Raw genomic sequence first — 52932 nt, 5'->3', positions numbered from 1 at the left:
ATTTAATGGATAGACTCATTAAAAATAAATAATTTGCTGTGGAGTGCTACAAAACAAAATGTTAAACCTGTGGTCTTGTAGTTCATGTTAAACAGTGATTTTCAGGCTGTGTTTAGGGAATACAACCTAAAAATGTACATTTAAAAATAGACTGCATTAAGGTAAAAAACAAAAAAGAAAAGAAAAACAGAATGCAATGATTTGCAAATCTCATAAACCCTATATTTTATTCAATTTAAACACAGAAAACATTTTAACTTTTTCAAATGAGAAAATTTACCATTTTGAGGAAAAATTAAGGTTTAATTTGATGGCTACAATAAGTCTCAAAATGTTGGGAAAGGGCCAACAAAAGGCTGGAAAAGTAAGTGTTACTAAAAAGAAACAGCTTTTGTAACTAATTAGGTTAATTGCAACAGGTCAGTAAAGATGGGCAAAAGTTTACCAATCTGCAAATAAATGCAACTACAAATTGTGAAACAATTGCAGGCAAATGTTCAACATAAAATTGCAAATAATTTGAATGTATCATCATCATCTACAGTACATGATATGAAAAGATGTAAAGAATCTGAAGGAATGTCTGTATGCAAGGGACCAGGCAAAAATCTATAGTAGATGCCCATGATTTTTCTGGTATCAGTACTTTACTTCGCTATTTATTTTTCAAATAGCTTGTTACTTTCACCTATTAATTTTTTTCACACAAATATCTGCACTTTCTACTTCTTACATTTTCAAACCAGACTCATTAGTTTTAATCTGTTTGGTGACATGATCAATATTTTTTCGTCTCATTGCGTGCCGTTTTCAACCGATTTGTTTGTCGTTGCGTGGCTTTTTCAACCTACCGCTGGTGTATTATTTCCTGGCTATCATGCACCACAGACGTATGCTAACCTACAAAGTTAACAACAAGCAAGGCAAAAGGCAACAAGAAGTATGAGGATAACGTGGATGTGACAGAGGCAGTAGCGATGGTGATCAGGAATGTTGCTACTTTTTACTTACGTACAAGTGAGAGTGCCCATAATTCTTTACTTTAATTGAGTTTATAAGTTTATAAAAAGGTCAATATTTAAACTTTTTAATTTACTTCTTTATCCATCTTTCCTTATCGGTCTTTACCTGTATTTCTACATGAGTGAAGGATGTGTGTACATTGACATCTCTGATGGTAGGACAAATTTAAATTTTTTGTCTGAACACCTAAGTCACTATCAGTCTTTAGACAACATTTAAAGATCTACCTCTTCTTAAATGAGCATTTAATGGATAAAAATAAAAAAAAACTTTTTTTAAATATTTTTTATTATGGTAATCATAGTCTGTGTTCAAATGATCCATTATTAGAATGTATTGATAGAGACTTCAAATGGCATAAATGTAAATGTTTAGTAAAATCTGCTATTGTCACCCTTCTTAAAATTTCCTCTGCAGAATAAAAAACTTTTGCTTTATGAACTCTATAACTTTGCATTAAGCAGTCAAACTTTGTACAATTAAGCAGTAGAAACTGTTTTTATCTTGCCATTCAATTGCCCTCTGTTTGGTATTCATAGTTACATTTTTGTTCATACAATTAAAGAGAAAATTCCATTCTCCTCACTTTCAACTTACTTAAATGCAGGTTTGTAATAAATCTTTTATTTTTCCATTTTGGTGTTGTAATGATGATCACTGCCTTAGGCATATTGGACTGAAATAATGTAGCAAGTACCAGCTATCAAACATTTAAATATTTATACACACATACACAAAATACACACATTGTGTAAGCTTATTTTTAACTATGTAGAGTCAACTGTGTAGACTGTGTTTATTGTTTTGTTGCATTGCAGTTCTCGGAGTCTGGCCTCATGAAGTTGCATGGCAGTTCTCAAGGGTCTGAGATTATGAAGGGATCTGACCATCCTTACAACTGTGAATCTAAATGTACATTTAAAATCATATAATTGGCATTAATTACCAGAATACTGCAAATTTTGAAATTATGAATTGGTTTGTCAAGTATGAATAACATTTATTTGAACACACAAATTTTAATGAGCAATTTATTAAACCAGTTAAAATAAGACAATTAAGACTTACCATTAAAAAATGCCTTAGAAAAGGAACAATTGTTATTTCAAAGTACTATTTCACCCATCTTTGTATTTGATCACTAGGGTTATGGCAAGACCTTCAATAAAGTCATGAAGCAATCATACAATTTAGAAAGTGACATAAATACATAGTCACAAAGCCATCTACCCATTATATCCTTCCTTCTGCCTTGTGGAGGTCAGCCCTCATTTGTACTGTGGCACATTCTATGCACGTATGGCCAGAGCTGAGCAGGAGGTAACCTGTCATCAGTAGTAAACTAATTTCTTTTCTAAGTTATCATATCCTTATACTTAGTTCTCTCATTTATTCGAAGCTTCACCGTATTTTATAAGTTTTAGTTTTTTCCTGGTAAGTAATTAGTTTGCTGCACTTGTTAACTTGCTGGATACAGTAAAATCTGTTCTTTAATACATCTGTCAAAATATACTGCTTGTGTGGTTTTCCTTGCTACCTCTCCAAACAGCAGACCTGTGACTAAGCACTGCTAGCTTGCAGAGCACCACTCATAACAAGCATACTACATTAGCCTGACTACTAACAGCAAAATGTGTATATTCCTATATTGTTTATTATAACCTATGCGACCAGTGAGATGCAACCTCACAAGTTCCCCTCTGAGCGTGCAAAGGTGGCGTTTCTGATTTCCCTACTTTCCGGGCTATTCAATAATTACTTTACGGAGGTGTTCGGTACTTCCAGAGGAGCCCTCACCACCGTGGATCAACGACACGTTGGGATTAGAGCCATTTATACAATGAAGCATCCGTCTTCAACGCATGGCAGACTGTCGGTCCCTGGAGCCTGAACTTGCTCAGGACAGCTCCTGTGTCCAGACTATCCAGGGACAACTGCTAAGACAGGGCTAGGTAAAATACTGTGCTCCAACAATCATCCTCCAAGTCGGCCTATACCATTGCGAGGAGATACGGTTCTTGTTACTGGAGAACTCAACAGTGATTGTTATTCTGGGCCGACCCTGGCTGACCAAACACCTGGTGCTCCTGGGACCCCTGTGACATCCTCGAGTGGAGCCCGTGGTGCCAGGGACACTGTCTACAACACCTACCTCATCCACTCCCTAAGACACTCTCCCTGGCGGCCACATGCGTGGAGGGATCCCCAAGGCCATCCAAGATGGAGATCTCCGTGGATTACCAGTCCTTCGCAGACGTGTTCAGTGAAAAGGCAGCGACTCGTCTGCCTCCTCACCGGCCTTGGGACTGTGCCATCGATCTGGTCCCAGGAGCCAAGCTACCCAAGGGACGGGTTTACCCTCTGTCGGCCTCTGTGATCATGCTGATCACACACACCTGACTCTCATTCACTCACTCATCCTTAGGTTGCTAATATCGGAAAATATTGAACTATGAATGTTGCAGTAGTGGGAAACATTACAACAACATCCTGATCTTACAGAAGTCAGTGACACTGACAAAGGAGGCTTGTGAATAAAATTTTAAGGTGAGTCCTGATTTTATCCATTTTTTATTTGTATAGTTTAGATGTACATCTCATGTAACCCAGCCATTAGGGAGGCACAAGCCAGTGCATTCTTAGTGCCGGTCCCAAGCCCGGGTAAATGGGGAGGGTTGCGTTAGGAAGGGCATCCAGCGTAAAACATGTGCCAAATCAAATATGCGGATCACAAATAAGAATTTCATACCGGATCGGTCGAGGCCCGGGTTAACAACGACCGCCACAGGTATCGTTAGCCGACAGGGTACCGGTGGAAATTGGGCTACTGTTGGCCGAAGGAGGAAAAGGAGAGGAGGAAGACGCCTACAGAGACGGCAGGAAAGGAGCAGTGTAGGAGAGTGGAGGTTAGGGTTGGTACTTTAAATGTTGGTACTATGACGGGTAAAGGGAGAGAGTAGCTGATATGATGGAGAGGAGAAAGGTAGATATGCTGTGTGTTCAGGAGACCAAGTGGAAAGGGAGTAAGGCCAGGAACATTGGAGGTGGATTTAAACTGTTTTATCATGGTGTGGATGGAAAGAGAAATGGTGTAGGGGTGATTCTGAAGGAAGAGTACAGTAAGAGTGTAGTGGAGGTGAAGAGAGTTTCTGATAGGGTGATGATCGTGAAGGTGGAAGTTGAAGGATGATGATAAATGTCATCAGTGCCTATGCTCCACAAGTTGGCTGTGAGATGGAGGAGAAGGAAAGATTCTGGAGTGAATTAGATGAAGTGGTAGATGGTGTACCTAGGAAAGAACGGTTGGTGATTGGGGCGGACTTTAATGGGCATGTAGGTGAAGGGAACAGAGGTGATGAGGAGGTGATGGGTAGGTATGGTTTTAAGGAGAGGAATGTGGAAGGGCAGATGGTGGTAGATTTTGCTAAAAGGATGGAAATGGCAGTGGTGAACACTTATTTTAAGAAGAAGGAGGATCATAGGGTGACGATAAGAGTGGAGGAAGGTGCACACAGGTGGACTATGTGCTATGCAGGAGATGCAACCTGAAGGAGATTGGCGACTGTAAGGTGTTGGCAGGGGACAGTGTAGCTAGACAGCATAGGATGGTGGTCTGTAGGATGGTTTTGGAGGCGAAGAAGAAGAGGAGGAGAGTGAGGACTGAAAGAAGAATAAGATGGTGGAAACTGAAGGAGGAAGAGTGTAGTGTGAGGTTCAGGGAAGAGGTCAGAGAGAGGCTCAGTGGTGTTAAGGAGGTGTTGGATGATTGGGCAACTACTGCAGGAGTGATGAGGGAGGCAGCTAGAAAAGTACTTGGTGTGACATCTGGAAATAGAAAGGAAGACAAGGAGACGTGGTGGTGGAATGAGGAAGTGCAGGAGAGCATAAGGAGAAAGAGGTTGGCAAAACAGAAGTGGGATAGACAGAGTGATGAGAAAAGTAGGCAGGAGTACAAGGAGATGCGGCAGCAGGTTAAGAGGATGTGGCGAAAGCCAAGGAAAAGGCATATGAGGAGCTGTATGAGAGGTTGGACACTAAGGAAGGAGAAAAGGATTTGTACCGATTGGCCAGGCAGAGGGACCGAGCTGGAAAGGATGTACTGCAAGTTAGAGCAGTAAAGGATGGAGAGGAAATGTGTTGACTAGTGAGGAGAGTGTGTTGAGAAGGTGGAGGGAGTATTTTGAGCAGCTGATGAATGAGGAAAATCAGAGAGAGAGAAGGTTGGATGATGTGGAGTTGGTGAAGCAGGATGTAGATAGGATTAGTAAGGAGGAAGTGAGAGCAGCGATTAAGAGGATGAAGAGTGGAAAGTCGGTTGGACCAGATGACATACCGGTAGAAGCGTGGAGATGTTTAGGAGAGATGGCAGTGGAGTTTTTGACCAGATTGTTTAACAGGATTTTGGAAGGTGAGAAGATGCCTGAGGAATGGAGAAGAGTGTGCTGGTACCGATCTTTAAGCATAAAGGAGATGTGCAGACCTGCAGTAACTACAGGGGTATTAAGTTGATCAGTCACACCATGAAGTTATGGGAAAGAGTAGTGGAAGCCAGGCTGAGAGAAGAGGTGACCATCTGTGAGCAACAGTATGGTTTCATGCCGAGGAAGAGCACCACAGATGCCTTATTTGCTTTGAGAATGTTGATGGAGAAGTATAGAGAAGGACAGAAGGAATTGCATTGTGTATTTGTGGATTTAGAGAAGGCGTCGACAGGGTGCCAAGAGAGGAGTTGTGGTATTGTATGAGGAAGTCAGGTGTGTCAGAGCAGTATGTGAGGGTGGTGCAGGACATGTATGAGGACAGTGTGATGGCAGTGAAGTGTGCAGTAGGTATGACAGACTGGTTTAGGGTGAAGGTTGGACTGCATCAAGGATCGCCCTGAGCCCTTTCCTGTTTGCAGTGGTGATGGACAGGTTGACGGACGAGGTCAGACAGGAGTCTCCTGGACTATGATGTTTGCGGATGATATTGTGATTTGTTGTGAGAGTAGGAAGCAGGTTGAGAAGAGCCTGGAGAGGTGGAGATATGCGCTGGAGAGAAGGGGAATGAAACTCAGTAGGAGTAAGACAGAATACATGTGTGTGAATGAGAGGGAGGGCAGTGGAGTGGTGCGGTTGCAGGAGAAGAGCTTCAGAAGGTGGAGGAATTCAGGTACCTGGGGTCAACAGTGCAAAGTAATGGAGAGTGTGTTAGAGAAGTGAAGAAAAGAGTGCAGGCAGGGTGGAGTGGTGGAGAAGAGTGACAGGAGTGATTTGTGATAGTAGGGTATCTGCAAAATTGAAAGGGAAAGTTTATAGGACTGTGGTGAGACCTGCGATGTTGTATGGTTTAGAGACAGTGGCATTGAGTAAAAGGCAGGAGGTGGAGCTGGAGGTAGCAGAGCTGAAGATGTTGAGGTTTTCGTTGGGAGTGACGAGGATGGATAAGATTAGAAATGAGTTTATTAGAGGGACAGCGATGTAGGATGTTTTGGTGACAAGGTGAGGGAGGCGAGATTGAGATGGTTTGGACATGTGCAGAGGAGGGACATGAATTATATTGGTAGGAGAATGCTGAGGATGGAGCCACCAGGTAGGAGGAAAAGAGGAAGGCCAAGAAGGAGGTTCATAGATGTGGTAAGGGAAGACATGCAGGTAGTTGGTGTAAAAGAGGCAGATGTAGAGGACAGGGTGGTATGGAGACGGATGATCCGCTGTGGCGACCCCTAATGGGAGCAGCCGAAAGAAGAAGAAGAAGAAGATGTACATCTCATGTGCTTGCTGTTTTTGTGTGTTTTAAACATATGTTTAATAAAGATTTTAACAATATTGCATATGCAAAAGTGCAGTAATAGTAAACATCATAATGAATTACACTGACTTTATATGAATAATAAAATAGGAAAAAATCTCAAAGTACTACAGGATAAGTGATCATTTAGACAGGCTTTGTAAAGCCACTATTTTGATCACTTATGGGTGGAATGCCCTGTGTGTAAAAGCTTATTATAACATGTTCCTGGTTTAGTTTATTAATCCAGACTACACTGTGTAAATGCTCCTACACTGAATGCTAGTAGCACATGTAACTGTGTTGCTCTAAATATAAAATGAGCAAAAACCATTTAGAACATAGTATCTTGAGTGGCAGACCTCTTGCTTTTCTCCCATAGACAGTTCCGTGGTGCTAATGTTGGTCATCAGAGCGAAAAAATGAGTGGACACTAAGAACTATTTATTTAAGCAATTAATCTAACGGGGTGAATATGGCAAACAAAATACGTCAGTCAGATTTTTCAATATTTTTGAAAAAAATCTAGATGAAAATATGAGGAAATTAAAGCTGAACTTATCAATCTTTTGAGCTAAAAACCCAAATACCTTCATTGTATGGCAAGAACAAAATAATTGGCCTTGGTGTTCCAATAATTACAGAGAAGATTTTCTGCAAAACGATTTTTTTTTTTGCTCTTGGTATTTGGTTAAAATTAAAAATGGGATGCTTTTGAGACAGTTGTTTTTTGTACTAGAGAAAAATAGTAACAAAAGCAAAGGACCACAGTATCTGTGCAAGTTTTGCCTTGATTGAGTTTAATAAAATCTACTGCAATTATAGGTAAATCAATACAGTCTATGCAAGCTTATACAATGCCTTTCATCTACTATTGACTAGGAGATAAACCAAACAGGGCCGTTTAAGACAAAGTGGAAGCCATGCAGAAGATGCACCTATTGACACTTATGATTGATTTCTCAATAAAGAGCCATTAAGATTAAATTCCTCACAGGAACACAGATTTTTATATGGTTGTTGCATTAACACAATATATTTCACCAAAATCATGCATTAGCAATATTAATATGATTACTTAATGCAAAGATTGAATATAAATATTGAGAATAATGATTAGAAAATTAGATAGAATAGACACACAGTGGAGTTCTATGTTTATCTTCAAGCAACACAGCACTATATTTATGTGGTACCTTGCTCTCTTACACTCTGCCCAGCATCCGTGCAATCCACCAGTTACATGGCATGACAATTTGACAGATGGCCCTGCCTCCTCTGTAAAAGTAAGGGTATGGCCAGTAGCCACCCAGTGGCTCATAGTAGCGGCGACAGTAGCGATACCCTCGCCGGCAGTCCTGACAGCAGTAGCCCTGTTCCTCTAGGCTGCTGTCCAACTGAAGACCAATTTCACTCTGTAAAGGGTGTTGAAATGGTAAGAAGGGAGTCCAAAAACAAACACACAGACTATTAATGTTAACTAGTTTTGCAGGTGTAATTACTTTTTCTAGAGTCTCAGGGCAATGGTATTGCTTTTAAACACATTACTTTTTTATCTGTGACTTGACCACTGAGCCACCACAACTAACTCAACTTGCTTGTATTGATTCAATCCAGCATTTATGTTAATTCAGTGGTAGAAATTGTTGAATCAATGCAGCAGAGTTGCAGCGTTGCAGCCCAGTGTCTAAGACTTTGAATCAAACAGCAGATATTTGTGGGTTCAAATCTCAGTACCACCAGGATGTCATGAGGACATTCAGATGAGTTGTATTCTGCATAAATCAAGTGAGCAAGATTATTTACTCAATTTTGCTAAAATGTTTGACTGTTTAGTTGAGTGGGCTTAAAAACATCATGTGAGGGACAACAAATAATTTGATGCAGTCTCTGTCAGTGTTAGATACATGGCTTTGTTGTTGTTGTAGGTTAACACTGCAAACTCTAGGAATCTTCATAGGTGTTAAAAAAAGTACAGTGTTGTGTAAATCTTAAAAAAAATACAATAATAATAATACTAATTGTCATATATGTTTATAATTACCAACAATTAATTTTACAGGAAAAAGTATTTGTCTGCTTAAAATAACTTACAAGAAAATGAATCAATGATGTGTACCTCTCAGAGCCAATAATCTTTTACTATTTTTAATCTTTAAACTATTGCAATGGTGTCAGAGAACCACTAGCCATGCCCCATCAAGCTCTCACCCCTCACGATCAGCCTCTCCCTCCAATTAATCACCCGCACCTGCACTCTCTCTCTCTCTCTCTAGCCCCCGAACGTTCCCGTCCCTACATGACCTTAAGCACACAGCCAAGACAGTACAGGAGTACAAATGCTTTGAATGTCCTAGAGTGGCCCAGCTAGAGACCTGACTTAAACCCTTTTGAATATCTTTGGAGAGAACTGAAAAAAATTCCCGAATCCAGGTGTGCAAAGCTTTAAGCATTATACCCAAAAAGACTTGAGGCTGTAATTGTTGCCAAAGGGTGCTTCAACTAAGTACTGAGTATAGGGTCTGAATCCTTATGTACATTTAACCTTCCAGGTTTTCTAGATTTCTATAATTCTGTTTTATGGGTGTAGATTAATGAGAAAAAAACATTAATGATTGTAATATCATTACATTAATTCTTCACACTTACCTAAAACTAGCTTAAAACCATTAAAGCTTCAAATCAATATTAGGAAACAACTGATCTAAATCAAATTAGATAATTTAATGAAATACCATCACTACAAAACTGTGTTTAAACCAAACAAAGGCACCAACACATCTGAATTGTTATAATCTAATTAAATGGACACATTTTGTTGAAAGGAGGCCTGTCAAATGAGGGAAGATCCTAACTGGGCTTCCTGTTGGTCTTGTTGGCTTGCAGCACCTGTACTTACATGTAGTGGATTGATTATTGTTAAAGCTTTCAAGTCAGACAACCAGTGCCAGCATAGTACATATGGTGCAAATTTGTGTTCTCTAGTGTAAAATGCTAACACTTTTTTCAAAACAGCAATGATTACAGCTGTTACATATTGAATATGCAACTGTGTTACTTTTCATTCTGGTACAGAATAATTCATTTACTTAATTTAATGCAGATAGCACATTACTAAAGTTATTAGATAATATAGAATTATATATATATAATATACCGTAATTTCCGGACTACAAAGCGCACCCATATATAAGCCGCTTTTACAAATATTTTTATTTTAAACTACACTAATGAACTTTACACAGGCTTTAACGAAAGACACATTACACACGGTGTAACGGGTGAAATATGTTGCGCTTCCTTTAGGAGCGTAGAGGTATTTTGGGAATAGGCTGGCATTGCATTTTTCCGCTATTACTGCGTGTGTTCAAGACGAGGATTATGTCCTTATTATTTTCTGATGCTCATTTCTAAGTTTCTTTGACTAACCCGTAACGCTGTTGCCAAGAATAATAAAAAAGCACGAGTTTTGGAAACCTGTCTGTGCTTATCAGAATCAGAATCAGAATCAGGTTTATTGGCCAAGTGTGTTGACACACACAAGGAATTTGGTTCCATATGAATTTGGTTATATGATTTCTGTTGCAACTGGAGTTAGCGAGCTCTCCCATGACCCAACGCGTTACAACGGCTTGTATCTAAACAGTAGCCTACCAAGAAAGTCATTGTTCACTGTCTTCCTCCTTCCTTTCACAACTATCTCAGGAGTTTATCTTTTGGCATCGTCGTGCGTTAAAAAAAAGTTTTTTCTCCTGATGCCGTGCAGTTTAGAACACAGGTGAGGTGTGTTTTTTCGTTTCCGTTCGGAAATTTCATTGGTCTAATGTTATGGGGTTCAGTTTTTTGGCTTGAAGTTTGTGAAACTGGGAAAAACCCAGGAAAAATTCATAAATAAGCTGCTTCATTTTTTAAGCCCAAGGGTTCAAAACGTGGGATATATATAGAAATATAATTAATATGATTGCCAAAAAAGGACCTATTTTTTTGCTCTCCTAAGTAGGATGATCATAGAACAGCTAAATGAAAGCTGTGCAAAAGGTATATTGGGTAGAATTAATGCTTCTTGGTCTACTCCACTATAATCATGAGTGCATGCTAGGGTTGAGTGCCATCCCTTTGATCAGCAACTACACTGAGATGGAGTCAGAGAAGGGCCACTTAATTCTATAGCACTGCACAAGCAGATAGTGCCCTCTACACGACTCTGTTTCATCTGACTGCATTTTAATCTCTAGCAGCCAAAGACTCTTCTGAGACAATGCAGTGCTATTTGTCTGATTAAAAACACTATTACAAAACCAGTTAATACCACTGACTTACAAGGGAAATATAGTGCAAATAATACTATTTGTCATGCTGATCTAAGTATAATTTACATTTTATGTAACCCAAGCAATTAAAATGACCATTGCTTTAATAGTCATACAACAACCTTTTCATCTTTCTATACAGTGGAGTCTTCGCGATTAGTGTCACAGATAAATAGACTGACAACTGTATTATTTTGACCATTAAAAAAGGTATGAGAAACCACACTGATCCCCTTTCAGTTTGATGTATTACTCTTTTAAATCCATGTAAGCAATTACTGATACTCATAATGTAAGGTTGGATTCTGTAGTGCAGAGCTATAATTAATTACACAGGATGAGCAGAAATGCTGTCAATTCAACAGTGATTATTTTATCAGGTACACAGAAAGCCTGAGAGTGCATATCACTGTAAAATATAATGAAATATGATCTAACACAATTAACAGTGCTTTTTTATTTATTGTAAAACAAAAGATAAATCACACCAAATTTTGAAAACACATCAATCACAACATACTTGAAGCTTTGCTTTATAGATGGCACTGTTCTGATGTGAAATGCAAAAGAAAAACTTACCTGTCACAATTAAACAAATTCATTATACCAGAATGCCATTAATATAGATGTTCTGTCAGTAAAGGTAAAGAGAGGTACAACATTTTTTTGTATTTTATATGATCCAGACAAAAGCAAAATAATGGCATTTAACAAGACAATGCATTTTTATTTAGTTCATTCTGTCAGGGTTTATCTTGCTATCATTTATTAACAGACAACATTATTGCATACAGTTAAATTAAGCATCTCTTAAACATACCTTTTTTTTTTTACATTTTATATGTCAAGACTAATTAAAATGTTAAATACATGACACTCAGTTGCTCCTGCATACTAAATAATGCATGCATTTATGCCTGAAACAATTAGTTCTGCTGCACGTAAGTTTTTAAAATATGCCCTAAAAGGACACTGAGCTGTCTAGTGCTTTTACAAATTGCCCCTTGATAAAGCAGTGCGTACCCATCAGCCTAACCATTCTTATACCAGGACAAATGTTTAGCACAGTGTTATTTGGACACTGATGTACAAACCATAATTAATAAGAGAATTCATCTGACACAGCAACAAGCTCCATCATATACTCAGAATTTTGAAGGCTGATCAGGCTCAAACTAACTCATCAGTGACTTATTCTGGGAATTTAGGTCAAGGACCATAATGCAATTTCTTCCAAGCTGTTGGATGATAGTTTCTTGTGTGAAAGTTATCCAGGGCTGAGCTGACATGAAACACATCAGCATGACAGAAGTAAGAAAGGTCAGCCTCATATGTCTTGAGCCATCTGTCACAGAATCTTTGATGATTATTTATAAATTTTGTGTGATGGTTATAGGATTTACTGCATGAAAATGATCCTGCCTACAGTACCTAAAGGCTTATATTAATAATAAAAAAGGGTAGAATGAAGTTTTTTTCCATTGGTACTGACATTACTATAGCCACCATTAACATAGAGCCATATCCTCTCCAGTGGAATTTGTTATCATCCTGTCCACAATCATAAACCTAGTCTTGAATGTGCCTTGCCTGGAATGTATTACAAAGCTGATTGAAGTAGATGTATTTCAAACATGGAAGGGGTTTCATCTCTGAGTTAACTTCATTTAAGCCAAACACTGCAGCTCTGGCAATTAGATGAGGCAACTAGGTAAAGCATTCCTGGTCCTCTGAAGATAAATGTGCCTGTTTTCAAGGTTCTTTCTTGTTACACTCCATCTTGTTTCTATTCTTAGAACAGACATTAGACTAGTTAGGGGGCTGTTTCAAAGCATTTATATACGTAACATGACTAAAGCTAAGGGTTATTTAATGATTGAATGTCTGCTTTGCCTTTGAGGAAGAAAAATGTAATTCAATTTGTCTAGCCCAGTTAATTAAAGGATGCTTAATAAATATTAAGATCTATGCATTAATGAGTAATCTTGGAAGGCAATCTTTGTACATATCATGGTGCAATATAGGAAATGAAAGGCAAGGCAAGAAAGGCTCATGCAAAGGCTTTAGGGAACTGTGCTGACTTTGAAGGCTAAATATCATTTTATAATACTGCTAGACACTATGGGAAGTAACTGGCCTAGTGTAAATCATATATTTATACTGTATGTATGTATATATATATATATATATATATATATATAAAGAGAGAGAGAGAGAGAGAGAGAGAGAGAGAGAGCGAGAGCAAACCTGATGCCCTGTGGTCGACACAGAATTTTTGAAATAGGAAAGTCCAGTTAATAACCAATTTATATGAAGAAATAAATCAGGAATAGCCAATTCATTGGTTTGAGCATGTCTCTTCAAACGTGTCTCTTGAAAGCTCATACTTACATAGTCGTTTACTGGCAATTCATCCATGATGTCCCTGACATGGCGTACTGCATGAGCCTGTGCTTCTACAGGGCCTTGCATTTCCACCTTGTTGACATCACTGAATGTTGCATCTGGAACAGAAAGAGACAGGTATAATAATATTAATAATAATAATATATATATATATATATATATATATATATATATATATATATATATATATATATATATATATATATATATATATATATATATATTAACCGAAACATGGAAACACCATGAAAAAAGAGAGACGAGAGAATCTGCCTTAAACGTCTGTTCACTTTTTAGGTTTACTTGTAACAAGGTCTTATACAACTAGGTTTTCTACTGGTTTGGAATGTATGACACAGAGCTCAATTGAGTGGAAACTAGTCCAGAACTCCTCCATTAAAAGTACCTCTATAAGGAGACAGGTGCATCCAGTGGATGGGTAGCTCTTGGCAGATTTCCCAGATCTTGGAGTTTTGCAAAAATTCTCTGTTATTGATAGGCTGCTTAGCAGGTATCCACACATAAGAGTCCACCACCTGCATATTCACCTCTCCTGGCTCACCACCCTGCAGACAGGACAAAAATTACACTTATTTTCAGTCTCTCTTCATAGGCCCGACTTGGATGCACTTATAAAAAGAACTTTATTATACATTAAATATACTAATTACCAGCAGTGCCTTCAATATACCATTTATTTATATGACTTTAAAACTATATACATTTTTTTCAGAACTAAAATTGGAAAATAAAACACTTCCCTATCTTCTTTCCTGATATTCTAAAATAATTCTAAAATAATTATTTTAATTGATATTAATTATATTTTGTGGGTAGGAGAGACATTGTACGGTTTTGCACATTTTGTTGACCACAATTGTATCGAAGGATTATGTATAAAGTACCTTATACAATGTAATTGTAAAAAATATTTATTTTCTTTTTCTTCTGTATATGTAAATACATTACAAACAACAACAAAAAAATCCCCAATTTCCTCTAATTTGCAAAGCACAAAGAGAAAAGGCTTACATGAAAAATGTTTTTACCAGGTTATTCCTTCTGAATCTAATGCTTAATTGTATATTAGTTGCTTGATTTATAGTCCTGGGGCTAATGATTGAGGTATTATTTATTTTAGGTCACATACATACATATTGTTTATTCTACTACATTGGCTCTAGCAGAAGTCACTTCTGGTGCCCAAATATGTCTGTTGTAAATTGACACTCATATCAAAATAGTAGTATAGAAGCCACAAAAATTCAGCTTTATTCTAAACACCATTCACTCCAACAATTTTTTTATACCCTTATCACCTCTGTTCTAACTCCTTACTTCCCAGCATCACACTCTCCAGCATAACACTACACTAATGATGACTCGGAGGACAGTTTGTGCAGAGCTACAGAGTCTGCTGTTTTAAAGCTGAAATTTAAAGTAGCACAGGAGCACTCACATCCCCCAAACTTGCTCTACCCCAAACCTCTTAATTGGGTCTCTTAACTGCTCAAGCGAAGCACACCACCATCATAAGTAAATAGAGGGATAGGCTGCTGGTCCTGAAAGATGAGATTTGCTTTATATTTAAGAAATAACACCAATAAATTCAAGGGGTGATTGTCTCCTGGGATTTAGGTACATTTTATATTTGCCTTATTTACATTTACATTTGGATCATCCCTTAATGGAAAGAGGATAGTAATAAAAAAATGTTCTAATTGTCTAACCCAACCACATCATAAATGAATAAACTCTTACTATCGATGCTCAGAATAAAATAATTAACATTTTGGAACTTCTAAGACATTAGATCTTTTTACATATTACTTCAAACACTGATATATTGTATAAGACAAACCCTATATTTAAAATAGTTTATTGTGTTATGTAGATGGAATTAATAGCAAATAAGCAGGGAAAAAGCTAAGACGCTGATGCACCAGCTCTGCCATAAACAGAACTACGATTTCATCAGTTGCATTTAGTCTGTAAGTGACTGTAGGGAAACTATGGGATTACTTCTTTCAAAATTTCCTTGAATAACATTGGGAATTTGTAAAAATGCTGGCAGAAAACTAGTCATATTTTCACCTGGATGTATTTGGAGACTACTTTATTTCCTTATCAACAGTGTGCAGACTCTTCTTAGTTTGTATTGTTTTGCTGAGCTGCAGTGTGACTCGGGAATGCAGCTGCCTGCCCTATGGACTAGCAGCTAATAATGCTAGTGTTAATCCATACCTACTTCACAATTTCTCTCTCTCTCTCTCTCTCTCTCTCTCTCTCTCTCTCTCTCTCTCTCTCTGACTAACTCTAGGTTGCTTTCTCCCACTCACTCACTCACTCTGTTTTTATTTTTTCCCTTGTAGCACTTTGGCAGTTGATTCCTCATGTTTTTGCTAAATGTATTTTATTGCTGCAAGATTAACACAGGGTAGGAATGTTAACTTAAGCTATCTTTGATTACCATTCCATTAGAAAGTTCACATTTTTAGCCCATCATAAATGTGGATGTGTCCTAGTTTAGTTTTAAAAGGTTGTGTGCTGTTCTATAATTTCTATAATCCTTCATGATCTCTGTCTCTTCCTCTCTGTCTCTTGCTCACTCAATAAGAACTGAAGTCTAATTAGGTTTTACAATGTGTGAAAAGAAGAAAATGGCAGCGACATATGGTGCATGCTTCCTTAATTAGTATTTGTAAACAGGGATTAGCAATTCAAAATATGAGCCAGAGAAATTCCATGCTATTTTTGTCTGTAATACCTTCTGCTCATAGAATCAAAGAGGCTTGATATGACAATGGATCTGCTCATCTTCACTGCAGTATAGGAAGGTGCACAGAGTTTGATAAGATGCCAACAAAATGAACCTGTGGTTGGTTGAGACTAAAGCCATATCTGAAAGAAACTCTAATACAGATGACATTGCCTGTTATTTTCAGTGCCACCAATAAATTGTCTGTCTGATTGATAGAACTTAAGCGTCACAGACAGCCATTAAGTCCCAAGAAAGAAATGAATCACTTCAACCCTGAGTCAAGTGAAATTTACGGAGCAAACATCTTCAAATACCATTTTAATGGCTTACCTTTCTGAAGGACCTCACTTTTTCCTTAAGGCTATTTGAGCTGAGCCTTCAGTGGAGATGATTAAAAATTAATATTAGCTCAGGATTGATGGCAAACACCATTTGATGTGTGCCACAAAGGGGTTATGGGATTGTGGACTTTCTGATGGTTTCATGTACACTGGAGACCGAAGTCTATACTTTTTTGAAAAATGCTGGAGGCAAGATGAAGGGCGAAGAGTAGAGGTGTGTTTGAGGAAAGATGAGGGGAAAAAAAGGGTGGGGTTGATGTAGACTAAATTCATTTTTGCTGCTATTGGATCTGCTTCTGCTTATTATTCTTATTGCAAAACTATGTTTTTTTCCAGTAGGAACAACTCATCAGTTCTAGTGCATCCAAACTTGGCAGGCTTTATCATACCTTAAACTCACTCTTCAGGTCCACTTCAGTCAGTTTGGGCAATTCCCTGGTCTGAGTCCTCATATAGCATCTTTGATGTTTGGCAAAACGGATACCCATCAGTCCCTTCACAAGATGTAATAAAATCAAGAAATATGTATATGGAAATCTTATCAAATAAAATTAAAAAGGGATATTCTGAACAATAATGTGAAAAGCTGTTATGGACACTTGAAAGCAACTTCATTTTTGAACACAAGCATGAAAATGGATCAGTAAGGTTGGGGATGTGGTTTATATTTCATACAATTTTTCTATAAGGACCAAAATTAAATGATTAGATCACACTTATCTTGTGTGTATATTTGTTAAACATGGCTGTATTAATCACACTGAAGCAGGAGAATTCCTCCTTGTATTTCGTTATTTCTGATACATCAGGATGACAAACTATTACTGGAATATCCAGAACATCCCTGATAAAGAATTGGATAATACCGTAAAAGTGATGCAGGCCACTTTACAGGTGATGAAAAGCGAGGAGCAGACTGTTGTCACTGAGCTTGCAGAAACTCATTATAAGGATAAAAACAAGTCTGTCTAAATACTGTATAAACACAAGTGTGAGTAAGACCAAAAATAAGGGAATTACAATAATCGAGGTAACAAGACTATGAACAAGGGTAGCAGTAACATGGCACTAACAGTTCACATGTGGGCAAAAACACATCATTTCCAAACCTAGGCATAATCTGAGAAAGCATGATTATAAGTAACACAATCTGGACGTGCACTTATTTAGAAAATGTGTCAGAACACAACAATTACTGAAAGTGAATAGATTTCCAGTCAGTCTGCATTATATTTGATATTTGTGTGTTTGGTTCGGCTTATGATGTCTGCTGCCCTGGAACTGTTAAACAGCCACAGTGATTTGAACAGAAGTAATCAATAATATTTGTATGGAGTTTCATGATCTTGTATAGACTTCCATATTTAGTCCCAATAAATCTTATTGCAGTGTTGCTTTTCATAGTTTATGCCTGATTCTCTTTTACACATTTCTATCTCCCTTGGGTACAGCCTGGGTGCTTTCAGTTTTTACACACATATATTCTGAATGGTTCTGAATTTAATGAGACTCAATAACGATAGATTTCTTTTGGTTTGAAAGAGTAAAATCTCAACCACTAATGTGAAAAAAATCCGAGATGAATCTGGTCTTCCATATGGTTTTGTGTTTTGGGGCTTTTGTTTGACAAACATGTTACTATTACATATTAAGCCAGGTACACTTACATTTTGAAAATCATGTACCTCCATGACCTCTTCACTGCCATTGCCCACTCTGAAGATTTCCAGTTGTTTAGCAGAATTGATCTCCATCATGCTCTCGGTCTCCACACCATCCAGCAATGCTTTGTACTCATAATTGTAGATCTGTGGAAACCAAATACTCAGTTTTCTGAACCAGTACATTCATTATACACAAAAAGCTGGATCACTACATTGTATAGACTAACTCTATTTCCCACAGCATTACACAGTATATCTGCTATGATTAAAAGCATAAATATGCAACCGAAACGGCTGTAATTTCAGACATAATTTGTCCAGCTGACAGAATTGGTGACCTGCACTGCAGTGGCTAATTGAAACTGATGAGTATTATTTAAGGTATTATCCATTTTAATAAAGTGAAAAAAGTACAAATAAAAATAAATTGTGAAGATGTGTAAAATGTAAATAAAAACAGAATATAGTTATTTGTAAATCTTATAAGCCCATATTTTATTTACATAAGAACATACAAAAAAAATCAAATGTTTAAACTGAAATGAAATATAACAATTTAGGAAAAAACAAGGCAATGTGGGACTTGATGGCTGCAACATGTCTCAAAAATGTGGGACAGGTTCATATTTACCACTTTAATAGCATCCCTTCTTCTTTTAAAAAAAAACTGCACATGTCTGGGAAAGTAAGAGACCACTTGCTTGAGTTTTGGGAGAGGAATGTTGTGCCATTTGTGTCTGATACACTTCTTTGTTGTATTTTTCTTTCATGATGCACCAAGTTTCCAATTGTTGAAAGATCTGGACTGCAGGCAGGCCAGTTTAGCACCCAGTCTCTTTTACTATAAAGCCATGCTGTTGTAATAGATGCAGTATTCTGTTTAGCATACTGGGGCCTTCCCGGTATACTGGTGTAAGGCCTTTCCTTAAAAGGATATCATATGAATGGAAGCATACGTTTCTCTGTATCTAATAATCTTTATATACCTTTCAGCATTGATGGTGCCTTTCCCGATGTGCATGTTGACCATTCCTTAGGCACTAATGCACTGCCATACCATTGGAGATTCTGGCTTTAACTAAGCACTGATAGCATGCCAGATGGTCCCTGGTTTCCAAAATGAATTTTAAATTTGGATTCAGAGACTCTACTTTTCCAAGATACTCTTTCATTCCCATGTTACTGACCTTTTGCACATTACCCTAATTAATTACAAAATTATCTAGTCATCTAACTGTTTCTTTTTATTAACTCTTTTGTCACCAAATCTATTCTTTTTTTGAAATGCATTGTGGCCATAAAATTTTGAATTTCCTTATTCGTTTCTTAAAATGGTACATTTCCTCAGTTGAAATAGTTAAAACGTTTTCTATGTTCAATTGTGAGCAAAATATCACTGCATTCTGTTTTTATTTACATGTTACACATTTTTACAACCTTTTTAGAATTGGGGTTGTAACTGGTGACAAAATGTAACTGATTGTTTTCCTGGACAAAATTGTTGCCTTTTTAGTGAGTACTTGAGGCTTGAGGGTTGTGAACCATCTTACAATGGTTAAAAAAAACCTGCCTTATAAATGATCTTTTTCTTTTCTTTTTTGCTTTCACACTCTCTTTCTCCATCACATTTTTCGTTTCTTTTTTTTTTTTTTTTTTTTTTTACTTTCGCACTGGTACAGTTGTGTGCACAGTATGACCCCACATTATTCTTTCATCACAGATTTGTAATAGCAGTCTGACTGTGAGTTAAAGTAGTTTTATCTTGTTAAGAAATAAGGACAAATACAGTAAATTCGCTTTCAGTGAGTTTGCCTCTAAAAGAGATGAGGAATATTGGAGAGACAAAAAAAAACATGCAGGGTAGTGGTTCAAGGCAAATAGATAGGAGATATTTATTCATTAGTGCTTATAAGTACAGTGGAACCCGGTTATCTCGCCCTCGGTTAACTCGACAACCCTATTAAGTCGACGTTTTTGAAGTGGAACCGCCAAATTCTCGCTTTTCTCGCATTTTTATCGGTTATGTCGACTTTTTTTATGTCGCGGAACCCTGATATCTCGAGCACAAGGGGGGAAAAATAAGAAATTTTTACGTCAGTTATGTCGATCAGCACTGTGCAGCCGCAGAAGAACGTCTCTAGGTTACGACCGTAACCCTAGTTCCCCGAGGGAACGAGACGCTGCGTCGAAACGCTATAGGAACGCCCCTGCGTGACCGCGCTCTGAACCACGTGTGTAATCTGACCAATAGGCGTTTGGGCGTGGCGTCATCAGCGGGCGACGTCGCGTAAACAGGAAGCTACAAATGGCTGCGAGATGGACCAGACGCTAGCTCCTGCGAGAGAAGGTAAGCGCCGCAGGGATGCAGGAAGTGTGGCACGGAGACGCAGCATCTCGTTCCCTCAGGGAACTAGGGTTACGGTCGTAACCTAGAGACGTTCCCCTTCAGGAACTCGAGCTGCGTCGAAACGCTATGGGAACGAGTGTCCAATCACGCCACACTGACCAGACCCTGCCTAGAGAGTGAGGGCCTCGGCACCAGCACGCAAAACAGAGGAGCCCGGGGTGGCTCTGAGGTCAAGGTCGTAGAACCTGATGAAGGTCAGCGGGGTGGACCAACCCGCCGCGTCACAGATGTCCTGGAGTGGGACCCCAGCAGACCAGGCCGTAGAGGCCGCCACACTCCGGGTGGAGTGAGCTCGAACCCCAAGCGGTGCGGGGAGGCCAGAGGACTCGTGAGCCGACACAATCGCATCCACAACCCATCTGCTCAATGACTGCTTATTGGCCGGGTAACCTTTCTTATTAGGGCCATAGCAGACAAGCAGCTGCTCCGACTTCCTCCAAGGACTCGTCCTGCGGAGGTAAGTATCCAGTGCTCACACGGACACAGTCGGTGCTGTCGCTCCTGGTCGGGGGCAGTAAACGGAGGAGGGCAGAATGCCTGCAACACGACAGGGCGTGAGGGGGCCGTAGGCACCTTAGGCACGTACCCAGGTTTCGGGTAGAGAAACACCTTGGCCATGCCAGGGGCAAACTCCAGGCGAGACGGGGCCATGGACAGAGCCTGCAGATCCCCAATCCTCTTCAGGGAGGAAATCGCCAACAGAAAGGTGGTCTTAACCGACAGAAACCTAAGGGCCACATCGGCCAACGGCTCGAAGGGGGGCTCAGAAAGAGCCGCCAGCACAACAGCCAGATCCCAGACAGGCACTCTGGGTGGCGTCCGGGCCGCAGCCTCCGGGTGCCACGGAGGAAGCGTGTTACCAGTGGGTGTCTACCCAGCGACTGCCCGCAGGCGGGAGCTATATGCCGCGATGGCCGACACGTAAACCTTCAGGGTCGAGGGGGTTAACCCCGCTGAAAACTGTTCCTGTAGGAACCCCAGAACGGACCCAACCGGGCAGTTAACAGGATCCAGGCCACGGTGCTCGCACCAAGACGTGAACAGTCGCCAGCGTGTGGCGTACGACCTCCTCGTGGAGGGAGCTCTGGAGTGGAGAAGGGTCTCTACCACCTCGGTGGAGAGACCGGCTGCCACGAACCGCGCCCCTTCAGGGGCCACAGCCACAGCCTCCACAACTCTGGGCGGGGGTGAACCAGGGTCCCGCCCGCCTGAGAGAAGATCCCTCCTGGGTGGAATCTCCCACGGAGGGCCCTCGAGTAGGGGCACCAGATCCGCAAACCACGGCTTGCTCGGCCATCGAGGCGCCACCAGGAGGAGACGGACTCCCTCCCGGCGAACCCCCTTTCCAGAACTCCTGGGAGCAGAGCGATCGGGAAGGCGACAGACGTAGCCTCGGCCACGACTGCACCATGGCATCCAGCCCTAACGGGCTGGGTGAGAGAGAGAACCAGAGGGACAGTGCGAGGTCTCCTGGTTCGCAAAAGATCCACTTGGGCTCTGTAGAACCTCCGCCATACCAGCTCCACCACCTCGGGGTGGGCGCCATTCCCAGGCCTCGGCCCCTGCCTCGACAGGCGTCTGCTCTGACATTCAACCGACCCGGGATGTAAATGGCTCTCAGGGACAGGAACCTGTCCTGAGACCACAAGAGGACCGCCCGTGCTAGCTTGTACAAGGCGAGATCGGAGACCCCCTGGTGGTTGATGTAGGAGACTACCGCTGTGTTGTCCGTACGGACCAACACATGGCGATCTCGCAGGTCCGGGAGAAAGTGTTTTAACCCCAAAAACACCGCCATCATCTCCAGGCAATTTATGTGCCACGAGAGGCGTGGGCGCTCCACAAACCCTGGGCGGAGTGGCCACTCATGACCGCTCCCACCCTGTGAGGCGTCCGTCGTGGCGTCATGCGACGACATGGAACCCCCAACACCGGGCCACGGGACAGGAATGTCCGGTCTCTCCAGACATCCAAGGCTCGAAGGGCACGCCGCGAGACCTTGATAGTGCGATGCGGGTTTCCCTTGAGGGAGAACCCCTGCCCGGAGCCACCACTGGAGGGGCCTCATGTGCAGGAGCCCGAGCGGAACTATGCTGGATGCCGCCGCCATGAGCCCCAGCAGCCTCTGGAACTGCCGTACAGTGAGTGGCTGGCCTTCCCGCACCCTCCTGACGGCCGTAAGGATGACTTCGACCTGAGCAGGCGACAACTGTGCCTGCATCCTGGCCGCGTCCCATACCACGCCCAAAAAGGTGGTTCTCTGTGCAGGAGAAAGCACGCTCTTCCTGGCGTTTAGCCGAAACCCAAGCACCTTCATGCAGGAGAGGACGACATCTCGATGCCGAACCGCCTGGTGCTCGAGGAGCCACGATCAACCAATCGTCGATGTAATTCACAATGCGGATGCCCTGAAGCCGCAGCGGGCCAGTGCAGCATCGGCGCTGGCGTGAAGGTGCGGGTGAGAGTGCCAGACCGAACGGGAGGACCCGATATTGGTATACTCGCCCCGAAAGCAAACCTCAGGAACCTCCTGTGTGCAGGAAGGATGGAGATGTGAAAGTACGCGTCCTTCAGATCTACAGTGATGAACCAGTCCCCGGACCTGATAAGCGTCACGACCCCTTGAGGGTGAGCATCCTGAACCTGAGTCTCCTGAGAGAGCGGTTCAAGGGCGAAGATCCAGAATGGGACGCAACCCCCATCCTTCTTCGAACAACGGCACGGGCTGTAGAAGCCTGACTCTCGAACCGAGGGGAACCACCTCGATGGCCCCTTTCCCCAGGAGCGTGCGCACTTCCTGTTCAGGACCAGAGCCTGCTCGGGACCCACCAGGGTGGGACATACCCCGTTGAAACGGGGAGGAGAGGACGCGAACTGCAGTGCGTAACCCTCTTCTACGGTCCGCAGGACCCACTGGGAGACTCCTGGCAGCACCTCCCAAGCTGCCAGAAAGTTCCTCAGGGAACCAGCCTCGGGACTGGCCTCTGACCCACTCAGAGCAGCTGGGGCGGGGCCCTGCAGCTGAAGACACCTCGAAGAGGCGGCGGGCTCCCCATCCGTGCGAGACTTTGGGCAGAAGTGGAGGAGGCACCCGCTGGAGGGCGGCCGCTCTGAAGCACATCCTGTGGCAGAGTCCACGGCCCGGCCTCCTGGTGGTGCGGGGAGGGGCGGGCACCGTGGCGTGAGGCGAACTCCGCCCCCTCGACCGAAAATCGTCAGGATTTCCGCACCACGGCCCGTTTGCTGGAGCCGAGGGTGACCCTCAGGTCAGCCCGCTCCTTCTTGGGCCCAGAGCGATGCCTGGGACCTTTAGGACCCGCCCGCGGAGACCGGGTGGCGACGCTCTGTTTCTGTGCTTCGCGGTGCCCGGAAGGACCAGGCTGGGGCTGCCGCCGACCAGCCCCACGTGACCGGCGAGGGAGGTACTGCTGAAACGCCGCCGACTGCTTCTTAGACTCCTGAAACCTGTTCACGACCGCCGTCACGGCGTCACCAAACAGACCAGGAGGAGCCATCGGTGCGTTCAAGAGCACAGCTCGATCCTTGTCCGGGAGGTCGGACAGGGTGAGCCACAGATGCCGCTCTGTGGCTACCAGGGCCGCCATGGACCGACCAACGGCCCGCGCCGTGTGCTTCGTGGCCCGAAGGGTTAGGTCGGCAGCGGCGTAACTCCTTAATGTCGGTGGCCCGGGCTAAGTCCCTCATCCAAGTCACGCAGCAGGTCAGCCTGGTATGCCTGCAACACACCCATGGTGTGGAGACATCCCGCAGCCTGACCCGCTGCCGCGTAAGCCTTCCCCACTAAAGCCGATGTAGCACGTGGCGGTTTAGTAGGGAACACCGAGCCTTTAGCGGCGATGCCACGCTAGGAGAGGTAGCTAGCTAGCGTCTCTTCGACACGCGGCATCGCCCCATAGCCGCACGCCTTAGCCCCAACCACATAAATCGAGGAGTGGTGTGGCGAAGCACGCGCTGAGTATGGGGTTTCCCAAGAACTGGACACCTCGGCGTGCAGATCAGGAAAAAACGGCAGGCCCCGGCGCCGAGGAAGCGACACAGGGCGCAGAAAACGCTCATCCAGCTTACTGGGTGCGCGCTGTCTCTGCTGCTCCACCGGCCAAGCTAGATCCAGCTTAGCAACGGCTCGTGTCACGACCTCGAGGAGCTCCTCGTACAGCACAGGCTGAGAGGGCTCCACGGGCTCGCTAGCATCCATCAGCTCACCCTCCTCGGAGAGAGAGACATGTAATGCCGCGCTGCTCGTACCGGGAGAAGAAGCAGCCATCGGGCCTGCTTCCCCAATAGAGCCGAAGCTCAATTCAGCCGACGAAGCTGAAGCGGACTCATCCGACTCCAACTCGGCCGCTAAATCGGCCTGCGAGCCCCACGAGCGCCGGCGCCGCTTTGCCTCGGCGAGAGCGGGACCGAGCCGCGAGGAGAGAGCTCCTCTCAAAGAGCGCTCTCCGGGAGCGAAGCGTGCACATAGCCATGCGGCTACAATGAGAGCAATCGACTCCCTCGAGAGCCGATTGTGCATGCTCCACTCCTAGGCAAACAACGCACCGATCATGCGAATCCTTACCGGTAATAAAACGCGGACACGGATGCACGCACTTACGGAAACCCTGTCTGCCAGCCATCACTCGACCAGAAAAACACAGCGAAACAGCGCTTACCTGAGCGAGCAGAAAGCTAGCGTCTGGTCCATCTCGCAGCCATTTGTAGCTTCCTGTTTACGCGACGTCGCCCGCTGATGACGTCACATTCCAAACGCCTATTGGTCAGATTACACGTGGTTCAGAGCGCGGTCACGCAGGGGCGTTCCCATAGCGTTTCGACGCAGCTCGAGTTCCTGAAGGGGAACTCGCGCAAGTGGCGGAAAAATCAAACCTTACAGATACTACAGGTGTTTGTATTGTATACTGGTGAATCTCTGCTGTTAGTAAGTGCACATATGCATTTTTTTGTCAAATGTTATGTGATGAGCGGAGCGCGCGCTCGGCTTCAACTCCTTACCGAGTGCGCGAGTCGCTCCTTACCGAGAGCCGTGCTCCTTACGGCCGCAGCGCCGCAGCGCACACGGCTCTCTCGGTAAGGAGTTGAAGCCGGAGCTTCAGAGAAAGCGGCCGGCACCTGCCACGCCCCCTTCGGCCGTTCACGTTTGAGACTTTTCTGTCCCTCGTGTTTGGTTTCGGGTTCAGTTTTGGATCTTCCGGGGTTTTTTTCCGGCTTCGCGCCGTGCCGTCGGTCGGCTTTTTCTGACACTTTGCTTTGTGTGTTTGTGCGGATTACTTCAGCCTGATGGTCATAAGTCTTTATGCAACAAGTTTTTCACACCTGGATTCCAAAAAAACTGCTTCTACTAAATACTGAGCAAAGGGTCTGAATACGTTGGACCATGTGATAATTCAGTTTTTCTTTTTTAATAAATCTGCAACAATTGTGTTTTTCTGTCAATATGCGGTGCAGTGTGTACATTAATGAGGAAAAGAAATAAACAAATGATTTTAGCAAATGGTTACTTTCTGTACCCACTGAATATATATATATATATATATATATATATATATATATATATATATATATATATATATATATACTGTTTTCTTCTTTTTATTTCCAGAACGTGTGATCTCCTAGGTATGCTGTGTGCACAGCATGCATATGCTTTCAGAGAAATGAAGAGAATAGAGAATTAATGACAGGCAAATAGAATTATATATGACAGACAAATAGAAAATAATGACAGCAATAAAGCCCCATGTGTTTTATTTACCACACAGTGTGTTCCCTGGCAAGACAGTAAAGGTCATAGAGACACTATCTCAATTGAGTGAAGGAAAGATAATATTATGCTCATGACAGCATGATGTCCTGTTTCTCCTTTAGGCCCTTGAGATATGCAAGGATGTCAGAGCTCAACACAACAGCTGTCATTCAGAAGCTGCACAATGCTTGAACATTTGTACCTCAACCATAGAGAACCTGAGGGTCAGCCTGTAACATCTTGGATGGATCTGAGGTGACAATGGCAATATCCGTCAGGACTATGATAGTGGGTTGAGAAAAAAGAGGGAGTAATTGACATTGTCTCTGTCTGGGTACTTAGATTTCAATTATTATATGGTTGGATGTAATATAATGCTGGAACATTTAGCATTAAGAGTCCTTTAACTGACTTAAATAATCAATTAGCATGAACAAACTACAGAATTGATAAAAATGGAGATAATTTAACAAAGCAGTTTATTTGTAAGTTAATTAAAAGGCTTCTTTAACCCCATTACTTTTAATTTGGATTAGGACAGAAGGTGTGAATTAATGTTCTAACAGCAAATATGACATTAAGTCTAAAAAATAGGGTAAGATGCATCAAAATCTCTGGGTTTAGATAATCAACAATGTTTAGTAAATGTTTTGATCTATAAGTGAATCTGTGTGTGCAGATGTGTTATTTTGAGTGTGTTAAGTAATTTATTTAATTTTATAAAGTTTAATAAAATAAGTAATTGCCAATTAATTAAATATATTATCCTCTCTTTCAGGCCATACTGTTATGCAACTAGTAAAAGTTATGTTTTTTTTTTTATCTTATTTTCTTAAAGGTTACAAATTCTGGATTCAAAGGCAACAGACCATTTCTCATAACCTAAGAAAGTAGAACGTATTATCTCCTACTCTTCTTTACCACTGGCTCCCTGCACTCCTGCAGATCATGAATGAACTACTGTTCAGATGTAGTCAAATGTAAAAATAAAACAAAAAACCCAAGGCTTAGTGATATCTAATCATAATAAGATTCAAACTAACAGTGGCTACTCTTACTGAACTTAAAAGCTTCTCCTTTGGCTCAAAATGTATAATGACAAATTCATATGCTCTAAAATGCCTGACCTTCATCTGTCAGGCGCTTACAGAAAGTGAAGCAAAATAAGGCCACCTCTGCAGGTTGTTATGTAACTATTAGCAGTAATTTATAATTTCCATTCAAGGACAGATAAAATAAGTCCAAACCTAATATACAGTCCAAAGCTCAGAAACAATCAAGTTCAAAGTAACAGACAAATAAGTCATCTAAAGGCAAGTGCAAAGTATTGTTACGGTTAAAGCTCAGAGCAATGTATTTTTTGGCATATGTAAATCGGAGCAGCTGCTTGTAATCAACAGGTTTGGAATAGTTGGATAGAGAGGCATTGTAGTGAAGTGGTTGTGACAGTAGAAGAGAAGACCGTGGCTTCTTCTAAAAGCAATAAAAGCAAAAGAAGATTTAATCTCTGAGTTATGCAGTTGTTATGAAATGTTAAGGCTCTTTGGAAATCACTTTTTCAGATCAGTTATAAATTGCAGATGGCATTCAAATGTGTCCAGTCCACAAAGTGAGCTACTGTGTGCATCTGTACTGTGTTATCTTGGGAATGAAACTTTATCCCTGCTGCTTGTCACATATTTTTCAATATATCCTACCCCCAGACAACCAATGATTTTCAGATCCTAATACTTCTAATTTTACACCAATGCATTTATTGTATTATTGTATATGTTACATATGGTACATTTTAAGTGTGAAAATATCTTAATTAACACATTAAATCTAGGATACGCTGCTCTGATTTTACTGCATAGAACCCTTCAGTGGCAACTGTAATTCACTCAGGTGGGTGTTCTTCACAAAGTTTCTATTTTTTTAATCATCTGAACATGTAGTGCTGGATGTACTTGCAATTTGCTTAGTTCTCACTTAGGAGGTCACTTAGAAATGCTTTGATTTTGTGCATTTTGCTTTGACCTCATTATACCATACATGAACATAGAAAATGTTACTATTGCTTATATTCAAATGCTATACACAAATAGGGCTTATGCCAATGATTTACCAAAGCCTATTTGAATGAATTTCATGTGAGGAAGACATATTCAATTCAGGGAACAGACCTGATTTGGCTAGGGGCCCAAATCTATTGCTTGGTCTGCTTTCCTTCTAATGTTTAAGAAAATATTTAGAGGTAAATTTCAATCTTAGAAAGCAAGCCTTTCTGTAGTCTTTTTACTAAATGCATTGCTGCTGAGCTTGTAGAGACAAATTTAGCTTTCTTTTTATCTTCAGAGATAAAACAAGTTATGGATGGGGACATTGATGACAAGGCCTGTCAGCCTGCATGTATATTATATGTAAAGTAAATGGGGATTAAATGCTTTCAGGGCTGCCAGGCTCATTTAGTGGAGCAGCTTGTGATGAACACAATGAAGACATCCAGCTGTTTTCAAACAGAAATTGGCTTCAAAAATGAAAGTAAATGGTCACTAGTTAATTGACAGTATCATCAGCTAAGTGAGTTCTGCTTCTTTTAAAATATTTCATATATATTGTTTCTTTGTAAGGTTATAGTTTAGATTCAGAAATATTTTCAGGGTTCTTCTCTTATGGTTTTGAATTGATGGACAAAGGCTTTCAAATATTTGATTTGAATATTTCTTAATTTACTTAAATTGAGGGTTAAAAATATAAAACATACCTATTATTTAAATCACAATACCAACATTGTAAACAAATTGTATACAATTTTTAATTATTTAATGTATTGTTTTTTTTATTCGCAAATATGTAACGTCTTGACAGGATGACCAAAATAGTTTTGTATGTAAAACATATTCTGTCCCACACTTAGGCTCTATTATAGTGTAATCAAAAGCTGAGCTGAATTACCTTTTAACTTAAACCCCAAAAATAAAAATATACATTTAACTGTATAGATAAATTTCACGGACCTAGTGAAAACTATTTTAGAGGTGCCATCCTTTTGCTCTATATTTAAGCTTTACAAATGAGAACTTACCTCTCAGGTCCAAGCATACATCTTTCATTGATGCAAACTTTTAATCAACAGGGGTAAGCAATGACCTACTTTCTCTCCCTTTTCCCAATGTCACCCATGCCTTGCCGTGTTTTCAGTTGTGGCTGACCAGCATTTTCTTTTATTTGCTTAAATATACCAGGATTTCATTTTTACCAGCACATACATGGCTGCTCACACATCAAGAACTTACTGTAGTTATAAATCACACTTAACTATGTGGGGAATAGAGCTACATTCAGGAGGGGGAAAATGGTCTGCTTAGTATTGCTAGGAATATACAGTAGCTTGGAAATAGAAACTAGAAACTAATATCATAAACCAATGTAAATAGTGAATACACCAATTTTATCAGAAAGACGTGCAATTAAATATTTTTTTACCTACTCTCATTTTCCACTACCTTAGTGAAGTATAAGTGACTAATACCAGTGTAAACAAAACTCAATGGATTCTATCACTAACTCTTCTAAATAAGTTAGCAATGTGAATACAGATCAATCTTCTCCCATGGAAATGGCAGTGGGGTTCACACAAAGTGTTCAGCATTACCTAAGTACTCAGGAAGCTAATAAGGAAGCAATAAATATGACATGAAATACTGAGCTAAATATCATTTTAACAATGAGTGGGCAACAAAATTACCACAAGTCACCTCTACTGCAGGCAGAAACTATTGTTCTCATTGGTTCCCAGGTCCATTGTGCATAATTCTCCCATGTATGCTCAGGACCTCAAGTGGTTAAGTGGCATTTAGAAACAGCTTGTGAGAGCAGCAGGTCTCTGCTTTCAGCCTTCTAGATGCATATGATAATTTGGTTAGATGAATGGCATTAGCTACTAATGAGGACAAGAATAGTCTTTTTGCTACTAAAAACATTAACGATCCAATTCCATCTTAAATTGCATACTGGGGTTAGGGTTTATGTCGGGAAATTGCAGTGAATTTATTCTATGACAACAATTTGTTCTATAGCTAACGATTGTGATGATTTTCTAAATTTATATAAAAACACCATTTTGAATAAAAAATGACATTGATTATTGATTATAAAAGAACTGTGTCCTTAGGCACTCCATTTAAGTTATGCTGTTACTTGTCTTTGATCCTGCTTGCACTTTTTGAACAATATTCAGCACATCCATGCAAACACCAGTGAGAAACAAGCATACATAATAATATTTTTTCCTCCCTTTGTTTTGCTTCCATCTTTCTGTCGCTATCTTTTGCTTTTGCCATACAAATAAATCATGTTATCTAATGCTGGTGGCTCTGACTCTGTCATCAAGGAATATGTCTAATATGTTGTGAAACATCTGTTAATTTATCCTACCAGTGCCAATCATGTGGCAGCAACACAAATCATCAAGAGATGATCAAGAGATTCAGTTGATGTTTGCATAACACAACAGAATGAAGAAAATTGTTGGAAACTGCTGATCTCCGATTTTTATACTCATCAGTCTCTACACAGAATGGTGCAAAAAACATTGTGAGTGACAGCTCTGTTGGTGAAAATGACTAGTTGCTAAAATAAGTCAGAGGAAAATTGCCAAAGTGGTCTGAGCTAACATGAAGGATGTAATAAATGAAATAATCACTTTTTACCACTGTGATAATCAATAAAGCATCTCAGCTTGCATCAAACATCAATGGGTTACTTAACGGAATCCTGGGTTCTTTGATAACAGATTGAGGTTTTTCACAACAGTAATTGCTTTGGGCATGACCAACTACAGAAGCTCCTATGACATCATGTCTGTCTTGACAGACTCAGGTCGACCTATTACAACGTCATTGTAGCAAGATTTCTTCCCATCCCTGTGCAAGGAGGGAAGTGTTGGTAAAACACCTCACTTTGTTATGGATTACGTTAAGTAACCCATTGTTCTTTTCCTACTTGCTTGGTGTTTTACAATGGGAGATTGGGCTCTGACCTTCTGGCCAACTAGCTGCTGCACAAATATCCTGAACAGAAGCTTCTCTAAGTAAGGCCAACGATGTTGCCATGCCCTCTAGTAGAGTGGGCCCTTACACCTTCAGTTGTCTGAGAACCTCTGCTATGAGGTTAACAGAAGAGATATAGCTAGAGATATAGCATCAACAACAGCCTCTGCCTTGACAACGGCTTCCCATTGTGGGCAGTGGCCTAAGACACAAACAGCTGGTCATTCCATCTGAAGCCTGCTGTTGTCTCGACATGTATGGGGAGCACACACTGGACATAAGGAATTCAACCTCTCATCCTCCAGAGAAAAGAATGAAGGAGAGTGGAAAGCTGAAATATCTGTAGTAGGACATCTATAAGAAGAGACCACAACTTTAGATACAAACGCCAGGTTAGGTGAAAGGAAACCTTTGTAAACCCTGGGGCAAACTGCAAACAAGATGGACTGACAGACAGGGCTTGCAGCTCACTCACACACTTAGCTGTCACCAGAGTTTCAAGCTGCGCTGTCTTAAGAGAGAGAAACTTTAGCCCAACGCCATTCAATGGCTCGAAAAGGTGTTAAGGATGAGCCTCTAAAACTATAGACAGATCCCACAGTGGGACCATCATTCTGGACATCAGCCTCTTTCGGCACACTCCCATCATAAAACGTATGCGTATGCCTCCTTACCAGTTGATGTAAGTGACCATCATGAACCGTTTTCACTTAAACATGCTGGACTTTTATGAAGGTCAGAAAATGTTTTATCGCTAAAAACATTGGCAACAACTCCAAGTAGTTTATATGCCTTTAGATCAGCTGTGGAGGCCAAACGCTGTTCACAGATCTGACCATTAGAGTTGCTCCCCGGCCCTTTAAGGACGTGTCCGTCGTCAGAGTAACTTTTGACGACACCGCCCCTAAGGGAATCCCCACCCAGAGTCGCAGGGCTTTTTTTTTCAATACAGCATTTTGATGTACGGATACATTATTGCATACACAGCCGCAGATGTGAAACCCATCCCTAAAAATCCCTCATCATGAGAAGTCCCAGATGTACTACAGAAATTACCAGAGCCATTGAACTCAGCATTCATAAGCACACCCTGGACTGAACTACTGTCCCCGTCTGAACCTGGAAGAGAAACTGTTTGAAAGACCCGATTCTCCTCACTGTCAGCGTGACTCGATAGGAGAGGGAATCTATACTGAGCTCCAGATATTCTGTGCATTGCAAGGGTTCCACATGGCTCTTTTCTATGTTTATTCTGAACCCCGAGGTGCAGAGATGCATTACCACATTCTCTGCATCTCTAATTGCTTGCTTTCTAAAGAGCATATCAGACAATCATCTATGTAAGACAATGGTTTGAAACTGGTAAGTAGTGCCGCGGTCTGCAAATCTCAGATATTTTGTGTGAGACGGGTAAACGTCTATGTGAAAATACGCATCTGACAAATAAATCATTACAAACCAGTCATTTGGACGGATCGATTGACAAAGCACTTTGTGTGTCAACATTTTGAATTTGTATTTTCTTGTGCTGGATGAAGAGATGTGCTCCCTCTCTTCGGGACCACAAAATACTGGAATTAAAAGCCCAGACATTTTTCCTCCTCTGGCATAGTTGATCTCGTCTGTCAGAACGTGAGCCAATTCCCCCTTAGCCATCGAGAGTAACACCCCGTTGAATTTGGGTGGTTTTATTGCAAATTAAAGTCTGTACCCCCTATGAAATTCTGCTTAACACCCATGGTTGGGCAGCGCATGCGCGACAATTGAGAAAGCGTGCAGAAAGAGGACCCCTGTATACTTCTGTTCCTCTGCGGTCGTGCATTCATGACGTCATGCGGCCGCAAATGAATGATTCTCCCATGGTCCAGAGCCATCTGATCTGGGACACTGGCCAGCTTGCTGTCCATTGGGAGCAGGCAATCATCGCCCCTATCGGTCTCCCTCTCGCTGCCACGGCTGCATCAAAGCTCTGTTGTGCTGGCTGAGAGGGTAGTCGCGGTGTTTGCTTGCATGCTAAAAGCCTCATTGTTTCCTGAGGGTGCTGGTTTCTCTCATCTTCTCGAGAGCAGACCTTTAGCGGGGTCGGCAGGGCAGTAGTTATTTAGCTTCTGATGATCAGGCAGCAGCCTTTTTCCATCGTAAAGGTCCCTCTCTGCTCCATCTGCATCTTGGGCAGTGAGTCTCCTGCACTAGGGGGTCTTGACTATTGGGCCTGGAAGGGACAATTGTCTTCCTCATCCTCGTCCTCCAAGTACAAATTCCTCACATGGTTCTTTATCCTCCTCCATGAGAGGAAAGACAGTTGACATGGCTGAGTGCAAGGTAATCAAGACTCATCACAACACGTTAGTCTATTGATTAGCGATTCCCATTGTAAAACACAGAGCAAAACTAGAAAAGGAACAATGATTGGGGTGAATGGGCTGTAACAACAGAACACCACATTTGGTTTGACTCCTGCCAAACCTGTTGTCAAGGGGTTTTATTTTTGAAGGTCCAATGGGGACCCTATTTATCTGGGTGAACGGAGCACTTTGTAAAAACTCACAGTGTTTGAGACAACTTTCTTTTTTCAGGCACTACTGCCCAAGCATGATTCCTATCCTTTAAATCAGTGGTCCCCAACTCTTTTTTGCGCCTCGGATCAGTTTATTGTTAGACAATTTTCACGGACCGGCCTTTAAGATGTGGCGGATAAATATAACAAAATAAAACGAAACGACAAAAATGAAATGGAAACGAAAAACTGGTATTTTTTAAAATATAATAAGAAATGTGAATCTACTGTGTTGTTTTTTTTCCATTTTGCTAGCTTGGGGGTTTCAATTTAGCGCTAATGTATTATGTGTTACCGGCAGCGGATGGAGGTAAGACATGTAACCAAGGCAAGCATCTTGACATGCATCAAGAGTGAGTCATAGACAGATGTGACGGATAGATTCTGTAATGTTTCAAAATAACACATCATTCAGAATCAGATAATAAATAAAACAGAAATAATGTAAGTTATGTATTCTTTCTGTGCGGCCCGATGATTTAACGATAACACAAGTGAACACAACATGCAGTTTTGAAATTAAGGTTTTTATTATTGATGAAAAACAAAATCCAAAACTACACCCCATGTGTGAAAAAGTGTAGATGCCGACCCCACAAACATCCCGAACCATCTAGAGACGTACCATGTGGAGTGGAATCCCACTTCATGTGGAGTTTGGACACTGGACCTCCTTGAGTGTTTAAAGGCTCTGGCATGGAGAAGCTGGTGTTGGATCTATGATGATTGCAAATGTTGAGCTATTTTATGAGTTGCTCAGTAGCTCCTAGTTTTATAACCACAAATGACTGTAAAAGCCTGTAGAAAGAACATTAATCATAATCTTACATTCCAGTGCTCATGTTAGTTCTCACTCTCCCATGTTCTGTATTGTTTCAAGATTTATAATCACACTCTTGATGTCAACCAAATGAGGATGGGTTCCCCTTTTGAGTCTGGTTCCTCTCAAGGTTTCTTTCCCATAACATCTAAGGGAGTTTTTCCTTGCCACAGGCTTGCTCATCAGGGATAAATGCACACCATTCACCTTAACTCTCAAAATTCTGTAAAGCTGCTTTGAGACAATGTTTGTTGTGAAAAATGCTATAGAAATTGATTCGACTATTTTATTTTTTTTTTCTATTGCTGCTCAACAGGTTGGGGCTTAAAAGTATAACTCATTTACATTTACATTTACATTTGCAGCATTTAGCAGACACCCTCATCCAGAGCGACGTACAAAAGTGCTTTAAATCTCTAGTAATGAATAAATCTACACTGGTAAGCAAGATTACAAATTTAATGTAAATATAACTCAAATTCTACAAACTTGGAAAGTGATAATTTAGGTATTTCAGGAAGAGGTAGGTCTTCAGTCGATGGAACTCCTGTCAGAGCAGTGAGTTCCATCTTTTTATTTGTGTGGAGGAGTGGAAACAGGCACTCACTAAGTGGATAAATGAGCCTGATGTGGGAAATCAAGTAAGATTATCCTTTAATTATAGTCAGTGTGTTTCCCCTGACTTCAGTGTGTCAGTGAAGTCAGTGTGTTTCCCTAAGGGGGTACCTAAAGCAGCTGCTTATTTAGGCCAGTCACTCCACTATGATAATTATTCTTCCTAAAGACTCCACAAAAGTCTGGTTTCCCAAAGAATACAAAGAAATAAAATCTGAAGACTGAAGACATTTTTAGAAAAAACTTCAGATTTCAGGGTGATTTATAGAAGGGCATTATAGTTTCTTTTAAACTATGAACTATAAATGAGCAAGTTTATTTTTAGGTGCTTATTGAAGTGAAAAGGCTTTTATTTAGTATTTATATTCTGGCAAATAATGTCAAAGGGAAATGCACCACACCAAACTACCGCTCTGTTATTGTTTATGCAAAGGTCTGAAAATCAGTGGCGGGTGGTCAGGGCCAGCAAAGCATTCTCTGCTGGCCTAAACACTTTCAGAAGCACTGACCTACATTTACAACCTAAATTCTATTATTTCTTCCATAAAATTGTATTAATTTATTCCCAACATTTTATTCTCTTAATTTTGTAGCGTTTCTCTTGGCAGCACTGCTTCCAGTACGTGTATGTTCAATTTTTTTTGTCTAATCAGATTTTAGCCTCTATGTGCTGCCATGTCAATCTAATCTGCCCAGGGCCTTCAAAGTCAGTAGTGCTGGTGTTTTTAATCTATAATGAATGTATCTGTTTCTTTATCCAATCAGATTTCAAATTCATCTCACATAGCCAGCTACCTGGCCCCAGCATTTTTTCTTCCTCTGATTGTTTGGTCAGAGAGAAACTGTCACAGCCAAGTTCGACTGGCAAACAAGTGTGTAGCATGTTGCACACATTAATACATCAGAGATAGACTTTTTTATACCTATAGAGGAAGAGAAATTGATTTGGTCTCGGACATACTTAAAAATCAATTTTCAAGAAAAGCTACACATTGTGAGAAGAGGTCGGCCAACCCTGAAGCTAGCTAGCCTGTTGTAGCCTGGGAAAGGGAGTGTTCGCCACTTCCAGACCAGTGAATACGAGTGGTACCACTGGCTTACAGCCTCTGAGGAGCGGTGCAAATTATGACTATGCATCTCTGGTGAGTAGGTTGTATTTTATTTACATTTTTAATGTTTTGTCATGTTATTAGACAAATATTGATTCTGAAGTGCTCCAGATGATGTAGGTGGCACAGTTGCGGTTGCAGTGTAGAGCTTTGGAGCTTGCTTTAGTAAAATGGTATTCATTCTCCATATGTGAAATGCCTCTGTCTTTAATGCCATGTTGTTATATTGCGTTTTTGTATTTTAAAGATGGTTTCTATAATTGCGACATGATAGTGGTGGTATTAAGAGGTGGATTAAGTAAGTCTCCACTAAAGGCCCAGGTACCAAATGCACCAAAACCAAAAGTGTAAAATCTGCCTTCTTTTTACAGATAACATTTTTTCAAATTTGTTAAAGATAAACTCAATTACATTGATACTGAAGTGTTTTGCATTGCTTTCACTTCCATTTGAAATGAACATTAGGCAAAAATATGTAAAATTACGTATTTATTTATTTATTTATTTATTTTTGGTTCCCTGGTGGTCTAGTGGTTAGGATGTGGCGCTCTAACCGTTGCGGCCCGGGTTCGATTCCCGGTCAGGGAACCAACCCCAGCCACTAGGGTTGCACAAGCTAGTGCACTCTTAGTGCCGGTCCCAAGCCCGGATAAATGGGGAGGGTTGTGTTAGAAAGGGCATCCAGCGTAAAAACATCTGCCAAATCAAACATGCGCCAAATCAAACATGCGGATGATCCGCTGTGGCGACCCCTAATGGGAGAAGCCGAAAGTAAGTTTATTTATTATTATTTTTTTAATGTGTCCTCACATAAGCATGTAATGTTTTGCAAGGTTACACATGTCAAATTCATGGTTGTGCTCAGCACATACACATAGACATGATGGATTATTTCAATGTTATAATTGTATCTAATTCCTATTGAATATACAAACAAATCTATACCTGCTTTATCTAAACCAAAAACCCACACCCACTTTATTATTTGTCATTATACTCATATTTACTTATACACAACACATCTCTGAAATAGCAGGTGTTGAAGAAGCCAACTAAAGGAATTTATTAATTTTCGAGAAAAACATGTACATTGATGGGGGGAATACATTTTAATGAGTGTTGTTCGAAGAATTTTCTCTCTGCTATCCAATCAATGAAATTAATTATATTAGGGACGAAAAGCCTTTGCTATGGGGGACTGTGGGTCAAAAATATATGTTGCATTATACTAAACATTATATAAAATTTAGAGTTAATATAATTAATCAAATTTTTTTGTTATTTTATATTATAAATAAACACATAGAAAACATTACTCTGTAATTTGTAATACAGTTAGTTTGGTCTTTGTTTTTCCAAATGGCATTTTTTTTCTTCTTTTTCCCTCTTCAAATATTTAGAATGGTAAGCCCTAGGTTGGTCATCTCCGATAAAGACAATGCATACCAGCTGTGCGCGAGTGGAGGGCGGAGCCGGCCTGAACAAGCGGTAAGAAACACCTGCAGCTGACGAGACTAATCAGTGCGCTCTGTTTCGGTCTGGCGACAGCAATAAAGAGGAGAGAGATGCCAACCTCGCGGGAGAGAGAGACACCAAGCAAAGAGATGAGTGGAAGGGTCACCAAAAGGTGATTAAGCATGGGCGGGCGCCAGTGAATGAGGCGTGTCGGCTAGCGAGTAAACCCGAGTGGACGCGAGAAAAGGCGTGGCGGTCTGCGAGGAAACTTGGCCGGGCACTAAGAGAGAAAGTGCACCGATTCGCAAGTGAGACGGGCGGAAGCCGAAGTAGCGCGTGCCGATCCGGGAGAGACTGCCGGCGAACGTTGAGAAGGAAAGACATCCCGAACTGCTAGTTTGTGGGTGAGCCCTGCCGTGAGTACTGGAAAGGTAAGCGCCAGGGTGAAAATGAAAGTAAATAAAGAAAGCTCTGCTTGGTGAACTATTGCCTGTCTATCTTTCTTCCAGTGCGGTGCCAGTGAATTTGTTAGAGTGGTGCCGAAACCTTGTGCTGGAAGAGGGGTATGACTCCAGGGAGACTATGCCAGGAAGGGGAGTGGGACCAGATCAACGGGGAGTGCTGCAGCCGCTGCGGTGCCAACTGTGTCCTGTGTGGCGAGATGGGACCGGCAGCAAAAACAGGCACTGCATGGTCTGCCATGCCTCTCCAGGAAAGTCCAGTAGGCAGTTTCTTTCTCTTGCTCTCTCTTATTTTCTCTTTCCTTCCCCACCTGCATGCCCGCTCACCCGGAATCTGGAAACACTCTCCACCATCTTCAAACCAGGAGGGACTGCGAACATCCAGAAGGAAAGGTGTCCCGAACCGCAAGTGTGTGGTGAGTCCTGGCGTAAGAACTGGAACCTATTATTTATTATTTATATATTTATATATTTTATATTTATATATTTATATTTGTATTTATTTTTTATATTTAACCTATTAAAATGACAGTACATCTGTGCAGATTTAATTAATTTTAGGACTAATAATTCAGAATAAAATAGTCAATTTAATTAAAGGTTTTTAAATATATACAATCCTGGAAGGTGTTGCTAAAAAGAAACAACTAGAGGAAGATTTAGCAACTAATTAAGTTAATTGGCAACAGGCCAATAACATCATTGGAGATAAAATGAGTTTCTTAAAGCTGGTTAAAGTGGTAAATGACCTGCTATTGGCCTCTGATCAGGCCTGTGTCTTTTGTGTTGATTGTGTTGCAGTTTTTGAGACCACTGGGCATAATATCGTCCATGCTAGACTAGAAAATGCTGGAATATAGGAGAGTATTCCAATTAGATTTCAGGACTCAGACCCAGCATCATTGTTCAAGTCAAGGCTGAAAACATGTTTCTGTATACATCTGTGTAAAGCTGCTTTGAGACAATGTCCATTGTTAAAAGCACTATAGAAATAAAAATGACTTGAATTTAATTGAATCATGAATGACAAAGACTTGATTGCTCCTCAGGCAAGAGTGTGTGATATCACACATTGTTTGTATCAGTGTTGAACTCCATATTGCACAAATTAGAGACACCTCCCAAATCCCTATTTAAAAAAAAAAAAAATAAAATAAAATCCTCTATTTAATTACTGATTTTCCATACTTACCCAAAAGACTAGTAATAAGAACATGGCCTAGTTTTGTACCAACACATTTATCTGACATGCCGTTTTGTGTTTTATATACTCATTTTTATATAACATTTATCATGAAAGCATATAGGAAAGATCATTTAGATGCATGGTCTGATTATCATCCCAATTTATAGACAAATAGACTATCTTACCTTTTCAGGGTTTGCACTCCAAATGTACCTCAGGCTAAAAACGCAAAGGGCCAGCATGAGGAAAAATAAGCCTAGAATTAGGGCAACACAATGGTAACTACAGTATCCAGCATTTTTCTTTTTCCCTAGCTCAACCTAAAAAAAAAAGAACAAACACAGAAGTTATATATAAAACCATATGGAAACAATAAAATAATGAGCCCTAATAAGGTTATAATAGTCAAGTAAAATTAAATCGTAATAAGTAAAACAAAATAAACAAGAACCCACTAATCTCGACCTCGGTTAACTTGCCCAACCCTATTAAGTCGACGTTTTTGAAGTGGAACCGCCAAATTCTCGCTTTGTCTTAGCATTTTCTCATCGGTTATGTCGATTCTTTTATGTCGCCGAACCCTAATATTTCGAGCACAAGGGGGGGCAAATTTGCCACTTAACGTGGGTTATCTCGATCGGCGCTGTGTAGCCGTAGAAGAACTCGTGGAAGTGGCGGAAAAATCAAGCCTTACAGATGCTACAGGTGTAGGATACTTTTCAGAGCTGTGTCAGAGTGAAATGACTCGAGAATTTAATTTTGACACTGGTTAGTTTTTTGTAAAAACGAACTACACCCCGCACGTTTATAGTGATTTTGTGAGCGATCTTTGTGTTTGCAATGTTGGAGAATATAATATAGGTTTGTATGGAGAATCGACGGTGGTTTGTATTGTATACTGGTAAATCTCTGCTGTTAGTTGTTGCACATATGCTTTTTGTTGTTAAATGTTATGCGATGAACGGGAGGCGAAAGCCGAAGTGAAAGCAAAACAGTTTATTGCAACACAGGGCAAAGCCAAACACAAACACTCGCCTTGAAATTGTATATGCCGGTGGTGCGCTCTGGGAGCGCGGCCCACTAAGACCCAAACTGAAAAGAGGCAGTCTGTATATATAATCCACGGGTGTGCTTGGTAGAAGCGCGGCACTGAACAGCACACGGGAGAATGTGGGATGAGCAGCAAAAGCATAGAATTAACAACGGCAGGATCGGGGGAATCTGGGATGCGCTTTGGGAAGAAAAGCGCAGCCGTTGAGAGAGTGCGGAGTCCGAGTGGGAAGGCACGTACCGGGATACGCATGAGCGATAACAACGACCGACTTGACCTAACATATACCAACAATAACGGACGGTGAGAATGTGGAAGTGAAGGGTTTAAATAGGAGCTGGTGATGAGTGCTAAATGTGCACGATTGAAGCCGGGAGCTTCAGAGAAAACGGAGGTTTGACAGCCGCCGAAGGGGGCATGGCAGGTGGTTTCCTGACAGTTAACAAACATGTATGTACATTTTTATAGCATGCCTTCATCAAACAAATCACAGTTAATATATTGCCGCCATATTGGTTTTTGTTTATCTCGATCATCGGTTATCTCGATGCATTTTGCCGTCCCCTAGGCCCTCGACATAACCGGGTTCCACTGTATTAAGTAAAATATAATAAAATGTTATATTTAAAAGGCAGTGTAGGAACACAACAATGATGTCCCTGTGTAATAAATAAAAGCTATAGTACAATGGAGCATACTTAACATCAAATAATAATTATCTGTTCTGTCCATAAATATTCAATGATTTAAAATAAAATAATGTTTACACATTTACTCCTGGTCCAATGCCTAAAATTTGGCTGTTGTTCTAATTTAAGTTCCATGAAAAAAAGTGTAAAACTCAATATTTGCAGTGGCTGTGTCTCATAGACATGAATGTACAGTTGAGAAAGTATTTATTCATGCTGCACTACTTTATCTCATCAGCAGAGACAGAGATGACAGTAGAAGAACTTTCTATCAATAATTTACTGTCTCTAATATTTTCTTTATCCCTAAAGCTAAAAAAAAAACCCCAGCATTAAAAAAATAACCATTTATAAGCAAATAACATACAATGAACACAATGACACATACAATGAAATGAACATTTTGCATATATTTATATTCTCTGAAATACGACAGCCTAGTAAAATTCCTAGTGGAAAGGCAAGGAAACAGAAGGGGAAATAATCAGAGGGGCCAACAGTACTTTGAAGATGAATGTCTCTCTGCATGGAAACCTGATTAAAATGTGCCAAAGCTGTAATAAACAATCTAAATCCAAAACATACAGATGCCTGAAGACAGCATGAACAGAAAGAAGTTGGAAGAACTAAGAAATGTAAACCTTCAAAGAAGTGGGGGGACATACAATTATTTAAAAATCACATTTTTAAATAATTCACAATTTTACGTTCCATAGATTAAACGGAAACATTCCAAAAATAGTACATTTAATACATTTTATTATATATACATATGGTATGCCTTGCCAAAAAGATATTAATCATGCACTTATCAATGTTGATACTATAGGACCACATTTTCACTTTTAAAATTTTTTTTTTTTTTTTGTTACTTTTTTCAATCTTGTTTCGGATTTTTTACATTGAGGCTGTCTGTATTTTTGCAATTAATTGCAAAATTAACCAATTGTTTTTGTTTTTTATCATTTTAAATAATGTAACTAATTGAAAATTTGTTAAGGCTGTCTTTTTGTGAACAGTCATATATACAAACAAATGTGTAGAAATAGTCTCAGATGGTATGCACTGTTTTTGTTGTCTTGAACCAGTAAGGAAACATGTGAACTTATTCAGACTTTTTGAGTAACTAAACAAAGAATCACTAGTACATAAAAAGTTATATTTCACAGTTTGCACTATATTGTTAACATAAATATTTTTATAATCACACTGTTGAAGTAATGAAATCAGCTGGATTAGAAATAATTATATGACTCACATGTGTGCATAGCTCCTGCTGACTGCTGGAAAAAGAGCCCTTCTCCATGATTGCAGTTCCAGTCCTCTAGAAAGTCTCAGTCAGACAGAACACTGGAATGCATTTTATAGAGCACAGAGTCAAATGTTGTTATACTGGCAATTTAGGAGAAGTATCAAAAGGGAGGGCTGATTTCTTTGGAAATGGAATTTTTGTGGGTTTCTTTCCACTTGAAGCACTTGGGTCTGGTTAAGAGTATAATTTGCTCAGGAATGAAAACATAAGGAATGTGGGTGGAAAAAGAGAAATACAATAATGTGTATGCTGACATAATGTACATTACAGTGTACACATATGCGAACGTGCATTTTTAGAATTTACTGATGAACCCATTCCACCTAGATATACAATTACATTTTTATGTGGGAGAAAGAAAAAAACCTAGGAAAACATCAATTAAAAACACCAACGTGTGATCTCAAAATGCATGGCATGACTGATGTTTATTAGAAATGTAAAGCATTATCTCTGTTTAGTGCTCTTATAGTTTTTCTTAGTTCCTTTGGAGTATTTCTTAGATCAATGCAAAAGCCTATACTTTTCTTAAAATCCTTGGTTCATCTCTCAAAAGCAAGTATTTGTGTCAATGAACGTCTCATTACCATCAGAATAAAAAGTCTCTTTGTCATTGTTTACAAATACGGTCGTCAAAATGTTTAGTCATGTTGCCAATACGAAACCACACAGTTTCAGTATTTCTTGATTTTAAACTACGGTTTGTATTACAATGATAGAAGACATACAAATTTGTGCATTTTCAATTTGGCATCTATGAATTTCAACAGCACAAATGTATTTATTTGATTGCATATTTGCTTTATATTGATTGCAAGAGACCGGACAGGATTCACATTTTTACTGTACTGTGTTTGTTACTTGGTTGTTGATACATTTTCAGAAATTGTAATTATTTGTATTGCTCTGTCTGTATACACTCTCGAATTGAAGGTTTACAAGATTTACCTTTGACCTGTTTTAAAAAACCAATTGATTATTGGTTGATCTGATGCCATACACGCTCCTTTTTTGATGAATTCAAGATTCATTAGCACAATTCATCAAGTCAACTCATATTTACAAAAAAAAAAGTTGAATAAAAATTATAGATGACAGATGATAACTGGTTTAACCATTTTGCATTCAATTACTTATGCAATGAACTGATGCCGAGATGTTTTGGGGTTCAGACTATTCAGGTGAAACTAGTATAATGTATTGTGATCAACATGACATAAATAACTGATAATGTAGGAAACAGCAGACACTTGTATACAATCGATTAAATGAACGTACTAAAGCAGTCGCACTTTGATTAAAGCAACAACAAATAATATTATGTACACAAGTGACTAAAAAAATGATTAGTTTGAACAAGTAGTTTTAAGAATTTCATTTCTGATCTGAGAAACGCATTAAAGCAACTGTGAAAAACTGTAATGTTCTTTTCTTTTTCAAACTTTTTCTGCACAGTATGCGTAATGTGTGTATAATTCTGTATAAATTCATATTTATACAGAACATAGTATATATTAAAAAAACACAGAAAAATCTCAAACACATGCTTCCTAATTCTCTTGACCATTGCTGGGATGTTTTTACAAATTGACTGGAGTGTGCATGTGAGTTTATTGATCAGACATGATTTGGAAAAGCACAAAAAAAATCCTCACTGCTAACAATGCATTCCTCAGCACCCGATCGAGAAGTTGAGCCTACTGGGCCTGAACAACTCCCTCTGCAACTGGATCCTGGACTTCCTGACTGGGAGACCTCAGTTAATCCGGATCGGGAACAGCATCTCCAGCACCACCACTCTGAGCACTGGGGCCCCTCAGGGCTGCGTGGTCAGCCCACTGCTGTTCACTCTGCTGACTTACGACTGTGTAGCAATGCACAGCTCGAACCACATCATCAAGTTTGCCAAAGACACGACCGTGGTGGGTCTAATCAGCAAGAATGACGAGTCAGCATACAGAGAGGAGGTGCAACGGTTAACTGCCTGGTGTGGACCAAACAACCTGTCTCTGAACGTTGACAAAACCAAAGAAATGGTTGTGGACTTCAGGAAAGCACAGAGTGACCAATTTCCACTGATTATTGATGGATCCTCAGTGGAGATCATCAAGAGCTCCAAATTCCTTGGTGTTTATCTGGCGGACCATCTCATCTGTTCACTCAACACCAGCTCCATCACCAAGAAAGCCCAGCAGCGTCTCTACTTCCTGAGAAGGCTGAAGAAAGCTCATCTCCCTTCCCCCATCCTGACAACGTTCTACAGATGGACCATTGAGAGCAGCTTGAGCAGCTGCATCACTGCCTGCTTTTTGAGCAATATCAACTTTGAATAATTGACAGTAAAGCTCAATGTGTCTTCTTTTCAAAGAAATCTTTCAGACTCACAGTTGAAAATGCCCTACCCAAATTAAAAAAGGTAACAGTTCTTAATAAAATTGGGCTACACACACAATATAAACATCTTTAAAAAGAAGACACTTTGAGCTTTACTGTCCATTATTCAGTTGATATTGTTCAAAGAGATTATAAGCTATAGAAAGTTAAATAACGATAAAGTACCATGAATTTTTTTTTTCCTGAATTTAATTTTTTTTTTTCTTTATATATAAATACATGAAATCAGTCCTGGAGCAATCCAGAAAAGTAATGGGTTTAAAGCCACATGTGTCATGAGTTTATATTTTAAAAAATTTGATTCCTACAAACATATATCTTAGACTATGTCTGGTTCGCCCCGCCCCGCCCCACCCAGCCCAAATTTTAGGACTCACAGCAGAAATGCCTTACCTAACTTTAAATGTTAACAGTTCCTGATAAAAATGTGCTACATACACAATTTAGATAAAAAACTGTGATCTGAAATTGTTGCTTGAGGCTTAGAACTTTAGAATGATGTATAGTTAGTCATGTTTACACTTCTCCCTTTTTATTTAATCTATTGCCAAACATTAATACCTGAGAACAATGGGATTGCTATTTGTTGGTTCCTCAAATAACGAAGACTACAGCAGGGGGCAGATCTTTCTCTTATAAAGCCCCACAGTTATGGAACAGCCTTCCAATCAGTGTTCGGGACTCAGACACAGTTTCAGTTTTCAAATCGAGGTTGAAAACACATTTATTTAGTCAAGCCTTTGATCAGTAGATTTTTTCTTAGGTAAAGGCGCAGATCTGGAGGGAACATGGATAAAGAGTGTTTGGTGAACTGGGATATTTGTATGCTGTCGTCCCCTCACATTCACACGTTCACTCAGGTTCGTTGCCAGTGGTGTGGTGGGTTGTCTCTTATCCCAGAGATCCCTCATGTCTGTGTTATCTTCTGGTTCTCCCTTGTGGTTTTGCTGCCATAGTGAGTCTTTCCTAGTCCAAACTGCACAGTGATATTAACTTTCATACAACAATAAGGACACTTAAAAATCCATATCCTTCTCTTCCTGTCACATTCTTCTCTCTCTCGAGTCTGGTTCCTCTCAAGGTTTCTTCCTTATGCCATCTCGGGGAGTTTTTCCTTGCCACAGTCACCGGCTTGCTCATCAGGGACAAACTTACTTATAAAGAACATATTCCCTTTTAATCACCACATTATCTGTGTAAAGCTGCTTTGAGACAATGTTCATTGTTAAAAGCGCTATACAAATAAAAATGTATTTAATTGAATTGAATATAGGGAGAACCATAGGGGACAGTGCAACATCTATAAAGACGCGAACAGGTCTACCTGGGCTGTGCTGAATTTCTCCCAAATCTGCTTCACCACCTGGGGGTGGAGGCGCTACTCCCTGGGCTTGGACCCCTGTCTCGACAGGGTGTCTTTTGCTTCATTTAAGTGACCTGGGATATAAAATCAAATCAAATTTTCTCTGTCACATACATACAGAGTACGGCATGCAGTGAAACGCTGTCCAGCATTAAAGCATAAAAAGGAATGGAATACAGTGAAACCCTGTTGTACGAGCAACCTATAGTACGAGCAAATGGAGATACGAGCAACCTCGCTCGCAAAATTTTACCCTGTTTCACGAGCAAATTTCAAAGGCACGAGCAAACCCACACTGCCGGTTCCCCGTTTTCGGCGGAGGGTCGCATCAGTCTCTTAGTTGATGACGAATCACTCAGTCGCTCTCATTGTTCAGTGCAGCAAAAACGTAACTGTGGCAGCGGGGGCGTGGCCGAGCGGCGGTTTGTGAATGGAGGGCGGGTCCGGGAGCAGATAGGCAGGGGATTGCCTCACCTGAAGTTAATGTGACCTAATGATTGTTCTCTCTTTTCAAGTAATCAATTAAGGAGGACAGCGTGGTGGTGTGTGTGTGCGCGTGCGTCAGAGACGTGCTGTGTGGGGCACTAAGCAGACCAACACAAAAAAAAACAAATAAAAGTGGCTCCCGTATTCATACGCTCTCCCACAGTAACTTTTTTTAGTTTTATATTTTTATTTCACTAGAAATCTTGAAAAATGTCTCCCAAGAAAATCAGTGATTGTGCTGTGAAAACGAAAGTAAATAGAATTACCATGGAAACCGAGGAGGTTACAAGCGTGGTGCGCGTCTTACACTTGCAGTCAACCACTATCACATGAGTAAGTGTTAAATAATGTTGATATTATGGTAATTTGTGGTGTATTTGTTTTTAAAAATAGGCTACAAATACTTTTTAAGTGCAGAAATAAGCGATTGGATGAGGTCTCGGAACGGATTAAATCACTTTTACATTCATTCCTATGGGGAAAATTAGTTTGAACATACAAGGAAATGGACACGAGCAATTTTCAAGAACGAATTATGCTCGTACAACAGGGTTCCACTGTATAAAGGGAATATAAAGGGTATAAGGATATAAGCTGGTCTAAAAGAGAGGAGCTTTCCCTGGGCCCACAGGAGTAGGAACCCAGGATCTCTCCATGCATCTAAGGCACGTAGGCATCGCCGTGTGACCTTGATTGTGCGGAGGAGATTGCACCTCCAAAAGAACCCCCGGTCTTTAAGTCACCATTAAAGGGGTCTCATGTACAGAAAGCCAAGTGGAACGACACTGGACGCTGCTGCCATGAGACCAAGCAATCTCTGGAACTGCTTGACAGTGAGTGACTGCACTTCTCTGACCTTCCTGACCACCGTAAGTCTGAACGCAATGCGGGCAGAGGAAAGCTGCACGCGCATAGTTGTCGAATCCCAAATGACCCCGAGATAGGTTGTTCTCCATAGAGAGCACACTCTTCCCGGTATTCAGCTGAAACCCCAGCTCCTTCATATGAGCGAGAACGGCATCTCGATGCTGGACCACTAATTGCTCTGATTGAGCTAATATCAACAAATTGTTAATATAATTAAGGATACGAATGCCCTGAAGTGTTGGGCGCATGCGTACGCAGCGACCGGCAGCAGTGGGTAGCATGTTCGTTTTGTTTGTTTGTTCCGGTTAAGTAGTTTGTTTTAGTTGTAGTTTGTTTGTTGTTGTTTTTTTTTTGTACTGATCAAATATCTACATCTTTGATATCAAACATCTACTCTGGGCTGTTAAGGCACGTCAAAACTCAGCGACATGGATCCGACTTTGTTCCTGTCTTTGGCGTCCGTATGGCACCTGGGATCACTCTGGCCGATTCAATACTCCAAAGACTATCTGCTAACATTTGAAAAATCTGTGATCAGCGGACCACCAGTGGACTTGATCATACCTGATCTGGAGGAATTAGCCGGTCTCGGGAAAGGCGATCACTTCAGAACTCCAGAACGGAGGCCAAGGAGGCGAGGAAGAAGAGGCGGGGTGCGGGAGCGTATGAGACGGCAACATCCGTCTCGTATTCCCCTGCCTTCAATTATCCTGTCCAACGCCCGTTCTCTCCGTAATAAAACTGACGAACTCCAGGCTCTTGTTCGCCATCAGCACGCATTTAAAGACGCCTGTATTCTGGCCTTTTCAGAGACCTGGCTCGGGGAAAGGGACGCTGACGGTGATTTAGTTATAGACGGGTTTGGGATCCCGTTTCGCACCGACAGAACGTCCACGACTACCGGGAAATCATGCGGAGGTGGAGTATGCGCGTACATAAATGAACGCTGGTGTAAAAATGTTATAGTGAGAGAGAGACTTTGCACCAAGGACGTGGAGCTGCTTTCTTTGTCCATGCGTCCTATGTATTTGCCACGAGAATTTCCACAGATTTTCGTTACTGTCGTTTACGTTCATCCAAAGGCGAATGAAGAAAACGCCTCAGAGCTCATCTTTCAGTCTGTGCATAAACTTCAGTCTTTATCTCCTGATGCTCCTAACCTGGTTTTAGGTGATTTTAATCATTGCTCATTGGACAAATCTCTCAGGAGCTTTTATCAGTACGTTTCCTGCCCCACTAGGAAAAACAGGATTTTGGACAAGTGTTATGGGTCCATCAAAAATGCATATAAATCAATTTCATTCCCCCCTCTTGGCTCAGCTGACCATAACTGTGTGTACTTGGTTCCATCCTATCGGACATGTCTTCAGAGGGGGAAGGTGACAACTAGAAACATCAAAGTGTGGTCGGAAGAGGCCACCCTCACCCTCCAGGGCTGTCTGGAGAGCACAGACTGGGAGGTGTTCACTGAATCCTCTAGAGACATTCACGAACTCACTGATGTGGTCAGTTCATGGGTAACTTACTGTGAGGACATTGTTGTTCCTGTAAAGACTGTCAGAACCTACCCAAATAGTAAACCTTGGGCAAGTAGACAACTTAAAGTCCTACTAAATAAAAAGAAACAGGCTTTTAAACAGGGAGATTCTACTGAGCTAATGTCTGTTCATAAGGAAATTAAAAGGGAAATCAGGAGAGCTAAATTATCTTATAAAAGAAAATTAGAAGACATGCTTAGCAACAATAATATGGGTTCAGCATGGGATAGTATCAGGTCTATGGTCGGTTTGACTGACAATGTAAAGAAAAGGGTCTCATTAGATGGGTTCACCTCTGATCTGGTCCTGGCACAAGAGCTAAACAAATTTTACTCCAGATTCGATGTGCATTTTTTCAATAATGAAATAATGACGCTGAGAAATACATCACTGGAATCAAAACAATGTTTTTCCCCTTTTTTTGATGAATATTCTGTTGTTAAAACTTTTAAACACTGTAAAATAAGAACAAGTGCTGGTCCAGATAATATCAGTAGTCGATTACTCTCCAACTGTGCTGTACAATTAGGCCCGATTTTTAATTATATTTTTAATTTATCCTTGTCTCAACAGAAGGTGCCTAATCTGTGGAAACAGTCTACTATAGTCCCTGTTGGTAAATCTAAACATCCCAAATCATTAAATGACTTTAGGCCCATAGCCCTGACTTCATTGGTGATGAAGTCACTGGAAAAACTGATCAAAGCTGAACTGCTGAAAACTACTGAACACCGAATGGATCCCCTGCAGTTCGCGTACAGGACCAAGAGAGGTGTTCAGGATGCCACCATAACTCTGTTGAATTACATCTGTAAGCACCTTGACAGTCCAAACAACCATGTCAGATTGATGTTTGTTGATTTTTCATCTGCCTTCAACACTATTCAGCCTCATCTACTAATTCAGAGACTAAGGGATAACTTTGGTCTAGAAAGTAGTATTGTTGGCTGGATCTTGGACTTTCTTACAGGCAGAACGCAAAGAGTCCGAGTAAATGGCAAATTTTCTGATCTATCTGTAACATCTACTGGTTCACCACAAGGGTGCGTTCTTTCTCCTTTGTTGTACATATTGTACACAAATGACTGTTGTAGTAGTTTTGAAAACCGTCATATATTGAAGTTTGCGGATGACACAGTCATAGTGAGCCTGTTGAATAGCACTGAAACTTCGCATGGTCCTGTGATTGATTACTTTTTAAAATGGTGTCAGGAATCTTTTTTAACATTAAACGTTTTAAAGACAAAAGATATGTGCATTGATTTTAGACGTGCTCAGCCTTCCCCTGACACTATAGTGATTGATGGTCAGACAGTCGAATCGGTAGAGTCTTATAAGTACTTAGGCACTTTCCTCGATAACAAGCTGACATTTAAGAAAAATACTGACTCGATCTATAAGAAAAGCCAGCAGCGTTTTTTTTGTCTTAGAAAACTATCTAAGTTCCAGGTTGACTCTACTCTGATGATTTTGTTTTATCGTTCTTTTATTGAGTCTATTATTACGTTCTCCTTTGTTTGTTGGTTTCAATCCTTGAGGGTAAAAGAGAGGAACTTACTGAACAAGGTTGTTAGTGTCAGTAGTAAAATTATAGGGCTTCCACAAGAAACTTTACAGGATCTCTACGAAAAACAGCTGTTTAAGAAAGCAAACTCTATCTTGACTGACTTCTCTCATCCTTTATATCTACAGTTTCAGTTTTTACCATCAGGCTCATTGCTCAGACTCCCATTTGCCAAAACAAACAGATTTAAACACTCCTTTGTTCCGTCTGCTGTTTCTCTTTTAAATGCTAGGAGGGTAAGGTAGCCTACACATTACTTTTTATTTGATCAGAATGTGCATTATATCTATTTTATTTTTATTATACTATGTGTATTTGTGTCTGTAAGTTTGTGTGCCCCTATGCTGTAAAACTAATTGCCCCATTGGGGGACAAATAAAGGTAAGGTATTGGTATTGAGGGTCAGCATCTTGAACCGAAGCCTCATCAAAGAGTGGTTCAGCTGTCTAGGATAGGACACAACCCACTGTCCTATGAAGTACTGGCTGTGAACATGGATTCTCTGTCTGATGGAGGGACCACCTCAATGGCCTCCTTCCTCAAAAGAGTGTCTACTTTTCTTTCCAGGACCAGAGCCTGCTCGTCTCTCAACCAAGTGGGAGAGAGCCCATTGAACTGGGGCGGGTGAGACCCGAACTAAATTGTATAGCCTTGCTCTACAGTGCGCAGGACCCACTGGGACACGTCTGTCAAAGCCAGCCAGGCTGCCAGTTTCTCCTTTAAGGGTATCAGTTTCTCAAGACTGACCTCCGGTGTGTCCAGAGCAGTGCCCAGACAGGGCTCTAGAAACAAGACCTCCTGCAATGATGCCGGGTGGATCCGAAGGAGGGAGCTTGTTTGGGCTGGCCGTGCCCTGAAGCACATTTCGTGGCAGGGTTAACAAAGGCAGCCCTCTTCTTGGAGATGACAGTTCTCAGATCTGTCACCTCACAGGGCTTTGACCCAGGGTGCTGTGCGGGATCCCACACAGGGGAGAGCACGTCACAATGTTCTGTCTCAGCACTTTGCGGTACGAAGTCTTGGGTTGGGGTTGGGGCTGCGGCCGCCGAGTAGCCCCATCAGAGCGGCATGGGAGATACCGCTGGAATGCTGCTGATTGTCTCTTGGACTCTTGGCCACTGTACGGCAGATCTCAGAAAACTGGCTGCCCAAGGTATCTCCCAGATCCAGCTCCCGCAGCAGGTCGGCTTGTTATGCCTGCAGTACCAACATAGTGTGCAGACATCCAGTGGTCTGACCTGCTGAGGCCTAAGCCTTACCCACCAGCGCCGAGGTAGTGCACAGGGGCTTGGTGTGTAATGTCAGGGGTTTTAGGGAGGATGCCACACCTGGGAAGAGAGAGAGCATGCTAGTGTCTCTTCAACCCGTTGCATGACACCATAGCCATAATCTCTAAGCGCCGAGGCGTTGGAATAAACCGCAGTCTTGGGCGGGATGAGAAAGGCCATGCCCAGGACCTGGACACCTTGGTGTGCAGGTCAGGGAAAAATGGCTGACTGGCCCGAGCTGTGACGCCGGGAGCAAAAAACGCTCATCGAGCTTGCCCGAGGGAGGGGCTTTATGCTCATTGGCCGGCCAAGCTATATTGAGCTTCTAAACGGTACGTGTCACAACCTTCAGGAGCTCCTTGCTATCGGGGTCGATTTTCTGAAGGGGAACGTATGTAACCAGGCTTACCAGAGAGAATGAGACGCTGCGTGTCCATGCCACACTGCCGGCATCCCTGCAGCGCTTCCTTCCCTTTTCAGAAGCTAGATGATTTAGAGCATAGACAATGCAGAAGCATTTCCAAAGCGTTGTTGATGCAGCGTGACGAACCATGGTTACATAGCACATAACCTGGAGATGTTCTAAACTATCAAAAATATGTGCTTATGGAACATTTCATTCCAGAATATGTCCCACATTTGCTGCTACAAACGCCTCCACTCATCTGGGATTCACAGATCGGTTGGAGATGTGAAGTGCCCAATGTTTTAAGTGA

At 41.1% G+C, this 52932-nt stretch overlaps 1 protein-coding gene across 1 annotated transcript; it reads right to left on the bottom strand.

The window, feature by feature from the left end:
* Positions 1–7565: 7565 nt before the first annotated feature.
* On the bottom strand, positions 7566–42738 carry tnmd (tenomodulin). The gene is made up of 7 exons (XM_046849883.1): positions 42683–42738; positions 39870–40004; positions 18278–18418; positions 17000–17104; positions 13915–14074; positions 13494–13606; positions 7566–8207 (listed from the first exon to the last, which is right to left on the bottom strand). The coding sequence occupies exons 1-7, from the start codon at positions 42728–42730 to the stop codon at positions 7998–8000; spliced, it is 912 nt and encodes a 303-aa protein (XP_046705839.1). The 5' UTR covers positions 42731–42738; the 3' UTR covers positions 7566–7997.
* Between the last annotated feature and the right edge of the window lie 10194 nt (positions 42739–52932).

Source organism: Silurus meridionalis, chromosome 5 (assembly GCF_014805685.1).
Source record: "Silurus meridionalis isolate SWU-2019-XX chromosome 5, ASM1480568v1, whole genome shotgun sequence".
Taxonomy (NCBI): Eukaryota; Metazoa; Chordata; class Actinopteri; order Siluriformes; family Siluridae; genus Silurus; species Silurus meridionalis.
This window is presented reverse-complemented; position numbering and strand designations above follow the sequence as displayed.

Coding starts and splice junctions, on each gene's coding strand:
- tnmd (XM_046849883.1), bottom strand. CDS start 42,730: ATGGAGAAGGGCTCTTTTTCCAGCAGTCAGCAGGAGCTATGCACACAT. Junction 40,005..42,682: donor AGCAGGAGCTATGCACACAT/GTGAGTCATATA, acceptor TTTTTTTTTTAG/GTTGAGCTAGGGAAAAAGAA. Junction 18,419..39,869: donor GGAGTGCAAACCCTGAAAAG/GTAAGATAGTCT, acceptor TGGTTTCCACAG/ATCTACAATTATGAGTACAA.